This window comes from Triticum aestivum, chromosome 3B (assembly GCF_018294505.1).
Source record: "Triticum aestivum cultivar Chinese Spring chromosome 3B, IWGSC CS RefSeq v2.1, whole genome shotgun sequence".
Lineage (NCBI taxonomy): Eukaryota > Viridiplantae > Streptophyta > Magnoliopsida > Poales > Poaceae > Triticum > Triticum aestivum.
In genome coordinates, this window is record NC_057801.1 from 144,387,259 (window position 1) to 144,459,145 (window position 71,887).

A 71,887-nucleotide genomic window follows, 5' to 3' on the forward strand; every position below is an offset into this window, starting at 1 on the left:
ATGCTTGCTAATTATACTTTTAAGGGTGGAATACCAAAGAAACTTGGAGATCCAGGAGTGCCAACTATACCATGCTCCATTAAAAGAAACTATGTTAAAACTGCTTTATGTGATCTTGGAGCCGGTGTCAGTGTTATGCCTCTCTCTTTATATCGTAGACTTAAATTGAATAAGTTGACACCTACTGAAATATCTTTGCAAATGGGTGATAAATCAATTGCTATACATGTCGGTATTTGTGAGGATATGCCTGTTGTGGTTGAAAATGTCACTATCTTAACGGACTTTGTTATTCTTGATACTCCCGAGTACGATAGTATGTCGATTATCCTTGGTAGACCCTTTTTGAATACTGCGGGGACTGTTATTGATTGCAACAAAGGCAATGTCACTTTTCATGTTAATTGTAATGAGCATACGGTACACTTTCTGAGGAAACAACCTCAAGTTCATAGCATCAATTCTATTGGAAAAAGTCCAACTATCATTATTGGAGGTTTTGAATTTCCTCTTCCTACTATCAAGAAAAAGTATGATATTCTTATTGTTGGGGATGTTCATATCCCTGTTGAGGTAATTTAGTGTTATTCGAAATTTCTCCAATTCCGTGTTATTCGGAATGAGTTTATAACAAGACTTGATCAACCTTGTTAGTGGATTCATTTTGATGATCATGAGATGGATGAAACTAGAAAGCACAACCTTCTGTACCTTTTTTTTACTTTCTGTTATTTAGAATAAATAAAGCAAAAATAGTATTATCTGTCTATTTTCTGAATTATCCATGCAATAAAAAAAATCCCGAAAATAAAAGTGCTTCAAATGCCCTACAAATTTAGTATGATTTTTATGGAATATTTGAGGATTTTAGGCATTGAGAACACTGCAAGGGGCAAGCACCTGGCCACGAGGGTAAAGGGCGCACCCACACCCCCTGGGCGCGCCCCCCTGTCTCGTGGGCACATGGTGGCCCCCTCCACTTATTCCTGCACCAACACACTCCATCTCCCTCCCAAAAAAATCCCCATCCAGCTCAAGCACGAGTTCTAGCTCATTTTGCCGCAATTTTCGATCTCCTTGCTCAAAGCTTCATTCACAAAACTGCTTTGCGAGATTGTTGCTTGGTATGTGACTCCTCCATTGGTCCAATTAGTTTTTGTTCTAGTGCTTTATTCATTGCAATTTTTTGCTGCATAGGTGACCCTGTTCTTGAGTTTGCATGTCAAATTTATGAGGTCCCAAGTGATTCTAATGCATGATATAGGCTCTAGGCACTTGTAGGAGTAGTTGCTACCAATCTTGTTTAGTTTTATTCACTTTTATTTTGAAGTTACTAAAAGTTTCAGAAATTTTTCAGAGGAAGAAATATGTCCAGGAAAATGTACCAAGGTGGTTCCTCAACAAAGAAAGGACCTAGGCGTGCTACGCGTGAGCAAGACGATGAACCACCAAGGGAAGTTGAAGTGCGGTCTTGTGAATGGCCGTCAGAAGAGTTTATGGTCAATGCAGGCATTAAGGATGAATTTGATACATATGTGCGTAATGCCGATTTTGAGGATTTCATGCAAGATAAGTGTCCTCGGTACTACTATATAACTGATTCATTCGTGAGAAGGTTTAAATTTTCATCTTCGCATAATTTTCAAAGTGTCCTGTTTGATATTTATGATCAATCTTATACCATGGACTTAGAAGATTTTACAACCGCTTGCAAACTCCCGCAGTGGGGAAGTGTTCATGAACACCACAGATCTGAATATAAAGACTTTCTTGCTAGTATTACTGGAACAAGCTACCTTAGGGAGCATTCATTTTCCTGCTATACATTATTTTGCTCTCGTCATTGGTAGATGCATTAACGGTAAAGATGAAGCATGTCACATGTGGGTCCCTGATCTTTGTGTCCTCAAGAGTGCTGTGTTAGGTAATAAAGATTACAACTTGGGTGCAATAGTTGCACATAGGTTGCATAATAATGGTATATCTGGAGATTTATTTGGAGGGATTTATGCGACCCGTGTTGCTGATTATCTTGGTATAGCCCCACGAGAGGAAGATATGGAGTTGCTTCCAGCTTATTTAGATTATGATGCGATGGTCAAACATCCTTTTCTTTTGAGGAATGAACAATTCCTCCAGTATCGACTAATCTTTGACAGACGTAGTTCTGTCCATGTTACTCTCCCTGCTCCTTCCCTTTTTGATTACCAGGCAAAACAAAGATATGTTGTTACCAGGGAGGAGGCAGCTGAACACGAGGGGAGAGCGGAGGCGGCTCGCCGACATGCCGCAGATCAGGATGCATTTGCTGCTGCATCTCAGTATGACTCCAGTTATAACTTCAGATATCAGCCAGGCTATCCTTGGCATTAGACCGCCAAAAGCCTAAGCTTGGTTGAGTACGTATTTCTCACCGACTTTACATTCATGTTCACACACTATTCTAGTTGTCGATGCTCATACTCTTTCATTGTATTCTCCATGCTAGTTTAATTTCCTTTTTCTAGCTTTCTTCTTGTGTGTTTGATAAACCTTATGAAAAAACCAAAAAAAATAGTTAGTTTAATTTCCATGCTTGTAGTAGTAATTAAAATGAAAACCCAAAAAGATTTCTCGTCCTTCTTTTACTTGTTGGGAGCTCTCCCGTGTAAATAGTTTTATTTCTTTTATTTCCTTTGGGGGTCAAGAGTAGAAGACCATATTGAAAATGTTTAGTGGCTCTCATATGCATGATTGTTGATTTAATTTAGAGCCCATATTACTTTGTCTTCTCTCTTGAAATGAATGCTTTCAGATTCTAGCTTAGTCCAATGCACGTGCACTATTATTATTATACACACCGTTCGGTCGTGCAAGTGAAGGGCAATGATGACGATATGTGATGGACTGATTGAGATGAGAAAAGCTGGTATGAACTCGACCTCTCTTGTTTTTGTAAATATGATGAGTTCATCATTCCTGATTCAGTCTATTATGAAGTAGAAATATTTGCAATGACATTTAGAGATTATAGTTGCTTATGCCATGATTAATTAGCTATGAGTTATAATGGTTTACCTTGCGTGCCAACATGCTATTAAAATGATTGTGATGTGGTATGATGAGATGATATCCTCCTTTGAATGAATTGAGTGGCTCGACTTGGCACATGTTCACGCATGTAGTTGAAACAAAATCAACATAGCCTTCATGATATTTATGTTCATGGTGGATTACATCCTACTCATGCTTGCACCTGGTGTAAATTAGTTTTAATGCATGTTCATGACTGTTGTCGCTCTCTCAATTGGTTGCTTCCCAGTCATTTGCTAGCCTTCACCTGTACTAAGCAGGAATACTGCTTGTGCATCCAAATTCCTTAAACTCCAAAGTTATTCCATATGAATACACCGTACCTTCCTATATGCGATATCTACCTGCCGTTCCAAGTAAATTTGTATGTGCCAAACTCCAAACCTTCAAATAAAATTATGTTTTGTATGCTCGAGTAGCTCATGTTTCAACTAGGGTTGTTTGTATCTTCCATGCTAGGTTGGTTATTCTCAAGAGGAGTGGACTCCGCTCCTCATTCACGAGAAAATGGATGGTAGCCGGGATGCCAGTCCCATGATCAAAAAGATCAAAGCAAATCAAAATAATTAAAAAAAACTCCCCAGGGCTATTGCTAGTTGGAGGCACTCTTTGTTTCGAGCAAGCCATGGATTGATGCTTGTTGGTTGTGGGGGAGTATAAACTTTTACCATCTGTTTGGGAACCGCCTATAATGATGTAGTATGGAAGATATCGCCATCTCATAGTTGTTGCGTTGATAGTGAAAGCATGCCGCTCAAAATGTTATTCATCTCCATTTTAAAATCGAGCTCTGGCACCTCTACAAATCCCTGCTTCCCTCTGCGAAGGGCCTTTCTATTTACTTTTATGTTGAGTCATCACCTTCTTATTAAAAAAGCACCCGCCGGAGAGCACACTGTCATTTGTATGCATTACTATTAGTTTATATTGGGTATGACTTGACTGGATCTTTTTTACCATGAATTACAATGTTAGTCAGTCCTTAATCTTTAAAGGTGCTCTGCATTTATGTTTTGCGGTCTGAGAAAGGGCTAGCGAGATACCATCTTGTTATATTATATTATGATTGTTTTGAGAAGTGTTGTCATCCGAGTTTTATTATTATTGCTCGCTAGTTGATTATGCCATTAATATGAGTAAACATGAGACCTGAGTGTTATTGTGAATATGGTTAGTTCATAATCTTTGTTGAAACCTTGAATGCTGGCTTTACATATTTACAACAACAAGAACAAACAGAGTTTGTAAAAGTTTTTCTTTATCACTTTCAGTTTATCAACTGAATTGCTTGAGGACAAGCAAAGGTTTAAGCTTGGGGGAGTTGATACGTCTCCAACGTATCTACTTTTCCAAACACTTTTGCCCTTGTTTTTGACTTGACATGATTTGAATGAAACTAACCCGGACTAACGCTATTTTCAGCAGAACTGCCATGGTGTTGTTTATCATGCAGAAAACAAAAGTTCTCGGAATGACCTGAAAATCCATGGAGATAGCTTTTGGAAAATATAAAAAATACTAGCAAAAGATGCAGGCCAGGGGGCCCACACCCTGTCCACGAGGGTGGGGGCGCGCCCTCCCCCCTGGGCGGGCCCCCCTGTCTCGTGGACCCCCTGATGCTCCACCGACCTCAACTCCAACTCCATATATTCCGTTTCACGGAGAAAAAAATCAGAGAGGAAGTTTCATCGCGTTTTATGATACGGAGCCGCTGCCAAGCCCTAATCTCTCTCGGGAGGGCTGATCTGGAGTCCGTTCGGGGCTCCAGAGAGGGGGATTCGTTGCTGTCGTCATCATCAACCATCCTCCATCACCAATTTCATGATGCTCATCGCCGTGCGTGAGTAATTCCATCATAGGCTTGCTGGACGGTGATGGGTTGGATGAGATTTACCATGTAATCAAGTTAGTTTTGTTAGGGTTTGATCCCTAGTATCCACTATGTTCTGAGATTGATGTTGCTATGACTTTGCTATGCTTAATGCTTGTCACTAGGGCCCGAGTGCCACGATTTCAGATCTGAACCTATTATGTTTTCATGAATATATGTGAGTTCTTGATCCTATCTTGCAAGTCTATAGTCACCTATTATGTGTTATGATCCGACAACCCCGAAGTGACAATAATCGGGATACTTCTCGGTGATGACCGTAGTTTGAGGAGTTCATGTATTCACTAAGTGCTAATTCTTTGGTCCGGTTCTCTATTAAAAGGAGGCTTTAATATCCCTTAGTTTCCATTAGGACCCCGCTGCCACGGGAGGGTATGACAAAAGATTTCATGCAAGTTCTTTTCCATAAGCACGTATGACTATATTCGGAATACATGCCTACATTACATTGATGAACTGGAGCTAGTTCTGTGTCACCCTATGTTATAATTATTACATGAGGAATCACATCCGACCTAATTATCCATCACTGATCCAATGCCTACATGCTTTTCACATATTATGTTTTGCTTATTTACTTTTTCGTTGCTACTGTTACAATCATTACAAAACTGCTATCTTTACTTTTGCTACTGTTACCATTACTATCATATTACTTTGCTACTAAATACTTTGCTGCAGATACTAAGTTATCCAAGTGTGGTTGAATTGACAACTCAACTGCTAATACTTGAGAATATTCTTTGGCTCCCCTTGTGTCGAATCAATAAATTTGGGTTGAATACTCTACCCTTGAAAGTTGTTGCGATCCCCTACACTTGTGGGTTATCACCCCTCGAGTCGAGGCGGTAGGAGCCCAGTACCGCAGCGGTACTACGACTGAGGACCCACAGGCGGTACTAGCGTCGCAGAGCGGTACTGCCGCCTGTGGCTCTTGAGCGGTACTACCGCTGGGCACCGTGGTACTACCGCTGGGACCAAATCATGCACATAGAAATGGAAGGAAACCTCCATCAAAGCGGGAAGGCTCAGTGGGTGCAAAAAGGATGTGTACGTGTTGATTCCACCCTAGACTTACCAAAGCGGATCCCCTCTTGATAGTACGGTGACTCCTACGAAACCAGTCCACCAAAACAGAAACTAAGGAGCTACACCGTCTTTGATTTAAACTCCGAGGGGAAGGAATCGTCTCGTGCCAAATGATGAATCTCTGAAATGCTCAAAGCACACGATTAGTCCACAAACGTGTTGTCATCAATCACCAAAACTACATTGATGTCTACTACACAACCTTCTTCTTGTAGACGTTGTTGGGCCTCCAAGTGCAGAGGTTTGTAGGACAGTAGCAAATTTCCCTCAAGTGGATGAACTAAGGTTTATCAATCCGTGGGAGGCGTAGGATGAAGATGGTCTCTCTCAAGCAACCCTACAACCAAATAACAAAGAGTCTCTTGTGTCCCCAACACACCCAATACAATGGTAAATTGTATAGGTGCACTAGTTCGGCAAAGAGATGGTGATACAAGTGCAATATGGATGGTAGATATAGGTTTTTGTAATCTGAAATATAAAAACAGCAAGGTAGCTAATGATAAAAGTGAGCACAAACGGTATTGCAATGGTAGGAAACAAGGCCTAGGGTTCATACTTTCACTAGTGCAAGTTCTCTCAACAATAATAACATAATTGGATCATATAACTATCCCTCAACATGCAACAAAGAGTCACTCCAAAGACACTAATAGCGGAGAACAAACGAAGAGATTATGGTAGGGGACGAAACCACCTCAAAGTTATCCTTTCTGTTCTATCTATTCAAGAGTCTGTAGTAAAATAACATGAAGCTATTCTTTCTGTTCAATCTATCATAGAGTTCATACTAGAATAACACCTTAAGACACAAATCAACCAAAACCCTAATGTCACCTAGATACTCCGTTGTCACCTCAAGTATCCATGGGTATGATTATACGATATGCATCACACAATCTCAGATTCATCTATTCAACCAACACAAAGTACTTCAAAGAGTGCCCCAAAGTTTCTACCAGAGAGTCAAGACAAAAATGTGTGCCAACCCTTATGCATAGATTCATGGGCGGAACCCGCAAGTTGATCACCAAAACATACATCAAGTGGATCACGTGATATCCCATTGTCACCATAGATAAGAAAGGCAAGACATACATCAAGTGTTCTCAAATCCTTAAAGACTCAATCCGATAAGATAACTTCAAAGGGAAAACTCAATCCATTACAAGAGAGTAGAGGGGGAGAAACATCATAAGATCCAACTATAATAGCAAAGCTCGCGATACATCAAGATCATGCCATAGAGAGAACACGAGAGAGAGAGAGAGAGAGAGAGAGAGAGATCAAACACATAGCTACTGGTACATACCCTCATCCCCGAGGGTGAACTACTCCCTCCTTGTCATGGAGAGCGCCGGGATGATGAAGATGGCCACCGGTGATGGATTTCCCCTCCGGCAGGGTGCCAGAATGGGCTTCCGAGAGGTTTTTGGTGGCTACAGAGGCTTGTGGCGGTGGAACGCCCGATCTATTGTTGTCTTCGAAGGTTTTAGGGTATATGGACTTATATAGGTGAAAGAAGTCGGTCAGGGGACGCTCGAGGGGCCCACGAGACAGGAGGGCACCCCCCACCCTCGTGGCCACCTCGAAGCTTCCTTGACTTCAACTCCAAGTCTCCTAGATCACATCCGTTCCAAAAATAACACTCCTGAAGGTTTCATTCCGTTTGGACTCCATTTGATATTCCTTTTCTTCGAAACACTAAAATAGGCAAGAAAACAACAATATGGGATGGGCGTCCGGTTAATAGGTTAGTCCCAAAAATAATATAAAAGTGTATAATAAAGCCCATAAACACCCAAAATAGATAATATAATAGCATGAATGCTTCATAAATTATAGATACGTTGGAGACGTATCAGCATCCCCAAGCTTAATTCCTGCTCGTCCTCGAGTAGGTAAATGATAAAAGAAAGAATTTATGAAGTGTGAATGCTAGCAGGTGCACAAGTTTGATCAATGATAATTTAAATCACCTTTTCTAGCATGATTATATGTCAAATAGTAGTTCATCTCATAAAACTTCTCACGATCAAGTAACAAGCTATTCACATGTTAAAGCATAGACCATAAACTTTCTTGAAAACTAGCAAACTTCATTCTCATTCATCAAATAATTGTAATTCATCTTATTTTCAAGAAGGGTCTATGTCAGAGCTTTGATTTAGCAAACTCCACATACTCAACTATCATATAGTCTTCTACAATTGCTAACACTCATGCAATACTTATGGTTATGGAGTTTTAATCGGACACTAAGAAAGATAGGGGCTTATAATTTCGCCTCCCAACGTATTCACCTTTGGGTGATGTCAACAATAATAGTTCATGCTAAGTTACATCCAATTGGATATATATATATCAGGATCTTTCCAACATGAGGTGCTTGCCAAAGGATAAAATGAAAAAAGGGAAAGGTGAAGGTCACCTTGACTCTTGCATAAAGTAAAAGACATAAAGTAAAAGATAGACCCTTCGCAGAGGGAAGCATAGGTTGTCATGCACTTTTATGGTTGGATGCACAAAATCTTAATGCAAAAGAACGTCACTTTATATTGCCACTTGTGTATGGACCTTTATTATGCAGTCCGTCGCTTTTATTGCTTCCATAACAAGATCGTATAAAGCTTATTTTCTTCACACTAATAGATCATACATATTTAGAGAGCAATTTTTATTGCATGCACCGATGACAACTTACTTGAAGGATCTTACTCAATCCATAGGTAGGTATGATGGACTCTCATGGCAAAACTAGTTTAAGGGATATTTGGAAGAACAAGTAGTATCTCTACTTGGTGCAAGGAATTTTGGCTAGCATGAGGGGGAAAGGCAAGCTCAACATGTTTGAATGATCCATGACAATATACTTTAACTGAGATGTGAGAAAACATGACCCATTATGTTGTCTTCCTTGTCCAATATCAACACTTTAGCATGTCATACTTTAATGAGTGCTCACAATTATAAAAGATGTCCAAGATAGTATATTTATATGTGAAGTTTCTCTTCCTTCAATATTCTTTCATGAATTGTTCAAATGACCAATACAATGCTTGCTAACCTTCAATAAATTTACAACCTCTACTTATTAGATGTGAAGTCATGACTCCCCATGGGATAAGCAAATGAATCATATATAATTTCAGATTTATGACATTCAACTCATTCAACCATTTACTCATAGGATATAAGTGAAGCACACGAGTAAATGACAAACTACTCCAACAAGATATAAGTGAAGATCAATGAGTAGTAAAATAATTATGTAGCTATGTGAAGACTCCCTCTCATTTAAGAATTTCAGATCTTGGTATTTTATTCATACAGCAAGCAAAGCAAAACAAAATGACATTGCAAGGATAGCACTACTCATGTGAAGAAGCAAAAACTGTGGTTCAACCGATACTAACCGATAATTGTTGAAGAAGAAAGGTGGGATGCCTACCGGGGCATCCCCAAGATTGGATGCTTGAGACTTCTTGAAATATTATCTTGGGGTGCCTTGGGAATCCCCAAGCTTGAGCTTTTATGTCTCCTTAATTCCTTTTATATCACGGTTTCCCTAAATCTCAAAAACTTCATCCACACAAAACTCAACAAGAACTCGTGAGATAAGTTAGTATAAACCAATGCAAAATCTTATCATTTTCTACTGTAACAAATCACTAAAATTATTATTCAACATTGCATACTAAATGTCTCTGCATATTTAATACTCCTATCCTAAAATAGAATCATTAAACAAGCAAACATATGCAAACAATGCAAACATAACAGCAATCTGCCAAAACAGTATAGTATGTAAAGAATGCAAGATTCATCATACTTACCTAACTCCAAAAATTATAAGAAAAATGTTACGCTGTATAAGGTTTATCAGAGCTCAATATGCAAAACGTTTCAACATTAGATCATTCTCTGACTTTTCTAGGGAATTTTTGCAACAGCGGTAAACTTTCTGTTTTCAAACAGCAACATGTATACTAGCAAAATAAGCATGGTAAAGGCTATCCTTGACATTTTCATTAACAATATAGATGCAAAACATTATTATAAATAACATAAAGCAAATACTAACAAAAGAAAATGTCGCTCGAAGCAAAACACGTATCATGTGGTGAATAAAAATATAGCTCCAAGTAAAGTTACCGATGAACGAAGATAAAAGAGGGGATGCCTTCCGGGGCACCCCCAAGCTTAGGCTCTTGGTTGTCCTTGAATATTACCTTGGGGTGCCTTTGGCATCCCCAAGATTAGGCCATTTCCACTCTTTATTCCATAGTCCATCGAATCTTTACCCAAAACTTGAAAACTTCACAACACAAAACTCAACACAAAACTCGTAAGCTCCGTTAGTATAGGAAAATAAATCACCACTTAGGTACTGTTGTGAACTCATTATAAATTAATATTGGTATAATATCTACTGTATTCTAACTTCTATATGGTTCATACCCTCCGATACTACTCATAGATTCATCAAAATAAGCAAACAACACATAGAAAACAGAATCTGTTAAAAACAGAACAGTCTGTAATAATCTATATCAAACGTATACTTCTGGAACTCAAAAAATTCTGAACTAAATTGGTGGACCTGAGGAATTTGTCTGTTAATCATCTTCAAAAAGAATCAACCTAAAATAACTCTCCAGTTAAAAATGGCAGCTAATCTCGTGAGTGCAAAAGTTTCTGTTTTTTACAGCAAGATAGCATAGACTTCACCCAAGTCTTCCCAAAGGTTCTACTTGGAACAAACACTAATTAAAACATGAAACCACATATAACCAGAGGCTAGATTAATTATTTATTACTAAACAGGAACAAAAAGCAAGGAATAAAAATAAATTGGGCTGCCTCCCAACAAGCGCTATCGTTTAAAGCCCCTAGCCAGGCATGATAATTTCAATGATGCTCACATAAGAGATAAGAATTGAAACATAAAGAGAGCATCATGAATAATATCACTAGCACACTTAAGTCTAACCCACTTCCTATGCATAGGGATTTTGTGAGCAAACAATTTATGGGAACAATAATCAACTAGCATAGGAAGGCAAAACAAGCATAGCTTCAAGATTTTAAGCACATGAGAGGAAACTTGATATTATTGTAATTCCTACAAGCATACATCCCTCATAATAATTTTCAGTAGCATCATGAATGAATTCAACCATCTAACCAGCACCTAAAGCATTCTTTTCATGATCTACAAGCATAGAAATTTTACTACTCTCCACATAAGCAAATTTATTCTCATCAATAGTAGTGGGAGTAAACTCAACAAAATAAATATCATGTGAAGCATAATCCAATGGAAAACTAAAATCATGATGAGAAGTTTCATGGTTATCATTATTCTTTATAGCATACGTATTATCACAATAATCATCATAAATAGGAGCATTGCTTTCATCATAATAAATTTGCTCATTAAAACTTGCGGGACAAAAATATCATATTCATCAAACATAGATTCCCCAAGCTTGTGGCTTTGCATATCATTAGCATCATGGATATTCAAGGAATTCATACTAACAACATTGCAATCATGCTCATCATTCATATATTTAGTGCCAAATATTTTATAGACTTCTTCTTCTAGCACTTGAGCACAATTTTCCTTACCATCATTCTCACGAAAGATATTAAAAAGATGAAGCATATGAGACAAACTCAATTCCATTTTTTTGTAGTTTTCTTTTATAAACTAAACTAGTGATAAAACAAGAAACTAAAACATTTGATTCCGAGATCTAAATATATACCTTCAAGCACTCACCTCCCCGGCAATGGCGCCAGAAAAGAGCTTGATGTCTACTACACAACCTTCTTCTTGAAGACGTTGTTGGGCCTCCAAGTGGAGAGGTTTGTAGGACAGTAGCAAATTCCCTCAAGTGGATGACCTAAGGTTTATCAATCCGTGGGAGGCGTAGGATGAAGATGGTCTCTCTCAAGCAACCCTGCAACCAAATAACAAAGAGTGTCTTGTGTCCCCAACACACCCAATACAATGGTAAATTGTATAGGTGCACTAGTTTGACGAAGAGATGGTGATACAAGTGCAATATGGATGGTAGATATAGGTTTTTGTAATCTGAAAATATAAAAACAGCAAGGTAGCTAATGATAAAAGTGAGCACAAACGGTATTGCAATGGTAGGAAACAAGGCCTAAGGTTCATACTTTCACTAGTGCAAGTTCTCTCAACAATAATAACATAATTGGATCATATAACTATCCCTCAACATGCAACAAAGAGTCACTCCAAAGCCACTAATAGCGGAGAACAAACGAAAAGATTATGGTAGGGTACGAAACCACCTCAAAATTATCCGTTCTGTTCTATCTATTCAAGAGTCCGTAGTAAAATAACATGAAGCTATTCTTTCCGTTCAATCTATCATAGAGTTCATACTAGAATAACACCTTAAGACACAAATCAACCAAAACCCTAATGTCACCTAGATACTCCATTGTCACCTCAAGTATCCATGGGCATGGTTATACGATATGCATCACACAATCTCAGATTCATCTATTCAACCAACACAAAGTACTTCAAAGAGTGCCCCAAAGTTTCTACTGGAGAGTCAAGACGAAAACGTGTGCCAACCCCTATGCATAGGTTCATGGGCAGAACCCGCAAGTTGATCACCAAAACATACATCAAGTGGATCACGTGATATCCCATTATCACCACAGATAAGAACGACAAGACATACATCAAGTGTTCTCAAATCCTTAAAGACTCAATCCAAAAAGATAACTTCAAAGGGAAAACTCAATCCATTACAAGAGAGTAGAGGGGGAGAAACATCATAAGATCCAACTATAATAGCAAAGCTCGCGATACATCAAGATCGTGCCATAGAGAGAATAGGAGAGAGAAAGAGAGAGATCAAACACATAGCTACTGGTACATACCCTCAGCCCCGAGGGTGAACTACTCCCTCCTCGTCATGGAGAGCACCGGGATGATGAAGATGGCCACCGGTGATGGATTCCCCTCCGGCAGGGTGCCAGAACAGGCTCCCAAGAGGTTTTTGGTGGCTATAGAGGCTTGCGGTGGCGGAACCCCCGATCTATTGTTGTCTTCGAAGGTTTTAGGGGATATGGACTTATATAGGTGAAAGACGTCGGTCAAGGGACGCTCGAGGGGCTCATGAGACAGGGGGGCATGCCCAGTAGGGGGGCGCGCCCCCCACCCTCATGGACACCTCGAAGGTTCCTTGACTTCAACTCCAAGTCTCCTAGATCACATCCGTTCCAAAAATAACACCCCGAAGGTTTCATTCCGTTTGGACTCCTTTTGATATTCCTTTTCTTCGAAACACTGAAATAGGCAAGAAAACAGCAATATGGGCTGGGCCTCTGGTTAGGTTAGTCCCAAAAATAATACAAAAGTGTATAATAAATCCCATAAACATCCAAAATAGATAATATAATAGCATGAATGCTTCATAAATTATAGATACGTTGGAGATGTATCATACATCGAGAGAGATATGCCTTAACAGAGTGGCTCACACATAGTGGAGTATGGGGGAGCAATCATCTAATCTTCATCGACCCAACGCAATCAAGAAAGGTGGTCCATCTTGAGGAGGACAAGATTGTCACCATCTATCTCAAGTGGATCATGCGCAAGGCAAAGGTTTGCCCTTGATAGGTTTTCTATTTTTTTCGGTCTCATGGTGGTAGTTTGTGATACGTCTCCAACGTATCTACTTTTCCAAACACTTTAGCCCTTGTTTTGGACTCTAACTTGCATGATTTGAATGAAACTAACCCGGATTATTGTTGTTTTCAGCAGAACTGCCGTGATGTTGTTTTATGTGTAGAAAACAAAAGTTCTCGGAATGACCTGAAAATCCACGGAGGCAAGTTTCGGAAAATATAAAAAATACTCGCGAAAGAATCAAGACCAGGGGGCCCACACCCTGTCCACGAGGGTGGGGGGCGCGCCCACCACCCTGGGTGCGCCCCCCTGTCTCATGGGCCCCCTGAGGCTCTGCCGACCTCAACTCCAACTCCATATATTCCGTCTCGCGGAGAAAAAAATCAGAGAGGAAGTTTCATCGCGTTTTACGATACGGAGCCGCTGCCAAGCACTAATCTCTCCCGGGAGGGCTGATCTGGAGTCCTTTCAGGGCTTCGGAGAGGGGGATGCATCGTTGTCGTCATCATCAACCATCCTCCATCACCAATTTCATGATTCTCACCGCTGTGCATGAGTAATTCCATCATACGCTTGCTGGACGGTGATGGGTTGGATGAGATTTACCATGTAATCAAGTTAGTTTTGTTAGGGTTTGATCCCTAGTATCCACTATGTTATGAGATTGATGTTGCTATGACTTTGCTATGCTTAATGCTTGTCACTAGTGCCCGAGTGCCATGATTTCAGATCGAACCTATTATGTTTTCATGAATATATGTGTGTTCTTGATCCTATCTTGCAAGTCCATAGTCACCTATTATGTGTTATGATCCGACAACCCCGAACTGACAATAATCGGGATACTTCTCGGTGATGACCGTAGTTTGAGGAGTTCATGTATTCACTATGTGTTAATGCTTTGGTCCGGTTCTCTATTAAAAGGAGGCCTTAATATCCCTTAGTTTCCGCTAGGACCCTGCTACCACGGGAGGGTAGGACAAAAGATGTCATGCAAGTTCTTTTCCATAAGCACGTATGACTATATTCGGAATACATGCCTACATTACATTGATGAACTGGAGCTAGTTCTGTGTCACCCTATGTTATATCTATTACATGAGGAATCGCATCCGACATAATTATCCATCACTGATCCAATGCGTATGAGCTTTTCACATATTGTGCTTTGCTTATTTACTTTTCCGTTGCTACTGTTACAATTACTACAAAACAATTATCTTTACTTTTGCCACTATTACCTTTATTATCATACTACTTTGCTACCAAATACTTTGCTGTAGATACTAAGTTATCCAGGTGTGGTTGAATTGACAACTCTACTGCTAATACTCAATAATATTCTTTGGCTCCCCTTGCGTCGAATCAATAAATTTGGGTTGAATACTTTACCCTCGAAAGCTGTTGCGATCCCCTACACTTGTGGGTTATCAAGACTAATTTATGGCGCCGTTCCCCGGGAGCATAGCTCTATTCTTTGAGTCACTTGGGATTTATATCTTTTGATCACTATGAAGAACTTGAAGGACGCAAAAACCAAGATTTTGCCCTCAACTACCAGGGGAGGTAAGGAACTGCCATCTAGCTCTGCACTAGATTCTCCTTCTGTTATGAGTAAGTTTGCGACACCTAAACCTGCTACTGCTACGAATTTTGATATGTCGCATGTTATTGATGATGCCACTTCTGCTATGCATGATACTTATGATGAAACTAATTCTGTGCGTGATACTACTGTGCCATTAGGTGAATTTCTTGATGAACAACTTGCTAGGGTTAGAGAGAATGAAATTATTGAAGATGCTATTATTGATGATAGTGATGATGAAAGTTCTCCCCCTGATTATGAATTACCTATTGTTCCTGGGTGTTATGTTATGGAAGAGGAAGCTGCTAGAGCTATCTTTGCTTGTAAAGATAGATATGATCTTAAGAAATTATTAGCTAAATGGAAACAACAGTCTCTTAATGCTAGAATGAAACCTGACCCTGCTTTCGCTACTTCACCTATCTGTGTTACTGATAAGGATTATGAATTCTCTGTTGATCCTGAAATTATTACTTTGGTTGAATCTGATCCTTTTTATGGCCTTGAATCTGAAACAGCTGTGGCACATCTTACCAAGTTAAATGATAGAGCCACCCTGTTTACTAATGATGAGAAGTCTCGCTATTATTATATCCTTAAGATATTTCTGTTCTCATTAAAGGTTGATGCTAAGACTTGGTTTAATTCTCTTGATCCTGGTTGTGTGCGTAGTCCCCAGGATATGATTCACTACTTCTCTGCTAAATATTTCCCTGCTCATAAGAAACAAGCTGCCTTGCGGGAAATATATAATTTTGTGCAAATCAAAGAAGAGAGTCTCCCACAAGCTTGGGGGAGGCTTCTCCAATTACTTAATGCTTTGCATGATCATCCTCTTAATAAAAATGAAATACTTGATATCTTTTATAATGGACTAACTGATGCTTCCAAGGACTACTTGGATAGTTGTGTTGGTTGTGTTTTCAGGGAAAGAACAGTCGATGAAGTTGAATTACTATTGAATAATATGTTGACTAATTAAAATAATTGGACTCTTCCTGAGCCAATTCCTGAGGCAATTCCTGAACCAATTGAGCCAACTCCTGAGCCTATTCCTAAACCCACTCCGAAGAAGAGAGGTGTTCTATTTCTCAGTCCTGAAGATATGCAAGAGGCAAAGAAATCAATGAAAGAAAAAGGTATAAAAGATGGAGATGTTAAGAATTTACCACCTATTGAAGAAATACATGGTATTAATATACCACCTGTCGAAGAACCACATTGTCCTGATAACCCGACACAGGTAGTAAAGGTAAATTCTCTCTATAGATATGATAAAGTTGAAATTCCCTCTACTAAATTTCATAGCCCTTGCTTAGATGAATTTGATGACTTTATGGCTAGACAAGAAAGTTTTAATGCTTATGTTGGTAGCGAATTAAAGAATAATGCTTTTGAGATAGAATGCGTGAGTGATTATATGGCTAGAGTTAAAGGTGAACTTAAACTCATTAGGAAGTATGCTTCTATGGTTGCTACTCAAGCTGAGCAAGTACTTAAAGCTCAAAATGATTTGCTCGATGAATTAATTAATAAACCTGACTTTGCTGTTAGAGTGGCTACTAGAACTGGTAGAATGACTCAGGAACCTTTGTATACTGAAGGCCACCCTAAGAGAATCGAGCAAGATTCTCAGATAAATAATTTAGAGGCACCTTGTTCTTCTAAAAAAGAAAAAGAAAAACGATAGGACTTTGCATGCTTCTAGTGAACCTGTTGTAGACACACCTGAAAATCCCAATGATATTTCTGATGCCGAAACACAATCATTTGATGAACATGAACCTAGTGATAATGTTAATGATAATGTTCATGTTGATGCTCAACCTAGCAAAAATAATGAAGTTGAAGTTGAACCTGCTGTTGATCTTGATAACCCACAATCAAAGAATCAACGTTATGATTGTTGCTAGGAAGCACGGTAGAGAAAGAGAACCACGGGTTCAGAAACCCATGCCCTTTCCTCCTAAACCATCCAAGACAAAGGATGATGAGGATTTTGAGCGCTTTGCTGAAATGATTAGACCTATCTTCTTATGTATGCGCTTAACTTATATGCTTAAAGTAAACCCTTATGCTAAATATATGAAGGATATCATTACAAACAAAAGAAAGATACTGAAAGCTGAAATCTCCACCATGCTTGCTAATTATACTTTTAAGTGTGGAATACCAAAGAAACTTGGAGATCCGGGGGTACCAACTATACCATGCTATAACATTCCAAATTTTCAATTCGGAATGTTATACATTAGATCATCATTGCATATCATATTTTATTGCATTTTGGTTTGATCCTAGAAATTGTACACAACTCAAGGACCCACAGAGAGAGTTGGGGATTTCGTTATTTTCATATTTGGGTTTACTCAAATTTTGAAAATAGGATCATTTGATTTTTATTATTTTATCTTCAAATATTTCTATCATAAAAATAAGAGAGATAGGGAATAAAATGACTTTCCCAAAATAAAGAAATATTGAGGATTTAATAAAAAAAATCAAATAAGATTTTATTTCGGAGTTGTTTGCTATTTTATTTGACATTAGGAAAAATCTGCATTTTCCAAAATTGCATTTAGGGCACAAATTAATGTTCATCTTGTCCGGCTCGATTTTAGAGGACGGCCAAAATTTATTTCGGGATTTTTGGAGTCCATTTAGTATTTCTTTTAATTGTTTTTCTATGAAAAATTATTTATAAAAAAAGCTAACAGACCTACGCGCTGTGGGCGACCCGGATTCCGCCGCCCCGAGCCTTTATAAGCCGCACTCCACCCCTGCAGCCCACCACCCCGCCGCCGCCACCTAACCCTAACTCTAACCGCCGTCGCCGCCGCGACCCCGCCGAATGCCGCCGCCGCCGCGACCCCGCCGCCGATCCGTGCCAACCGTCGCCGCCGCCGTCACCCCGCCGTCGCCGCCGACCGCCGCCGCCCCGCCGAACCCCGCCGACCGCCGCCGCCCCGCCGGACCCCGTCGCCGGAGTAGCCCGCTGCTGCCGCCGTCACGCATCCCGTGGTAGTCACGGTTTTTAAAAAAAATGAGTTCTTCGTTTTTTTTCAAAAAACCGAGATGCGTTTTTTATTTAGATTGGTTTTTTCCCCGATTTAGTTATTTAGCGGACGTTCGTCCGTACGTTCGTTTTAACGAACGGTTTTCGTCATTTAGCCGCAGACAGCGAACGTTCGTTCGTTAGCCTATTCGTCGGTTTTTCTTTTTCTCGGATTTTCCGTGATTATTCCAGATCGCGATTTCTGATCCGATTTTTGTTTTAGTATAACTTTTCGTTCGTTTATCGGAATGAGGCGATTCAAGCGCCTAGAGTTTCGTCTTGACACCCTCTTTCTGTTTAACCAACTCAAACAAGTTTTTACTACTATAAAATTTGACTTAGGTCCAGATTAGTAAATGAAGCTTGTTTCTTTCGCCGTTTGACTTTCGTTGCTTCGTTTGATTTGATTCTTTTTGCAAACCGTAGTTCTTAAGTTGAACTTTCTAGTTAGATCTCTTATTTGAGTTTTACATGTGCATTAGATGAGTTCTTATTGTATGTTTGTTTGTTTGCGATAGAGTACCCGGAGTGCGTCGCTTTCTACTACGAGTCTCTAGGTTTCACGGATCATCAGCAAGGCAAGTAACACTTTGATCATACCCTTTTAATACCCAGTTTTATTGCATTAGATCAATCCTCAAACAACTGCATGATTAGGATCTGAATATGTGGGTTTTGGGAAGTAGATGAGGTAGTACCTATTACCTATTTTATTATCAAACCTTTGGGAGTTACTTCTACGTTTGCTTATATTACTATGCTATGCTAGTAGACGTGGATTGGGTGAGTGTATTCATGACATATGTGAGATTGTTATTTAATGGTTTACTTAAGGTGGCAACTTAAACTCACATCTGGGTGGATTGAGGCACCTGGGGAACCCAGTGTTGCCTGTATTTTTGGAAATCCCGGGGTACCGTGTGATTCTCCTATGGACCGCCACCCAGGCTCAAAGGGATCATGAGATTATTCATGCTAGAAACTTCTGTGTGCAGCCACAAACTACTATGGGCTCTAGCATAGTTGATTAAGTTGTGTGAACTCTTGAAGAGGTAGACTAGCAGATGTAGGGGAAAGTAGGTGTAACTATCTACCCGGAGTAGGGAGTTTATGCTTCTGAAAGACCGTGTCTCGGTCATCCATTTCTCAAACACCATGTAGTGCGAAAAATCTAGCGGAGGAGATCGAGTCTTGTGGGGAAAAGTGCACAAACCTCTGCAGAGTGTATAAACTAATCATGGTTAGCCGTGTCCCCGGTTATGGACGTTTTGAGTATCTAGTACCTGGATTATCATGTGAATCTCATCATGTTACTTTAATTTAATCTTGTTGGGTTAATGATGTTACTTAATTGGGATTCAGTTGGAGGAACCTTCTCAATGTTTAATAACCACCATGATAGTTAAATAAAATTTATTCCTTTGCAGTAGGGAAAAACTGGCTTTATACAAAACTGTAACCATAGAGCTTTCCACCAGCCATATATGCATGTAGTGATAGCATTATTCTGCTCATTACTCTCTATGTGTTACATTGCCACCATATTCCATGTGTTGACCCGTTTGTGGGCTGCAAGGTTCATGTTGCAGACTTTTCATACGACGAGTAAGGTGCCTTAGGTCGTGGTCTTATACTCAGTGATGCCGTTGGAGTTGATGGCCTTAAGCCATATTTATTGTAATAAGTTCTCTTTTGAGACATTTGATGTAATAAGTGTGTGATTGCTACTCTGTTATAAATCCTTCAAGTATTGTGCGTGTCAGCATTACCGATCCAGGGATGACACTGATTCACAAAGATCAGACTGTCTGAGGTCTAGTCGCTACAAGATGGTATCAGAGCACACGCTGACTGTAGGACACGACCACTAAGCTAAAGCCCTAGATCACTACTCTCTCTTCTCATTTCTGACACCTCATCTTTTCTAATCTTTTAGGAATGGCGGATGCAAGGAACAAGTTCACGCAACCAGATGAAGATACACATTTTGGACGCCACTTGAAGGAAGTCACAAAGTACCTGAACATAGGAGTACCAAGCTTCACCGGGACCTACATTGCCACTTTACCAGAAGAGGAGTGTTGGATAATTCAAGTTCAAGTTCCAGGAAGGACGTTCATGCCCGTCACTGAGCCCATAGAGTTTTCCTTTGATGCACCAACCTGGAGTCTAGGAAAGAGCATGGCAGCCCACATCACAATGGGACGCATTGGAGAAGTTTACCACAAGGATCTCAAGGATACTATCTACCAGATTTGTGGGCGCTGAGATGATCAATGGGAGATGATCAGCACCAGAAAGGATAGATCAATTGCAGCTTTCATCCAGGAGTTAAACCAGCACATTCGTCGCCAGGAGAACCAGATATGTGCAGGCATGATAGATCTGAAGAAGGCATTGACCAAGATTACGGAGCTGGAGGAAGAACTTAAGTCTACACGCGATGGTTATGAGGAGGAAATGACAACACTCGTGGAGAAGAATGAAGATCTGAAGAAGAAGCTAAAGGTGTTTATGGGATTTCCCTCGACTGGAGGAGAAGACGATGATTGCACTTGCCCGGAGAACTACATCATCATCGACGACACCGACTCAGACCCAGACGATAGCGATGATGACTTTGTTGATGAAGCTGGAGTAGATATCATGGAGTCTTCGACCGATCAATTTTTCTAGTCGACCACCATAACAGTAGTAGTATTCCCCCATGTATATAGCATAGTCCGAGCACTTCTGTATAGATAGCTACACCGTTGTATGCCCTTGTTTGTTTTGATTAAAGTGAAATTGTTTGCTTTTGTCTCATGTGCATATGGGTAGTGTTTTCTCTATAGACCTTATTCTATCCTATATTCTCATCTTTTCTAAACCCGCAGATGCCTCCGAGACGTGACAATGGATTTGCTTTCCCACCGGAGCTCACTCAGTTGATCCAGCAGCAGAATGCATTGATGCAGATGCTAGTCCAGAATCAGAATTAGGGGAACAACAACAACAACCCACCACCACCACCACCTATTGATCACTTAGCCATTTCTTGAGGCTAAATCCGCTGGTGTTCTGCAGCAGCACTGAGCCGATAGTGCAGATGATTGGCTCCGCAAGATGGGAAGGGAGTTAACCACTGCAGGATGCACAGATGCGGAGAAGGTGCATTTTGCCGCACATCATCTTGATGGACCCGCAGCATCATGGTGGGAGAATTTCACAGCCACTTATCCTATCGACACTGTCACATGGGATCAGTTTCAGCAAGCTTTCTGTACTGCTCATGTTTCAGCAGGAGCTATAGCCATGAAGAAGCGTGAGTTACGTAACTTGCACCAAGGAGGACGTACTGTTGGCCAGTATGTGGATGATTTTAGTAAACTAGCACGTTATGCCCCAGATGACGTTGCTATAGATGCAGCTAAGCAGGAGAAGTTTCTGGAAGGACTGAACGATGAGCTGAGCATGCAGTTGATGGTAGCAACCTTTAACAACTACCAGGAGTTGGTAGATCGTGCTCTCATGATTGAAGGGAAGCAGCATCAGATTGACAACCATAAGAGGAAGTATGGACAAGGGAAGTACAATTCTGGAGCTTAGTAGAAGCCTTGTTTTACCCCGAACACGGGAGGACCTTTTCAGCATACCCATGGAGAAGGTAGTTCGCACAACCATAGTGGCCCCAAGAATGGTAATGGGAATGGAGGAAGCAACGGACATAATCGTACCAACCCATCAACCCCAGCCAAGAGGGATCTAAGCCACATTACCTGTTACAAATGCCAGAAGACTGGACATTATGCCACTGAATGTCCTAAAGCGAAGAATGGAAATGGCAATGGGAGCTCTGGGAAGAAGCCTAACCCTTTCAACAAGGGACAGGTGAAGCACGTTAGCGTGGAGGAGGTTGAAGCCCAGCCAGATGCAGTAATAGGTAAGTTTTTGGTTAAGTCATTTACTGCAATCGCTCTTTTTGATACTGGTGCATCGCATTCATACATATCAAGGGGATTTGTGGATAAGTATAAACTGCCCACCAAAGTTCTTAGAACACCTATGTTAGTAAGCTCGCCAGGAGCGGAATATATGGCCAGTCAAGGATGTTTTCAAGTGCCATTGGCCATAGGCAGGCATGTTTTCCCTTCAGATTTGATAGTTTTGGAGTCACAAGGTTTGGATGTGATTCTGGGTATGGATTGGCTATCGATGTATAGAGGAAACATCAATTGCGCCAGTAAGTCGATTTTGCTTACTACCCCAGAAGAAAGCAGGATCAAGTATGTATCCCGGCATGAGCCAAAGAGGACCCAAGTAAATTCCTTATCAGGAGTTGTACAGGAGGAAGTACCAGTGGTGAAGGATTTTCCTAACGTATTTCCAGAAGAGTTGCCAGGCATGCCACCAGATAGAGACATTGAGTTTTTGATTGAGCTTTTGCCAGGCACAGGGCCTATATCTAAGAGACCGTACAGGATGCCCGCACAAAATTTGGAGGAAATTAAGAAGCAGATTAAGGAGTTACTGGATAAAGGTTATATTCGCCCAAGTTCTTCGCCTTGGGGATCACCAGTGCTTCTAGTGGAGAAGAAGGATGGATCATTACGGATGGTTGTTGTGACGCCCCATTACGTCCAACAGAGTCAGGCGTAACGGAAGCCGTCACTTCAGAGTTGCACCAGGATCAGTTAAGGAGAACAGTATCATGTACAAGACGGTGCAACTGCCATGAGTAGGCAAGCTTTTATTACATTGACACCTCAAGTGTCGACTAAGCCTAAGCGACCATGACGATAGATCGTCATCCACTTCTAGTTACGAGCCTTCTAGACCAACCATGGAGGGCATCTACTCTTCATAGCCTTGATTGTCGACTTCCTCATAAACATACTCCACTTCAGAATAACCGAAGTCATTAAGATGGCCAGACTCATCATGAGTACCATTCTCTATCGCCTCAAAGTTCTCATAACTCTCTTGTTCTGAAAAACAACATAAGTGCAGCTGAGTATGTATGAAATACATACTCCGCAAGTCGCCAGGAAAATTGGATGCATGAGTCTTTAAAGAGGAAAAACTTTACCAGCCACGGCTATAACCAGCGAGCCATTAGCTCAAAATACTAGGTAAAAATATTTTCCCCTTAACCCTTTTTGTTGAAAACCAAATTTTATTTATAAAATCTACTGGCGACAGAGCGACGTGGGATCTTACATCCTGTGTTAGAGGAAAACCCACACGACGCACTTCCAAACCCGGAAGCTGGGAATGATATCACATTTACTCTGATCAGAGGTGTACTGCTTTGCCCATAGCATCACTTGGTCCAAGTCGTCCATGCGCTACCCGTGCACACGACTAGACCAAGGAACCAGAACCTTTAACTAGCCCGTACACTACCTCTGCTTTTCCACCTTGCCTTACTAAAGGCCCGCGGGTCGAGACCCCTGACCGGCGGTCCCGCCCTAGGGTGACTGTACCTACCCGGCTACAGCCACCTTCTCACCCATGCAGAGGCAGCTACTTGGCATGGGTAGTTGGTTCAGCCCGTCCCATTCCAGGTCTATGGTCAGTACGGTTTGTGCCGCTTTTGAAGTAAGCGCCAGTTGGTTGTGTCCTAATGTGATACCCTATGTAGAGGAGCCCGCCATCCAAGCTGACCCTCCCTAGGTTGCTTTCACCAACATGAGCTCCTCTACCCACCAAATATTTATTTATATTTTAACCCTACCCGGGTCACAACTACTTAATACAGATGCTTCACCTGATCTGGTCCAATTGCCAAATCAGTGGATCCACCTGATCCAAATTTCATTTTATTTATGAAAAATATTTATTTTAAATTCTTATGCAAAATTTTGGAAATGACCCATAGCCCGGAAAACATTTATCAAGACATGGTCAAGGAGATGACGACTTGCCGGGTAGTGCTTCGACCAACTCGGAACCACCAGACGTGACTCCTACGGGTTCGAGATCGGCTCCTGCTAATTATTTCACAAACATGTTTATATTTCCTAATTGAAAATCTAAAGATCCAGCAACACGGCCATGTTGGGCAAGCCATAATTAATTTAACTAGGTTGTGATATGTCCTAGTGTTTCATTGAGAGATAAAATGCATCAAGCCATCCAAATCAGAGTAGCTAACGGTGTGGACTAGCCACATCCTACTGCTACTAGTGGTAAGTACTAATCCTGATTTCTTTTCCATCAAGTGCTCCAATTTCATAACAAGTGCTTGCTATATGTGAACGTGGGTGTGCATATATTGTTCATTTTATCTCAGACCCTACTATTCCCCACCCATCCATATTACCTTCTTTCTCTTTGTTTATCTCAAGGTCACAAAATTAATCAAGATTTAATCTATGGTGTGGTCATGGTATTGCTACTGATTAGATCTAAATGTGTCGGTGTACTAGAGTAGGGGTACCCTAGTATCCCGAACTTGTGCACGGGCAGTTGCAGCACCCCGCGGCAAGGCTTGCCGGGCGACCGCCAAGGTCCTCCGTGGTTCCCTTGGAGCCATTCAAGAACAAAGTATTCAAGTCAAGGAGAGAAGGCCCCGGCAAGAGGAGCTTGCCGGGGAGGCCAACCAAAGCATCTCAAGGAACTTGCCGTGACGCGCTGCGCGTCCCAGCAAGGCCTGGCGAGCGACAAGCTTCCGGGCGCGACAAGACAACGACCGCGGCAAGGCGCTTGGCGCGGCAAGTAACCACCCTGTACCCACGCTCCAGCACATCCACCAACATGTCGCCCTGGGGCCTTCCCAGGCGCGCGTGGCAAGAGGCTGTGCAGCCAGCGGTGCGCGGTGGCGTGCGATGCTGACAAGATCACCATCGTGGCGAACGGTGGCGTCCCTAACGGTCCTTTTCTGCACTGTTCGGGCAACACAGACGGGCATTTAATGCCTTTGTCCCTTGCCGTCATGGTTAGGTAGGATACACTGTACAAGTAGTTGTACCAACCGCAACTCCTTTTACGTTTTTACCCTTGTCTGTGTTGCCACCTGTCGGTGACCCCTTTAGCATATAAAAGGAGGCCCACGTGCAACGTAGGCGAGGTTCAGCTCAGTTCGAAGGTTTGGAAGCCAGAAAACGCTCACGCTCGGTCTCGTTAGCAGCAAGAGTGTACCATAACACTCGAGCGCTCCCGAGCAAGAACACAATACACTAAAACAAGCAGCAGTAGGAGTGTTATCTCTCCGGAGAGCTCCGAAGCTGGGTAAACTGCTCGTGTGCTTCGCCTCGATCCGCTCTTCGTGCGATCTCCGCCCCCCACCGAACCGAAAGGGGCTCAGTCCGCCGGTCCCATAGGTGTTCGTGGATCAGCTTCCCCGACATCTTTGGCGCGCCAGGTAGGGGGCGTCGAGGTTGTGTGAACCAGATCCGGCATTCACATGAGCTAGATCTTCATCTTCTTCATCGACATGCCACCGAAGAAGAAGACTTCGGCGTCAGCTGTTCCGTCCACGTCGATCCCACCATCACCGGAGCAATCAAGTGGTGGGGCAGACGGCGGCGGAAGAACGAACATCGACGAGGAAGTTCATGGTGCTGCCAGATCCAAGGACAAGGCCGCGCAGACCTCGGCGTCCGTACATGTACTGCGCCCATCTCAGGAGGCGCAGGACCGACAGCGTCATGGTATTCGCAGTACCATACGTTCGTTGGAACAAGATCGAGCTGGTGGATCTCGGGGTGCTCAAGACCAGCATGCACGCCAACACGCTGGCACGAGCGAGACACGGTCGCCTGGACGGGATACTGCTCCTTCTAACATAGTTAGAAGTCCGAGCATATCCCGCTCCTCGCACCGTTCGCCACTGCCGCCCACCACTCCAACAGAAGCTTTGGCGCGAGCTCAACTGCTCCTGGATTACCCTCCAACGAAAGACAAGATCGATCAATGGAGGGCCACCATTCAGAGTCTCATCGGCTTCGCCAACGGCGACACTCCGTGGCAGCCGAGTACATCGCTGCCACGGCAGGACTGCCAGGCACGAGCCGATGGCGACGAAACCGGTGGGGGTGCAACCACCATGCACTCTCCACCCCGAAGGCCAAGATCGCCGACTCGCCGGATCCACCTCGGCAGCGACTCCACCGCATCGTCAGATCCTCGAGCTCGTCGCGATCAGCGCCAAGTTCTTCACAAATGACAACAAGAAGATGCTCGTACTCGCATCGAGCGCCGAAGAGAAGCGCGACGTCAATCAGACCAGCGCGCTGGGCCCTCTGTCGACATGCATGCGCCAGGGGAACCAGGCGACTTGCCGTACGCGGTAGGTTGCCCTGCGTTCACTCGTGAGCTGCGGCAAGTCCAGTGGCCCAGCACGAAGAATTTCAAGCCAGACGTACCAGAGAACTACGACGGCAAGACGCATCCGTCGGAGTTCCTCAGCATCTACACCATCGCGGTGCAAGCTGCCGGGGGACGGGACGACAAGATCCTTGCCAACTACTTCCCGCTGGTGCTCAAGCCCAATGTCAGATCCTGGCTCATGCACTTGCCGGACAACTCCATATCCTCCTGGGCAGATCTGTGCCATCAGTTTGTCGGCGCCTTTACAGGCGGCCACAAGCCTCATGGCCAAGAGAGCGACCTTCATCTGCTCGCCCAGAAGGAAGGAGAGCCCCTGCGCAAGTACATTCAGAGATTCAGCCGCGTACAGCACAACATCCCAGATGTCCACCCTGCCGCGATAATCAGCGCGTTCCATCAGAACGTGCGAAACCGTAGGATGCGGGAGGAGATGGCGATGTGCAAGATCAGAGACATCAGTGAGCTGTATGCCCTGGCCAACAAGTGTGCGCGTGCTGAGGAAGGGAGGAAACTCCCCGGAGAGAATACAAGAGCAGGAGGATCTGATAGTGAGGATGCTGCCCTGGCAAAGAAAAACCGGCGGCGGAACAACAGGAAGAAGAAAGGCAAAGATGTACTAGTCGTTGAGCAGTCCGGCAAGAAAGCCAAAGCTGGAAGCTCCGGCAAGGAGATTGCCGCAGGCACCAACCACCAGGCTGTGGCGGTCGCCGACAAGCAGGACAGCACCAACAGGCAATACTGCAAGATCCACCACACCAAGGGCCATGACCTCCAGAGCTGGAAGAAGGTCGAGCAGCTTGTTGAGCAGCAAAAGGCTGAATACGAGCGCCGCGATAAGGAGAAAGCCCGGGAGGGTGCTGGAGGAGCCAGCAAGAAACGCCCTGGCCGAGGGGGACGCCGCGGCAAGGCTAAGCAGCGGCAAGGAGACAGACCTCCCCGCGGCCGCGACAAGGATGATGACGACGACGACGATGAAGATATGGATGATGACGAGACCGATGAGCAGGAGTTCCAGAAAGCCATAGAGGTCCTGTGCATTGACGGCGGTGCTTCTCTGCATACTTCACACCGCCAGCTCAAGCAGTGGGTGCGGGAAGTCAATGCGGCAGAACCACCCATCGAGTCATGCAAGCCTCTGAAATGGTCCAGCACGCCTATCATCTTTGATATTGAGGATCACCCTGATCGCATAACTGCGGTCGGGTGCTTGCCGATGTTGGTTTCACCAACTATCCGCAACCTCAAGGTCACTAAGATGCTAGTTGACGGCGGGGCCGGCTTGAACTTGATCTCCTCCGCGGTACTCCAGAAACTCCAGATCCCTGACAGCGAGCTCGAAGAGACCGGCACATTCCAAGGAATCAATCCGGGAAGGAGCAAGCCAAAGGGAAAGATCACGTTGCCGGTGACATTTGGCAGCGAGTTAAACTTCAGGACTGAGAGGGTCACTTTTGACGTTGCTGACTTTCCATTGCCTTACAATGGGATACTCGGCCATCCAGCACTCGCCAAATTCATGGCGGCCTCTCACTATGCATACAATATACTGAAGATGCCAGGCCCGATAAGTGTCATCTCTGTCCCTGGCGACAAGAAGGATGCTCTTATCTGCGCCGACAAGATCTACCGGGAAGCAGCAGCCGCAACAGATCGCAGGTCACTTGCCGTTGAAGCTCCCGGGGGGAAGAAGAAGACCAAGTCCGGCAAGAGTTCTGATGCCCACTCCGGCAAGCGCACCTCTTCGGAGTGCTGCGCTACCGTCGAGGACGCACCATCGAGCTCCACCGGCAAGTGTAAGAAGACAATGGTAGCTCCACCAGAGACCAAGAAGGTGTCCGCCAAGGAGGACGGCACTGGTGGTACCTTCACCATCAGTGCCACTCTCGACCCTAAATAGGAAAGCGCGCTCGTTGCTTTCCTGCGGGCGAACGTCGACGTGTTTGCATGGCAACCGTCTGACATCCCCGGTGTTCCCAGGAAAGTAATCGAGCACCATCTTGCCGTCTGTCCTCATGCGCGGCCCGTCAAGCAGAAAGTCAGGAAACAGGCAGTGGAGCGCCAAGAATTCATCGCAGAAGAAATCAAGAAATTGGAAGCAGCAGGCCTTGTCAGAGGAGTGCTCCATCCTACGTGGTTGGCCAATCCTGTAGTCGTGCGCAAGGCTAACGGGAAATGGAGGCTTTGTATCGACTTTACCGATGTTAATAAAGCTTGTCCCAAAGACCCATTTCCCTTGCCGCGCATCGACCAGATTGTTGACTCCACGGCCGGATGTGACTTGCTTTCATTTCTTGATGCATACTCAGGATACCATCAGATCTTCATGGCAGAAGAGGATGAGGAGAAGACCGCATTCATCACCCCGTGTGGCACATACTGTTTCGTACGGATGCCTTTCGGTTTAAAGAATGCTGGTTCAACATTTGCAAGGGTAGTCCATGACGCTTTTGAGCCGCAAATGCACAGAAATGTGGAAGCCTACATGGATGACATAGTGGTCAAGAGCAAGGACAAGGCAACTCTGATTCAAGATTTAGACGAAACCTTTGCAAATCTGCGCAAGATCAACCTCAAGCTTAACCCCGAGAAGTGTGTGTTTGGAGTCCCCTCCGGCAAGCTTCTCGGGTTCTTCGTGTCTCAGCGGGGAATTGAAGCCAATCCCGACAAGATCAGGGCCATTGAGCAGATTGAAGCACCGAAGCGCGTCAAGGATGTACGAAGACTTGCCGGTTGCGTGGCTGCTCTCAGCAGGTTTATCTCTAGGTCTGCTGAGCGCGCCCTGCCATTTTTCAAAATATTGAAAAGGGCAGGTCCAATGAAATGGACTCCGGAAGCGGAAGCTGCGCTGCAGGACTTAAAGAGATACCTGTCCTCCACTCCAACACTTGTCGCACCTAAGCCACAAGAGAAGTTGCTGCTATATATAGCGGCAACCAATCAAGTGGTTAGTGCTGCGTTAGTGGCGGAGAGGGAGGCGGATGATGAGCCAACAACCACGGCAAGTGCATCCAGCGACAAGCAAAGAACTTCACCGACAAGCTCTGGTCCCAACAAAGATGGATCTGCGCAGGCGCATGAGGAGATGCAGAAGAGAATGGTGCAGCGCCCAGTTTACTTTGTCAGTTCCCTTCTACAGGGGGCTAGGTCAAGGTACTCTGGTGTGCAGAAATTGCTTTTCGGCCTTCTCATGGCCTCGAGAAAGCTGCGCCATTACTTCCAAGCACATGAGATTGCAGTCGTCACTCATTTTCCGCTGAAGAGGATTCTTCAAAATCCAGAAGCAACAGGCAGGATTGTCGAGTGGGCACTGGAACTGTCAAGCTTTGGCCTCAAGTTCGAGAGCACTTCCACTATCCAAAGCAGAGCATTGGCAGAATTCATAGCAGTGTGGACGCCAACACCAGATGAAGAAATTCCAGAAACGAGCATCCCCGTCAAGGAAGCAAGCAAAGAGTGGCTGATGTACTTTGATGGTGCCTTCTCACTTCAAGGCGCCGGTGCCGGCGTGCTACTTGTTGCACCCATCGGAGAGCACCTCAAATACGTAGTCCAGATGCACTTTCCCAAGGAGCAAGCAACGAACAATACTGCAGAGTATGAAGATTTGCTTGCCGGTCTCAGGATCGCAGCAGACCTTGGGATCAAGAAGCTCATTGTCAGGGGTGACTCACAGCTTGTCGTCTGCCAAGTGAACAAGAATTATCAGAGTCCGTTGATGGAAGCTTACGTTGATGAAGTGAGAAAGCTAGAAGAGCACTTTGATGGCCTGCAGATGGAACATGTTCCAAGAGCTCAGAACGACATTGCTGATGGCCTATCGAAGTGCGCCACACTTAAGTTACCTGTGGAACCAGGGATTTTTGTGCTCAAGCTGACTCAACCGTCTGTAACACCATCTAATGGACAGAGCAAGAAGAGGAAGTTGATTTCTGGTGACTACTTTCCGGCAGAGCTCCCCGAAGCCGCCGCCAAGAAGGTCACCAAGATCAACACCAAGGATGCTGAGGAGCAGTCTGCTCCGACAAGCCCTAGGCTTTGTTCCGTTGAAGCAGACGCTCCCGGCAAGTTTTGCTCCGGAAAGCTTGCCGGGGAACGTCAAGCTCCGGCTGAGCCGCAGGTTCTCGCCGTAGAAGCGAATGTTCCCGCAGTAGCAGATATGCCTTTAGTCCTTGTTGTCGAGCCACAAGCTCCAGCATGGGCACAGCAGATTGTCCGTTTCCTTCAAATAGGAGAACTTCCCGAAGAGCAAGAAGAAGCGGAAAGAGTAGCCCGGCAGTCAAGTATGTACCAGTTTGACGACAACAAACTGTACAGAAGAAGACTCAACGGCGTGAAATTGAAGTGTATTCGTCGGGAAGATGGACAAGAGCTGTTGGCAGAGATACATGGAGGCATATGTGGTCACCACATTGGCGCAAGAGCACTTGCCGGCAAAGCGTTCCGGCAGGGTTTCTTTTGGCCGACAGCCCTCCAGGATGCAACTGCACAAGTAACCAAGTGTGAAGCGTGCCAGTTCCATTCCAAGCAGATACACCAGCCAGCTCAAGCTCTCCAGACGATCCCTTTATCCTGGCCATTTTCAGTCTGGGGGCTCGACATCCTCGGCCCTTTTCCCCGAGCTGTCGGGGGCTTTGAGTACTTGTACGTTGCAATCGACAAGTTCACAAAGTGGCCGGAAGTGGAAGCAGTGAGGAAGGTGACAGCACAGTCAGCAGTCAAGTTCTTCAGGTCGATTGTTTGCCGTTTCGGGATCCCTAACAGGATCATCACCGACAACGGCACGCAATTCACGAGCCGCACCTTCATGCAGTACGTCCAAGATCTTGGCGCCAAGGTCTGCTTCGCTTCTGTTGCTCATCCGAGAAGTAACGGCCAAGCGGAGAGGGCAAATGCTGAAGTGATGCGCGGGCTCAAGACCAGGACTTTCGACAGGCTGCGTAAGTGCGGAAAGAACTGGATTGAGGAGCTGCCGGTGGTTCTTTGGTCGATCAGGACGACGCCAAATCGAGCCACTGGCCAGACACCTTTCGCTCTAGTCTATGGAGCAGAGGCAGTTCTCCCCACGGAACTCGTATACGGGTCACCTTGAGTGCTCGCTTATGATGAGCTTGAGCAAGAGCAGCTGCGACAAGATGACGCGCTGCTCCATGAGGAGGACCATCTTCAGGCTACTGTACGAGCTGCTCGATACCAGCAAGCTTTGCGCCGCTACCATAGCCGCAAAGTTAATGCCAGAAGTTTCGAGGAAGGCAATTCTTCGGCACGTTCAGTCCGCCAATAATTCCAACAAGTTGACGCTAAAGTGGGAAGGCCCTTATCGGGTGAAACGAGTCACTAGGCCTGGCGCTATCCGCCTTGAGACCGAATATGGCATTCCGGTGAGCAACTCCTGGAACATTGAGCATCTTCGTAAGTTTTACCCTTAAGGCGCGGTTGCCGGAACCTGTTCCGGCAACCACCTTTTGTACGAGTCTTGCCGATGTTGCATGTAATCCTTTGTACAAAGCCGGGCGCAGACCCCGTGCATAAGTAAAATTCATGTGCTCAGCACATCTTGTCAATTTCATGCTTTCTATCTATTTTTTGCATGAGTTACCTGACACTTTGTGCAGCACCTACCCCCGGTAAGCAATAACGAGCCATAAGGCTCCATACCTTTATTTTCTCTTCTTTCTTTTTCTTAAAAAGGAAAGGAAGGTTCCCTCGCCCACAAGTTCGCCGGGGGGAAAGGAGGAGATAATGGTGTGGGCCAGGCATCGTTCAAGGAAGTTTCACCTTGCCGGAAAGCAAGCGACAGAAAAGCTAAGTTGCCAAAGTTTGAGCAATCAGTTTTAAATTTTTAAGTTATCTTCCTCGAACGACCGTACTTTGTATGGAAAACCTGTGCGTGGAGGAACCAACTCGTAGCTAGTTGCACCCTTACTTTGTTTTCGAGTCCGCTCAACAATTTAAGTGAGCTGCGACTAGTTGCGACAAGGTTTTTTGTCGACTGCGGCACCGCCAGCAGGCTGCTGACGTCCCGCACTCAGCGCTCGCGGCTAAGGTGCCTGCGCCGACAAATTCCCTAAAAGCGTAGGGCAAAAACATACAAAGGAAAGAATCAAGTAAAGGAAATAACATAGCAATCTCTACCCAAAATAGAGTTATATTGCAAGATAGCTTGTCGCAGCTCTAATAGATTGTTCTCATAACATGACCAGCAACGATAAAGAGAAAGAGAAAACGGGCGGCCTAATCTACGCGATCGCCCTCAACCCTCTTGATCCCGCTCACCTTGTCCACAATGGGTGCGACAAGGGCCTTGAGCGCTTCCAGATCAGCATCCGGCGGCAAGGACTTGAGGACGTTGGTGAAGTTGAGGCCTGGGTTGCAGAAGGCCACCTTCATCAGCACCTTCTGGAGAGCTCCTGCGTAGATCTTGCGCGACTCGTCGGCCAGCTGCTTTGGGATCTTCTCCCGGAGTCGCTGGAGGGCCGTCGCCACGGCTTTGAAGAACAAGCTGAGCTTGGCGCTGGGTTGGAGGTGCTCGTCGGAGGAGTACCCGAGATCCTCCATCCCCAGCTGCGCCAGCTCCCCATCAATGGTGGCGGCAAGATCCACAAGACCCTCGGTCCAGTGCTCCATAGTCTCCCTAAAAGTATCCTGGGCGGCAGCAGCATTCGCCAGCAGCGCCTCGTCGGCCTTGATTTTCTCCGACAAGGCCACCTCCCGCTCCCTGGCGCCGTCCAGCGTCTGAGTCAAAGTAGCCAACTTCAACTCGAGATCTGCATTGGAATCCTTGGCGGCGCTGAGCTCCTTGCTCCTCTCAGCGAGAAGACCCTGCAGCTCACCGTGAGCGGCAGCGTCCTTCTCGTGCTCACGCTTGAGCACGGCAAGCTCCTCGCTGCTCGCCTTGAGATCGGCCTCCAGCTGCGCCACCTTCGTCTCCAGCTCCTTCTTGGCGGCCTCGGCAGCTACGGCAACATCCTTTGCTTCCTTGAGGGCCCCGCCAATTGCTTGCTCCCGCGTGGCAAGCTCCTCCTCGTGGCTGTCAAGGTTGACCTTGCGCTGCGCCAGCTCTCCTTCCTGCGCAAATAGACTTTCAGCAACAAGCCGTTGTTGCTCTTCAACCTCAGCCTTCGCGAGGAGGAAGGCTTTCTGCTCCTCGGCGACTTGCTCCCGCTCCTCTGCCAGAGACCGGAGAGCTTCCTGCCTAAGACTCCGGAGCTCCTCCGCGCGCTTCTCAATGTCCACTCCCGCCTTCGCGACAAGCGCTTCTCGGGATGCCAGCTTGGCCTGTCGGGCGCGGTAGAGCGACAGTAGCTTCCGCAGCAGCCGCTCCTCTTCAGGCTCGTCGCTGCTGCTGCTTGGTGCGTCGACCAGCGTCAGCCCAGCGGAGGCGAGCACCTCTTCGTCAAAAGTTTATCCTTCGACCGGAGCCCTGGAGCTCGACGCCCAGGGGAGCTTGCTGAAGACGCCATCGCCGGCCTTCAAATAGGCGCCGGGCTGGGGCTCTTCGGAGCCTGGCGCTGCAGCAGCGGCAGAGGGATCGGCGGTCGCTATAGCGCCTGGCGCTCCTGCGGCCTCGGGGCCGTCAGTGCGATCGCCGGATTCCTCGCCAGCTTCTGCGGCGGCAGCCTTGGCGGCCTCTTCGCCGGCGGGATCATCAGCACCGGCCTCTTCTTCGGTGGCGGCGGCATCGTCGTTGTTGCCGCGCGCGTTCTCCTCGCCGGCGGCCTCGGTTTCCATCGGCTCCGTGGTAGGTGGATCTGAGGACCGAAGAGGGGAGAAAGGTCAAGCAAATATTCAAAAAGGAAATCAGAAGAATAAGAACCCAAGGGAAGTTTTCAGGCAAAAGGGTTACCTGTGCTAGGATCTACAGTCGTGGTCTCAACCACCGGAGGATCACTGGCGCTGTCCCTTGCCGGAGAACTGCCCCTTGCCGGAGAATTCTCCCTTGCCGGAGAACGCTCCCTTGCCGGAGAATCCTCCCTCGGTGGTGTAGTCGAAGCAGATGGCACTTCGGGAGCGGCCTCTGGGCCCTCCTGGTGTGGCTGCTCTGCTCCTACACAAACCAACAGTCAGATATCAGCAAAGAAAGAGCACCAATGCGCGCCTGAAAGCAGGAAGTGAGCTATAAACTTACGCTGGGGGGCTGCACTGGGGGCTGCTTTGGTGAATAGGCTATGGCTCTCCCATCTTGCATTAGCACACATCCCAAACCAACTCTAGAGGCATCGCAATATACTGTGAATGCTTTGCCTGGTTCAGGTAGAGCCAATACAGGAGCGGTTGTGAGCCATTTCTTTAACTCCTGAAAACTTTGCTCACACTTGTCATTCCAGTCGAATGGAACTCCTTTCCTTGGTAATTTGGTCATAGGGGCTGCTTTCTGGGAGAAGCCTTCTATGAACCTTCGATAATATCCAGCTAAACCAAGGAAGCTACGAATCTCTGTTACGTTGGTTGGGGATTTCCATGCCAACACTGCATCCACTTTAGCAGGATCTACGGCTATCCCTTTCCCTGATATAATGTGTCCTAAGAAGGACACTTCCTCCAGCCAAAATTCACACTTTTTGAATTTGGCATAGAGTTGTTTTTCTCTCAAGGTTTGTAGTACTATCCGGAGGTGTTCAGCATGTTCCTCAATACTTCGAGAGTATATGAGGATGTCATCGATGAACACTACCACAAACTTATCTAAATAGGGCATGAGGACTAGGTTCATCAGATTCATGAAAACTGCTGGTGCATTTGTGAGCCCGAAGGGAACAACCATGAATTCATGGTGACCATATCGGGTTATGAAAGCAGTCTTAGGTATATCTTCTTCCTTTACTTTTAGTTGGTGGTACCCTGACCGAAGATCTATTTTTGAGAACACAGTGGCTCCTTTCAATTGGTCAAATAGATCATCTATCCGGGGTAGTGGGTACTTATTCTTAATGGTCGCCTCATTCAAGGCTCGATAATCCACACATAGCCTCATACTTCCGTCCTTTTTCTTAACGAATAAGACTGGTGCTGCCCAAGGTGACACACTTGGTCGAATAAACCCTTTTTCTTCTAGTTCATCCAATTGTTTTCTTAATTCCTTTAGTTCTTCCGTGGACATATGGTATGCTCGTTTTGATATGGGTGCCGTACCTGGGATGATATCAATAGTGAACTCTATCTCCCTGTCTGGTGGCATCCCGGGCAATTCTTCTGGAAACACGTCCAAAAATTCTTGTACCACAGGTACATCTTTAGCCTCCTTTTTGTTCAAAGTGGCTACTGAGGCTTGGTTTGATTTTGCTCGGGTTCTTCTACTATTAAAGGTTATCCGTTTATTTTCTGGGCTTCTCAAGGATATGGATTTTTCTGCACAATCCATTCTTGCTCCATGACTTGCTAACCAGTCCATTCCAAGAATAACGTCTAACCCTCTTAGGCCAATAACAAATAGGCTAGCATTAAAGGTTATTCCCTCAATGCAAATGGGACGGTTGTGGCAGACATGCTCAACAATTATTGGGCCTCCGGGTGAATCTACTTTTATGGGTTTGGCTAGGGGGGTCCGGTCCAGATCATGTGTCTCAACAAAGCGTTGTGATATGAAAGAATGTGTTGCTCCTGGGTCAAACAATACTAGTCCTACTCCAGGAGGGATTAGTAGGTTACCCGTCACTATGTCTGAAGCCGACTCCACTTGTGTCACATCCATATGTGCCAGGCGGAATGGTCCACGTGTGAGACCGCCACGACCACGCCCGCGGTTGGCAGTAGACGCATTCCCGTGTACTTGGGCTGAATTAGCCTGACGCTTATTTTGAGGTGGGACGGCTCCATTTGTGTCAGATTGTGGTTGACTCTTGCTTGGGCACTGGTTTTTGTAGTGTCCCTTTTGTCCACAACCAAAACAAACAACACTCGCCTTTGGGCAATCTCAAGCCAAGTGTGGTCCACTACACACGTGACATTTGATAGGGGCTCTCGGAGGCTTAAAAGGTGGTCTAGGAGCTTGACGGAAAGGAGGACGGACGGGCCCGACCATTGGCACGCAGACTAGGCCAGTAGGACGATTTCCACTTCTCACGGCAAACCTTGGGTCCATCCTAGCTTTCTTCCTGCGCTCTTCCTCTACGGCGATTTGCCGGTTCTCGATTGTAATGACTCGGTCTACTAGCTCCCGGAACTCAGTTATTTTTATAGGAGCTATAATAAGTTGTATGGATGGGTTCAATCCTTCTATGAACCGGTACACCTTTTTTGGTCTCAGTGTTTGTGTCCTCCGGTGCATAGCGGGATAGTGAATTAAATTCATCTAGGTACTCTGCGATGGTTTTAGACCCTTGCTTAAGGTTCAGGAATTCCTTCCTTTTTATTTCCATTGAACTTTGCGGGACATAGTTATCTCGGAATCTCCTCTTAAATTCGTCCCAAGTGACTATGTGGTTTTCTGGTATGATAATTTGGACATTTCTCCACCATGTGGCAGCAGGACCAATTAACTGATGGGATGCATACCGAACCTTTTCTTGATCCGTGCATCCCGCAGTGTTAAGTTTCAGCTCTATGTCCATCAACCAATCATCTGCGGCTAATGGATTTGTGGCAGTTGAAAAGGTTGGTGGTCTAGTCTTTTGGAAGTCTCCAATCGTGACACCTTGTTCTGAGTTTTTAGTCAGTTGGCCTCTCATCATACCAAACATCTGTTCCATGAACTTATTCTGGTGTTCTAGAGAGTCTCGACGAGATTGCTCCATCCACTGGTACATTAGAGCAAGTTAATCGGATCCCGGGGCATGAGGAGGTAATGGTGGCGGTGGAGGTAACGTCACTCTAGACGGCAAATCTGCCATGTTCCTTAGCGACTCGGGCGCTAAATTTGATGGGTTCCCATTGTCTTTGAACGACTGACTACCAGATGCCATCGCTACCAAACTGATGGGCAAGACATAGGTTATTAGGATAGCTACTTTATGTAAAATAGTTTTATTTGTTTAATTAGCGATGAGATTATGACTCAAACAGTACGCATCACGCTTACCTTCCTTTATTATTCTTTGAGCATCACTTTAATCAGTGCACATAACAGTGGCGTACTATTATTTTTCTTTGTACTGGTTGTTGGCCAAAGAATACATACAGTCAAACAAAGTGATTTTTTTTATCATAACAGAGACAAGAGATTAATCATAAATCAAAATAGAGCCACTTGCACATGTACACACACACACAACCTCTTCACGTACAGGACTAAAAGCATGTAGTCATCAAGTGTCTCACGTACATCATTTGAACTCATGAAGTGCTAGGAAAAATGTAGCAGCATCAGCACATATATACTGGCCCAACACGTGATGTACCAAGGCATGTAATTGGGTGAAGAAGATCACCCAAAAAAAATCTAACATACATCATGTGTCATTATGAAGTACTAGCAGTAACGTAGCAGCATCATCACATCCAATATCCCAATCAACAGAGTAAGGAATGCATAAAAGAATAGAAAAAAAATGAACATGGAGGCGTGGCACATGCATCACACGAGATCACCTAGTAATAGAATATCAGTACATCCATAAGTCCACCAGTCCACATGGATACATCACATAACATAGTAGCAACACCACATATGACTCTATGTCGTGCATCATCAGGCTACCACGACTATCTACACGTGTACCTGGAACAAAAGTATACCTGCCGACCTATCTGTCCGTCGGAACTAGTCTGAATAACTACGCCTGTGCAAACTCTGGAAGGGTAGCTACGGCTACAAGACCTTTCCAAATATGTACAAGATCCAAAAGGACAGCCTCCATGCATCTGCCTAAACATCTAATAAGTGGCGGAACTAACTCTGGGAGGAGTAGCTATCTAGCACGATGCTACAGCCTTGCCAGAATACAAACTACTACTACTGGTAGCAAGTCAATCCTCCCTAACAAGAGGACTAGGTGAAACGGTGAGGAGCAAGTCGGGGTCGAGGGCAGAAGTCGGTGCAGGCAGAGACACACTCGGTGCAGCAGCGTCAGACTCGGGCACGCTGATGGTGCTAAGAGGATACTCAGAAGGAGTGTGCTCAGAGGGAGTGACGTCAAAAGCGACACGAAGGTACTCCGGGGGCTGAGAAGACACCTGTCGGGAGTCAAGTGCTAGAAGCTCTGAGTAAGTGACGCTGATCACGGAAAACTCGGGGGTGCCATCAGGAGAAGGTGGAGCAGGGGCGGAGAGTGGAGAACCTGGTGGAGTGTGGGGAGTGTGCTCTGGAGGTGGTGGAACTACAACGGAACTCAGAGTATGAGCAACCTGAGAGGAAGGCTCGTCGGCGACAAGAGACTCCTGGTCAATCGGGTACCCTATCCGACCTGGAGAGGCAGAAGGTGAGCTATCGATCTGAAAAGGGTTGAGGGCCATACCCGGACGGGTGTAGTCCCTCAACGTGGAGGACATCTCGCTGTTCGCCCGCTCGAGCTCGGAGCAGCGCCTCTGAAGAGTGTCAACCCGATCTAACAGGTCCTGAACAAGCTGAGGTGTAGGTGGACGCTCGTACGGTGTGGAGGGACGTGACACTGCTCGAGAGGAGGAACCCCTGAAGATTCTAGGAGCTGGGCGGTCTGCACGAGTGGGTGGGACCGTCGGGTACAGAGGTGGACGAGCGGCAGTCGTAGCTGGTGGTGGTAAAAATGTGGGAGGTAAGACAGCAGGATGTGGTGGAAGTGGAGGGAAAGCAGAAGTGGACGCAAAAGGCGCAGGAGCGACAGTGGGCGGAGGTGCAGACGAACTCCCTGCCTCCTCTAACTGATGAGGCCACTCGCCTCTGCCCACGTACTCAAGGAGAGGGTGATAGGCGTGGAAAAGGTGTAAAGCGGCATCCCGTGACGCACCCTGGAGTGCTGAAACAAAGTCGTAACGTGTAACACTGAACCTAGAAGGGACATCTAAGCTCTCAGGAATGTGCACCGTGACTAAGTACCTCATGGAACACAGGTCGTGAAACACTGTGTAGTATGGCGCAATCAACACACCCAGAAGACCAAGAAGCTCAACCAAGAACAGAGCAAAACCACCATACTCAGCACCCGTACCAAACAACCTACCACTCATCATCCTACATTAAGCAATTAAGAATTTAGTTAGTTATAACACAATGCAAAATTAATTTACCTAGGACAGTAAAAATAAAAACATTTTTCTTGCACAGTTATATGGTCTAAATTATTTAATCTTCACTTGTCATGAGTCACTATTTTTTTTACACAGAAAGTATATATACATAGGAGAGGTAGAACTTGAGAAGAGATGATGATTTTTTTTTGTTGAGAAAACTCTTATTTTATTTTAGGTAAAGAGGGAACCTATCTTTCCTAGGGCTCGGACGGTCTCTAACTAAGTACATGACTGTTTCCTTAACGGGGTTCTGATACCATCTCTTCTGTGACGCCCTGTTACGTCCAACAGAGTCAGGCGTAACGGAAGCCGTCACTTCAGAGTTGCGCCAGGATCAGTTAAGGAGAACAGTATCATGTACAAGACGGTGCAACTGCCTTGAGTAGGCAAGCTTTTATTACATTGACACCTCAAGTGTCGACTAAGCCTAAGCGACCATGACGATAGATCGTCATCCACTTCTAGTTACGAGCCTTCTAGACCAACCATGTAGGGCATCTACTCTTCATAGCCTTGATTGTCGACTTCCTCATAAACATACTCCACTTCAGAATAACCGAAGTCATTAAGATGGCCAGACTCATCATGAGTACCATTCTCTATCACCTCAAAGTTCTCATAACTCTCTTGTTTTGAAAAACAACATAAGTGCAGTTGAGTACGTATGAAATATGTACTCCGCAAGTCGCCAGGAAAAGTGGATGCATGAGTCTTTAAAAAGGAAAAACTTTACCAGCCACGGCTATAACCAGCGAGCCATTAGCTCAAAATACTAGGTAAAAATATTTTCCCCTTAACCCTTTTTGTTGAAAACCTAATTTTATTTATAAAATCTACTGGCAACAGAGCGACGTGGGATCTTACATCCTATGTTAGAGGAAAACCCACACGACGCACTTCCAAACCCGGAAGCTGGGAGTGATATCACATTTACTCTGATCAGAGGTGTACTGCTTTGCCCATAGCATCACTTGGTCCAAGTCGTCCATGCGCTATCCGTGCACATGACTAGACCAAGGAACCAGAACCTTTAACCAGCCCGTACACTACCTCTGCTTTTCCACCTTGCCTTACTAAAGGCCCGCGGGTCGAGACCCCTGACCGGCAGTCCCGCCCTAGGGTGACTGTACCTACCCGGCTACAGCCACCTTCGCACCCATGCAGAGGCAGCTACTTGGCATGGGTAGTTGGTTCAGCCCGTCCCATTCCAGGTCTATGGTCAGTACGGTTTGCGCCGCTTTTGAAGTAAGCGCCAGTTGGTTGTGTCCTAATGTGATACCCTATGTAGAGGAGCCCGCCATCCAAGCCGACCCTCCCTGGGTTGCTTTCACCAACATGAGCTCCTCTATCCACCAAATATTTATTTATATTGTAACCCTACCCGGGTCACAACTACTTAATACAGATGCTTCACCTGATCTGGTCCAATTGCCAAATCAGTGGATCCACCTGATCCAAATTTCATTTTATTTATGAAAAATATTTATTTTAAATTCTTATGCAAAATTTTGGAAATGACCCATAGCCCGGAAAACATTTATCAAGACATGGTCAAGGAGATGACGACTTGTCGGGTAGTGCTTCGACCAACTCGGAACCACCAGACGTGACTCCTACGGGTCTGAGATCGGCTCCTGCTAATTATTTCACAAACATGTTTATATTTCCTAATTGAAAATCTAAAGATCCAGCAACACGACCATGTTGGGCAAGCCATAATTAATTTAACTAGGTTGTGATACGTCCTAGTGTTTCATTGAGAGATAAAATGCATCAAGCCATCCAAATCAGAGTAGCATGCACGTATGCCATCCAGTACAGAGAGTAAAAAAATGATAAGTAAAAGAAAACTGTAGCCTAGTACTGCACCACTAGTACTTTACTCGTTCCTCTCCTCGTCTTCTCTGCTATCCCAAGAACAGAACCAGCCACCCACCTCTCTCTCTCCCCAAGAACAGGGCACGGCCGCCGTCGCCTCGATCTGCCCCGTCCGGGCATCTCCGGCGACACGGCGGACACCTACAGATTCTCCTCGTCTCCTTCTGCCATTTCCCCCTATTTATTTGATCCGCCGCCGTCAAAAACGTCGCTACCACTCAATCCTAGCGCCTCCTGATTCAGGTCCGGTGGGCTTGCCACTGGCTGCAGCGGCAACAACGTCTCCATGCCTACATCCTTCCCCAGCGCAGCCACACGCACGAGGCGTGCAGCCACGGGCGTTGGGCGTGTGCGGCTTCACCAGCGCTGCTCGGTCGCCATGGCTCTGCTGATAACGGTGTGGACTAGCCACATCCTACTGCTACTAGTGGTAAGTACTAATTCTGATTTCTTTTCCATCAAGTGCTCCAATTTCATAACAAGTGCTTGCTATATGTGAACGTGGGTGTGCATATATTGTTCATTTTATCTCAGACCCTACTATTCCCCACCCAGCCATATTGCCTTCTTTCTCTTTGTTTATCTCAAGGTCACAAAATTAATCAAGATTTAATCTATGGTGTGGTCATGGTATTGCTACTGATTAGATCTAAATGTTGTTCCTAACTAGTGCTACTCATCCTTGAACACCATATAGGAGGAAACAGTGGCAGTGAAACTCCAAAAATAATTACTTGTGAGTAGATTATAAACACCAATCAGTCAATGCTACAGGTTGGCAGAGATTAAAAATTAGGACAAAGTAGTACACACAGGGAGATTGATGTTTTCGATACACACATACATGTCATAGCAAGTTACTAGTACTTAGGATTTGATTCTTGGCATGTTAGATCTAGTACAAGCCACAAATGTCATTCACAGAAACTTTTACAAGCTTTTGCAATTGATCTAATTAGTTTTGATTAACTTGGGTGTTTACGCAAACATTTTGTTCTTTTTACAGCAAGGTAGATAGATCAAGGTGAATAGATGTTCATGGACTGATTCAAACCGAGGTGAAGATAGACAAGAAGTCAAGCAAGAAGGGCTAACACAACAAGGTACTTGATTAGTACCTGGTGGCAACGCATGCAACCCAAAGAGCTTCACAACAGTGAAGTACAGCAGTGGCAGAAGGTGAAAAGGCAAGTGGTGGTGGTACTCCAGTGTAAGTGTGTGTGTGAGGTAGAATGGTCCACAGTGAAAGAGATGGCTCCTATTTATAGTGGAGTGAGCTGCTTTGTCGGTTTGGAGAGGCATTACATCTGGCATGCATGCGTGGTTAGGCTGGCATGCATGCCTCCACTTGTGTCTCTTGTGGGCTGTACTAGGGACAAGTGTAATTTGCTTGGCTGGCCATTAGTTGGCATTTACTTTGTGTGTAAGAAAATGAGACAAGGATTCAGTTGTAAAATATATGAAACTTTGGGGAAGAATTGTTTTGCAAAGCTAAATGGTATTTGTTGTAATAAAAAATGTAGTTGTTTCTATTATTTTAATTGATGTTTAGGCAACGCCGTTCAAAATGCCGTTATCTAATTATTTATTTATTTTTACGGTTTTTACAGTTGTTGATTAGCGAGGATTGAATGAAGTGACAATCAAGAACAAGTACCCACTGCCGATGATCAATGATCTGTTTGACCAATTGCAAGGAGCTAAGGTATTTTCCAAGATCGATCTGCGATCAGGATACCACCAGTTGAAGATTCGAGAGCAGGATATACTTAAGACGGCTTTTACCACCAGGTACGGGCTGTATGAGTATACCGTTATGTCATTTGGTCTGACTAACGCACCTGCATATTTCATGAACATGATGAACAAGGTGTTTATGGAATTTATTAATAAGTTCGTCGTGGTGTTCATTGATGATATTCTGGTCTACTCAAAGAATGAAGAGGAGCATAAGGAGCATTTGCGTTTGGTACTTGGGAAGCTCAGAGAACATCAGTTATATGCCAAGTTCAGCAAGTGTGAATTCTGGTTGAAGGAAGTTGGATTCCTCGGACATGTTATATCCGGAGAAGGAATAGCAGTAGACCCCACCAAAGTTGTCACTGTGACAAATTTGGGAAGCACCAACAACAGTTGGAGAGATCCGGAGTTTTCTTGGACTTGCAGGATACTACCGGAGGTTCATTGAGAATTTCTCAAAGATTGCAAAGCCCATGACAGAGTTGTTGAAGAAGGACACCAAGTTCAAATGGACTGAGGAATGTGAGGCCAGTTCCAGGAGTTGAATAAACGTTTGGTTACATCACCCGTGTTGATTCTGCCAGATCAACGCAAGGATTATGAGGTGTATTGTGATGATTCACGTCGAGGACTTGGAGCAGTGCTTATGCAGGAGGGAAGAGTTGTTTCATATGCCTCACGACAGCTTAAGCCCCATGAGTTGAATTATGCTACACATGATTTCGAATTAGCAGCCGTAGTGCATGCATTGAAGACATGGAGACATTTTCTCATCGAAAATCATTGTGAGGTGTACACGGATCATAAGAGTTTGAAGTACATCTTCACACAGAAGGAGTTGAATCTCAGGCAAAGGAGATGGTTGGAGCTCATCAAGGATTATGATATGAGATTGCATTATCACCCCGGAAAGGCTAACATAGTAGCCGATGCGTTGAGCCGCAAGAGCCATGTCAACACACTCTTGACCGGAGAGTTACCGAAGGAGTTAGCCGAGGACCTTCGTGAACTATGTTTGGAGATAGTTCCGAGAGGCTATGTTGCAGCATTGGAGATTCAGTCGACTTTGATGGATAAGATCAAAGAAGCTCAGAAGACTAACAAGGAGATTGTCGACATAAAGGAGAGGATGAGCAAAGGAAAATCTAAAGGATTTCGTGAGGATGAGCACGATACCTTATGGTTTGAAGACCGTGTTTATGTGCCCAATGACCCGAAGATCAGGAAGTTGATTCTGCAAGAGGCCCATGATTCGCCGTACTCGATTCACCCAGGAAATACCAAGATGTATCTGGATTAGAAGGACACTTTTTGATGGACCAGAATGAAGAAGGATATTGCGGAGTATGTAGGAGTGTGTGATGCTTGTCAGAGAGTAAAGGCAGAGCATCAAAAGCCAGCAGGATTGCTACAGCCATCGCCGATACTCGAATGGAAGTGGGATAAACTAGGCATGGATTTTATCACGGGATTGCCCAGGACTCGTTCAGTATATGACTCGATTTGGGTTGTAGTCGATCGATTGACGAAGGTAGCTCATTTCATCCCAGTGAAGACCACTTACACTAGTGCTAAGTTAGCGAAGATATACATGACCAGGATCGTATGTCTGCACGGAGTTCCGAGGAGCATTGTATCAGATAGACGAACCCAGTTTACCTCAAAGTTCTGGAATCGGTTGCATGAAACTTTGGGTACCAGGCTAGAGTTCAGTATAGCCTTTCATCCGCAGACAGATGGACAGGCCGAGAGAGTCAATCAGATTCTGGAGGACATGCTGAGAGCTTGTGCGCTAGATTATGGATCTAGTTGGGACGACAATTTGCCGTATGCGGAGTTCTCTTACAACAACAGTTATCAATCGAGTTTGAAGATGGCCCCTTTCGAAGCCTTGTACGGAAGGAGGTGCAGGACACCATTATTGTGGGATGAAGTTGGAGACCGCCTGTTGTTTGGACCAGATTTGATTAAGGAGTCTGAACGGAAGGTGAAGTTGATTCGCGATAGGCTCAAGGTAGCCTAGTCCAGGCAGAAGAGCTATGCAGATTCTAAACGCAAGGAGACAGTTTACGAAGTCGGAGACAGAGTTTATCTTCGTGTATCTCCACTTCGAGGAGTTAAGCACTTTGGAGTTAAGGAAAAATTAGCGCCACGTTTTGTAGGACCATACAAAGTTTTGGAGCGTATGGGAGAAGTTGCTTACAAGTTGGAATTGCCCGAGGGATTGTCAGGAGTTCACGATGTGTTCCACGTTTTCCAGTTGAAGAAGTGTCACGCAGAGATGGCTGATATACTGTTGAGAGATACAGTGCCATGATAACCCACAAGTGTAGGGGGTCGCAACAGTTTTTGATAAGTAAGAGTGTCGGACCCAACAAGGAGCTAAAGGTAGAATAAATATTACCTCAAGTTCTATCGACCATCGATACAACTCTACGCACGCTTGACGTTCGCTTTACCTAGAACAAGTAGGAAACTAGAAGTACTTTGTAGGTGTGATAGGATAGGTTTGCAAGATAATAAAGAGCACATAAATATAAACTAGGGGCTGTTTAGATAAAGATGAAATAAAGTAATATAGCGAGTGTGGAAAAGTGGTGGTAGGAGTTGTGAAATTGTCCCTAAGCAATTGACTATGTTACTAGACCGGTAATCACTATCGCAATTCTATTTGAGGGAGAGGCATGAGCTAACATACTTTCTCTTCTTGGATCATATGCACTTATGATTGGAACTCTAGCAAGCATCCGCAGCTGCTAAAGATTCATTAAGGTAAAACCCAACCATAGCATTAAAGTATCAAGTCCCCTTTATCCCATACGCAACAATCTACTTACTCGGGTTTGTGTTTCAGTCACTCATGCAACCCACTATAACCGAATCATGAACGCATTGCAACACCCTACAGCGGGAATCCCTCACGCTTGCGCGACATGGAGGGCACCATAGGACAGCACCAATAATAAAACATGCAACTCAAACCAATCATATCAATTCATCAATCACCGATAGGACAACGAAAATCTACCCAGACATCATAGGATGGCAACACATCATTGGAAAATAATATGAAGCATAAAGCACCATGTTCAAGTAGAGGGTACAGTGGGTTGCGCGAGAGTGGACCGCTGGATATAGAGGGGGTAAGGTGATGGAGATGTTGGTGAAGATGACGGCGGTGTTGGTGAAGATCGCGGTGATGATGATGGCCCCCGGCAGCGCTCTGGGGCCACCGGAAGCAAGGGGGAGAGAGGCCCCCTTCTTCTTCTTCTTCTTCCTTGACCTCCTCCCTAGATGGGAGAAGGGTTTCCCCTCTGTTCCTTGGCTCCCATGGCTTGGGAGGGGCGAGAGCCCCTCCGAGATTGGATCTATCTCTCTGTTTCTGCGTTCTCAGATTCTACCCCTTCACCGTTTCTTTAATATCCGGAGATCCGTAACTCTGATTGGGGTGAATCTTTCGCCCAGATTTTTCTCATAAAATTAGCTTTCTTGCGGCAAAAGAAGGGCATCAACCGCCTTACGGGTGGCCCACGAGAGGCCAGGGCGCGCCCCCCCATCTCGTGGCCACCTCGGACACCGTTTCGCGTTGATTCTTCCTCCGGAAAATCCCAAATATTCCAAAATAATTCTCCGTCCGTTTTTATCCTGTTTGGACTCCGTCTGATATTGGTTTTCTGCAAAACATAGAACATGCAACAAACAGGAACTGGCACTGGGCACTGGATCAATATGTTAGTCCCAAAAATTGTATAAAAAGTTGCCAAAAGTATATGAAAGTTGAAGAATATTGGCATGGAACAATCAAAATGTATAGATACGACAGAGACGTATCAGCATCCCCAAGCTTAATTCCTGCTCGTCCTCGAGTAGGTAAATGATAAAAAGATAATTTTTGATGTGGAATGCTACCTAGCATAATCTTGATCATATGTCTAATCATGGCATGAATATTAAGACACGAGTGATTCAAAGCAATAGTCTATCATTTGACATAAAAACAATAATACTTCGAGCGTACCAATAAAGCAATCATGTCTTTTCAAAACAACAAGGCCAAAGCAATCTTATCCCTACAAAATCATACAGTTTGGCCATGTTTCATTTTCGTCACACAAAATGCTCCCATCATGCACAACCCCGATGACGAGCCGAGCAATTGGTTCATACTTTTTAACGCGCTTCAGCTTTTCAACCCTCACGCAATACATGAGCGCAAGCCATGGATATAGCACTATAGGTGGAATAGAATATAATGATGGAGGTTATGTGGAGAAGACAAAAAAGGGAGAAAGTCTCACATCGACGCGGCTAATTAACGGGCTATGGAGATGCCCATCAATTAATGTCAATGTGAGGAGTAGGGATTGCCATGCAACGGATGCACTAAAGCTATAAGTGTATGAAAGCTCAAACTAAAAACTAAATGGGTGTGCATCCAACTTGCTTGCTCATGAAGACCTAGGGCATTTGAGGAAGCCCATCGTTGGAATATACAATCCAAGTTCTATAATCAAAATTCCCACTAGTATATGAAAGTGACAACATAGGAGACAATCTATATGAAGAACATGGTGCTACTTTGAAGCACAAGTGTGGAAAAAGGATAATAACATTGCCCCTTTTCTTTTCCTTTTTTTTCTTTTTTTCTTTTTTTCTTTTTGGGTGGGTTTCTTTGGCCCCCTTTTTTATTTAGGCTTCTTTGGCCTTTCCCTTTTTTTTCTTTTTTCTTTTTTTATGGGGCAATGCTCTATAATGATGATCATCACACTTTTATTTACTTACAACTTGATATTACAACTTGATACTAGAACAAAGATATGACTCTATATGAATGCCTCCGGCGGTGTACCGGGATGTGCAATGGTCTAGTGTAGCAATGACATAAAAAAATGGACAAGCCATGAAAACATCATGCTAGCTATCTTACGATCATGCAAGGCAATATGACAATGAACGCTCAAGTCATGTATATGATGATGATGGAAGTTGCATGGCAATATATCTCGGAATGGCTATGGAAATGCCATGATAGGTAGGTATGGTGGCTGTTTTGAGGAAGATATAATGAGGCTTATGTGTGATAGAGCGTATCATATCACGGGGTTTGGATGCACCGGCAAAGTTTGCACCAACTCTCGAGGTGAGAAAGGGTAATGCACGGTACCGAAGAGGCTAGCAATGATGGAAAGGTAAAAGTGCGTATAATCCATGGACTCACATTAGTCATAAAGAACTCATATACTTATTGCAAAAGTTTATTAGCCCTCGAAGCAAAGTACTACTACACATGCCCCTAGGGAGATAGATTGGTAGGAAAAGACCATCGCTCGTCCCCGACTGCCACTCATAAGGAAGACAATCAAAGAAACACCCCATGCTTCAAATTTGTCACACAACGGTTACCATACGTACATGCTACGGGACTTGCAAACCTCAACACAAGTGTCTCTACAATCCACAACCACCCACTATCATGACTCTAATATCACCACCTTTATATCGCAAAACTATTGCAAGGAATAAAACATATCATATTCAGCGATCTACAAGTTTATGTAGGATTTTATGACTAACCATGTGAATGACCAATTCATGTCATCTCTCTAAATAGATATAAGTGAAGCAAGAGAGTTTAATATTTTCTACAAAAGATATGCCCACGCTCTAACAAATATAAGTGAAGCAAAAGAGCATTCTACAAATGGCGGTTTTCTATGTGAAGAGAAACAGGCAATCCAAACTTCAAATGATATAACTGAAGCACATGAAGCATTCTATAAAGCCATACTAAAAATATTTAAGTGAAGCGCAATGAGCATTCTATAAATCAACCAAGGACTATCTCATACCATCATGGTGCATAAAAGAAAAGTGAAAACTAAATGCAAAAGACGCTCCAAGACTTGCACATAATGCATAAACGAAACGAATACGAAAACATACCGATACTTGTTGAAGAAAGAGGGGATGCCTTCCGGGGCATCCCCAATCTTAGACGCTTGAGTCTCCTTGAATATTTACTTGGGGTGCCTCGGGAATCCCCAAGCTTGAGCTCTTGCCACTCTTCCGTTTCCTCATATCGAGACCTCCTCGATTAGACACTTCATCCACACAAAACTCCAATAGAAAACTCGGTAAGATCCGTTAGTATAATAAAGGAAATCACCACTCTAAGTACTGTAGCAAACCAATTCATATTTTATTTTTGCATTGTGTCTACTGTAATATAGCTTTTCCATGGCTTAATCCACTAATATAAATTGATAGTTTCTTCAAAACAAGCAAACTATGCATCAGAAACAGAATCTGTCAAAAACAGAACAGTATGTAGCAATCTGAACATTCACCATACTTCTGGTACCCCAACAATTCTACCAAAAGTAGGAAAAATAAACAAGTTGTACAGAAAGACAGTGCAAAAGGAATCAGAACCAATTGACTTTCCAGGTAAAAATGTAAAATCGAGCACTACAACCAAAGTTTCTGTCCTGCACCGTACAAACCAACAAGCATTGTAAACATACTAAAGGCAAACCTTGGCACATTATTTTTATAATACAATGGAATTGTACAAGGGGATAATTATTTTTGATGAAAAGTTTCTGTAAACAAGATTCACAAAGTTTCCGTGAGCATGAACAAAGTTCAAGGCTAGCTCCCACTTCAACAATGCTTGTCTTTCTCACTTTCACTTTCCTTTTTGAAAAGTTTTTAGGTTCCCCTCTTTATTTTTATTTTTTTTAAACTATATGAAAGCACTCAACAGAAATAAATGACTCTCTAAAACTTCCGGGTTGTCTCCCTGGCAGTGCTTTCTTTAAATCCATTAAGCTAGGCATTTAGTGCTCTAGTAATGAATCCACCCGGATCCCAAGGTATATCAGAGCCAATTTTATTTAACAATGATTTGTAATTTAGTAGTGAGCACAAAGTAACATATATCATGCAACAACGAAGTCTAACTCTCTTCATATGCATCGGCATGTCATAAAAGAACAATTCATGCACACAAAGTAAAGGCCAATGCATAGTATAAACAGTTTCTTGCAATTCTATCGTATTGGAAACATAGAGAGGTGGAGATAAAGTTCCTCTCTCATAATAATTGCAAGTAGGAGCAGCAAGCACATGCATATTATATTCATCAAAATCATCATGTGCAAAGGTAAAAGGCAACCCATCAATATAATCCTTAATAAGCACAAACTTCTCCGATATAGTGTAGTTTGGAGAATTCAAAAAGATAATAGGACTATCATGCGTGGGTGCAATAGCAACAATTTCATGTTTAACATAAGGAACTATAGCAAGTTCATCTCCATAAGCATAATTCATATTGGCATCTTGGCCACAAGCATAGCAAGCATCATCAAAAGGGGATATTTCAAACAAATTCGAGGGATCATAGCAATCATCATAGCAATCATCCTTCGGTAAGCACGAAGGGGAATTAAACAATGTATGAGTTGAAGAGTTGCTCTCATTAGAAGGTGGGCACGGGTAGCTAATCCGCTCTTCCTCCTTTTGTTCTTCGCTCTCCTCATCATCTTTTTCATCCAATGAGCTCACAGTTTCATCAATTTCTTCTTCCATAGCTTCCTGCAAAATATTATTCTCTTCTTGGACAACGGGGTAGGCCTCAATATATAGTTTAACATGGGCATTAGAAGCATAATTATCATAGCATTATTCAAGTATGGCAAAGTTTTCAGATTTGTAGAGAGTAGCATCATACTTTTCAATCAAAGAAGCAATTTCAAAAGCACCCTTAAAAGCAACAAATTCTTCAATTTGTTGAACATCATAGTAATTATAAACACCCTTAGCATATGAAGATATGATTCCATTATCGCTAAGCAAGCATTGGTAGGGAAGGTGTTTCTTAGGGTTTTCAGAACAACAAGTAACATCATATAATTCACATAAAGTCCAAGCATAGCATTGCAAACGTTGAATTGATCCCATAATAGTTTCCTTTTTTCAGATATACAGTGTCGCACATAACAAGCATGCTCATCTAAAGATTTTCCCTCAACTAAGCTAGTTGGGGTTTCAGCACCAGCACAAAGGGATCGAAGATGATCCAAGTAAAAAGCTTCAATAGTGTGATATATTTTGAGTGGTTCTTCAACCATTGGTGCAGTAGGTACAACTAATTTTTTTGGTATTTTGCATTTCCTACCCATAACTAAAGATAGAAAACAACTAAGAACAGCAAATAAAAATTACTTAGTGATAAAGCAAACAAGCACACATGAGAATATTCACCCCACGCTATGACTCCCCGGCAACGGCGCCAGAAAAAGGTCTTGATAACCCACAAGTGTAGGGGATCGCAACAGTTTTCAATAAGTAAGACTGTCGAGCCCAACGAGGAGCTAAAGGTAGAATAAATATTCCCTCAAGTTCTATCGACCACCGATACAACTCTACGCACGCTTGACGTTCGCTTTACCTAGAACAAGTAGGAAACTAGAAGTACTTTGTAGGTGTGATAGGATAGGTTTGCAAGATAATAAAGAGCATGTAAATATAAACTAGGGGATGTTTAGGTAAAGATGCAATAAAGTAATATAGCGAGTGTGGAAAAGTGGTGGTAGGAGTTGTGAAATTGTCCCTAAGCAATTGACTATGTTACTAGACCGGTAATCACTATCGCAATTCTATTTGAGGGAGAGGCATAAGCTAACATACTTTCTCTTCTTGGATCATATGCACTTATGATTGGAACTCTAGCAAGCATCCGCAACTACTAAAGATTCATTAAGGTAAAACCCAACCATAGCATTAAAGTATCAAGTCCCCTTTATCCCATACGCAACAATCTACTTACTCAGGTTTGTGTTTCAGTCACTCACGCAACCCACTATAAGAGAATCATGAACGCATTGCAACACCCTATAGCGGGAATCCCTCACGCTTGCGCGACACGGAGGGCACCATAGGACAGCACCAACAATAAAACATGCAACTCAAACCAATCATAGCAATTCATCAATCACCGATAGGACAACGAAAATCTACTCAGACATCATAGGATGGCAACACATCATTGGGAAATAATATGAAGCATAAAGCACCATGTTCAAGTAGAGGGTACAGCGGGTTGCGGGAGAGTGGACCACTGGATATAGAGGGAGGAGGTGATGGAGATGTTGGTGAAGATGACGACAGTGTTGGTGAAGATCGCGGTGATGATGATGATGGCCCCCGGCAGCGCTCTGGGGCCACCGGAAGCAAGGGGGAAAAAGGCCCCTTTCTTCTTCTTCTTCTTCCTTGACCTCCTCCCTAGATGGGAGAAGGGTTTCCCCTCTGGTCCTTGGCTCCCATGGCTTGGGAGGGGCGAGAGCCCCTCTGAGATTGGATCTATCTCTCTGTTTCTGCGTTCTCAGATTCTACCCCTTCACCATTTATTTAATATCTAACTCCGATTGGGGTGAATCTTTTGCCCATATTTTTCTCATAAAATTAGCATTCTTGCGGCAAAAGAAGGACATCAACCGCCTTACGGGTGGCCCACGAGAGGCCAGGGCGCGCCCCACTATCTCGTGGCCACCTCGGACACCGTTTCGCGTTGATTCTTCCTTCGGAAAATCCCAAATATTCCAAAATAATTCTCCGTCCATTTTTATCCCGTTTGGACTCCGTTTGATATTGGTTTTCTGTGAAACATAAAACCTGCAACAAACAGGAACTGGCACTAGGCACTGGATCAATATGTTAGTCCCAAAAATAGTATAAAAAAAGTTGCCAAAAGTATATGAAAGTTGAAGAATATTGGCATGGACCAATCAAAAATTATAGATACGACGAAGACGTATCATGCCACTGGAAGCGATCCAGTTGGATAGTGATTAGACCTATGAGGAGAAACCAGTCAAGATTCTCGAGTATGCCAGCCGAGTCACACGCAGTAAGGTTATCAAGTTTTGCAAAGTTCAGTGGAGCCACCACACCGAAGATGAAGCCACCTGGGAGTGAGAGGAAGATCTGCTGAAGGACCACCCTCACCTATTTTCTACCCAACCCGAATCTCGAGGGCAAGATTCATCTTAAGGGGGGTAGGTTTGTAACATCCCAAATTTTCAATTTGGAATGTTATACATTAGATCATCATTGCATATCATATTTTATTGCACTTTGGTTTGATCCTAGAAATTCTACACAACTCAAGGACCCACGAAGAGAGTTGGGGATTTCGTTATTTTCATATTTGGGTTTTTTAAAATTTTGAAATTTGGATCATCTGATTTTTATTATTTTATCTTCAAATATTTCTATCATAAAAATAAGAGAGAGGGAATAAAATGACTTTCCCAAAATAAAGAAATATTGAGGAGTTAATAAAAAATAAAAAGATTTTATTTCGGAGTTTTTCGCTATTTTATTTGAATTTAGGAAAAATGTGCATTTTTCAAAACTGCATTTAGGGCCCAAATAAATGTTCATCTTGTCCGGCTCGATTTTAGAGGATGGCGAAAATTTATTTCGGGATTTTTGGAGTCCGTTTAATATTTCTTTTAATTGTTTTTCTGCATGAAATTATTTAAAAAAAAAAAGCTAACCGACCTACGGGCCGTGGGCGACCCGGCTCCGCCGCCCCGGGCCTTTATAAGCCGGACCCCCACCCTTGCAGCCCACCAGCCCGCTGCCGCCACCTAACCCTAACCCTAACCGCCGCCGCCGCCGTGACCCCGCCACCGATCCGTGCCGACCGCCGCCGCCACCGTCACCCCGCCGTCGCCGCCGACCGCCGCCGCCCCGCCGGACCCCGTCGCCGGAGTAGCCCGCCGCCACCACCGTCACGCATCCCGAGGTAGTCATGGTTTAAAAAAATAAAAAAAATGAGTTGTTCGGGTTTTTTTTTCAAAAAACCGAGATGCATTTTTTTATTTAGATCAGTTTTTTTTCCGGTTTAGTTATTTAGCGGACGTTCGTCCGTACGTTCATTTTAATAAACAGTTTTCGTCGTTTAGCCGCAGACAGCGAACATTCATTTGTTAGCCTGTTCGTCCGTTTTTCTTTTTCTCGAATTTTCCGCGATTATTCCAGATCACGATTTCTGATCCGATTTTCGTTTTAGTATAACTTTTCGTTCGTTTATCAGAATCAGGCGATTCAAGCACCTGGAGTTTTGTCTCGAAACCCGCTTTCCGTTTAACCAACTCAAACAAGTTTTTACTACTATAAAATTTGACTTAGGTCCAGATTAGTAAACAAAGCTTGTTTCTTTCGCTGTTTGACTTTCGTTGCTTCGTTTGATTTGATTCTTTTTGCAAACCGGAGTTCTTAAGTTGAACTTTCTGGTTAGATCTCTTACTTGAGTTTTACCTGTGCATTAGATGAGTGCTTATTGTATGCTTGTTTGTTTGCGATAGAGTACCCGGAGTGCGTCGCTTGCTACTACGAGTCTCTAGGTTTCGCGGATCATCAGCAAGGCAAGTAACACTTTGATCATACCGTTTTACTACCCAGTTTTATTGCATTAGATCAATCCACAAAAAAAATTCATGATTAGGATCTGATTAATATGTGGGTTTTGGGAAGTAGTAGTACCTATTACCTGTTTTATTATCAAACCTTTGGGAGTTACTTCTACGTTTGCTTATATTGCTATGCTATGCTAGTAGATGTGGATTGGGTGAGTGTATTCATGATAGATGTGAGATTGTTATTTAATGGTTTACTTAAGGTGGCAACTTAAACTCACAGCTAGGTGGATTGAGGCACCTGGGGAACCCAATGTTGCCTGTATTTTTGGAAATCCCGGGGTACCGTGTGATTCTCCTATGGACCGCCACCCAGGCTCAAAGGGATCATGAGATTATTCATGCTAGAAACTTCCGTGTGCAGCCACGAGCTACTATGGGCTCTAGCATAGTTGATTAAGTTGTGTGAACTCTTGAAGAGGTAGACTAGCAGATGTAGGGGAAAGTAGGTGTAACTGTCTACCCGGAGTAGGGAGTTTATGCTTCTGAAAGACTGTGTCCTGGTCATCCGTTTCTCAAACACCATGTAGTGCAAGAAATCCAGCGGAGGAGATCGAGTCTTGTGGGGAAAAGTGTGCAAACCTCTGCATAGTGTATAAACTAATAATGGTTAGCCGTGTCCCCGATTATGGACGTTTTGAGTATCTAGTACCTGGATTATCATGTGAATCTCATCATGTTACTTTAATTTAATCTTGTTGGGTTAATGATGTTACTTAATTGGGATTGAGTTGGAGGAACCTTCCCAATGTTTAACAACCACCATGATAGTTAAATAAAATTTATTCCTTTGAAGTAGGGAAAATCTGGCTTTATGCAAAACTGTAACCATAGAGCTTTCCACCAGCCATATATGCATGTAGTGATAGCATTATTCTGTTCATTACTCTCTATGTGTTACATTGCCAGCATATTCCATGTGCTGACCCATTTTCGGGTTGCAACGTTCATGTTGCAGACTTTTCATACGACGAGTAAGGTGCCTTAGGTCGTGGTCTTATACTCAGTGATGCCGTTGGAGTTGATGGACTCGCTTATCTTCCAAGCCTTCCGTTGTTATCGTTATTAGATGGCCTTAAGCCATATTTATTGTAATAAGTTCTCTTTTGAGACATTTGATGTAATAAGTGTGTGATTGCTACTCTGTTATAAATCCTTCAAGTACTGTGTGTGTCAGCATTACCGATCCAGGGATGACACTGATGCACAGAGATCAGATTGTTTGAGGTGTGGTCGCTACACATGCTAAATTAAAAGAAACTATGTTAAACTACTTTATGTGATCTGGGAGTCGGTGTTAGTGTTATGCCTCTCTCTTTATATCGTAGACTTGAATTGAATAAGTTGACACCTACTGAAATATCTTTGCAAATGGCTGATAAATCAACTGCTATACCTGTCGGTATTTGTGAGGATGTGCCTGTTGTGGTTGCAAATGTCACTATCTTAACGGACTTTGTTATTCTTGATATTCCCGAGGATGATAGTATGTCGATTATCCTTGGTAGACCCTTTTTAAATACTACAGGGGCTATTATTGATTGCAACAAAGGCAATATCACTTTTCATGTTAATGGTAATGAGCATACGGTACACTTTCCGAGGAAACAATCTCAAGTTCATAGCATCAATTCTATTGGAAAAGTTCCAACTATCATTATTGGAGGTTTTGAATTTCCTCTTCCTACTATCAAGAAAAGGTATGATATTCTTATTGTTGGGGATGTTCATATCCCCGTTGAGGTAACTTAGTGTTATTCGAAATTTCTTCGGTTCCGTGTTATTCGGAATGAGTTTGTTAACAAGACTTGATCAACCTTGTTAGTGGATTCATTTTGATGATCATGAGATGGATGAAACTAGAAGGCACAACCTTCTGTACCCTCTTTTTACTTTCTGTTATTTAGAATAAATAAAGAAAAAATAGTATTATCTATCTGTTTTTTAAATTATTCATGCAATAAAAAATATCCCGAAAATAAAAGTGCTCCAATTACCCTGCAAATTTAGTATGATTTTTTATGAAATATTTGAGGATTTTAGGCACTGAAAACACTGCAGGAGGGGCAAGCACCAGGCCACAAGAGTGGAGGGCGCACCCACACCCCCTGGGCGTGCCCCCTGTCTTGTGGGCCCCTGGTGGGCCCCCTCCACTTATGCCAGCGCCCAGACACTGCATCTTCTTCCCAAAGAAAATCCCCATCCAGCTCAAGCAGGAGTTCTAGCTTATTTTGCTGCGATTTTCGATCTCCTTGCTCAAAGCTCCATTCAGAAAACTGCTTTGGGAGATTGTTGCTTGGTATGTGACTCCTCCATTGGTCTAATTAGTTTTTGTTCTAGTGCTTTTTCATTACAATTTTTTGCTGCATAGGTGACCCTGTTCTTGAGCTTGCATGTTAAATTTATGAGGTCCCAAGTAATTCTAATGCAGGATATAGGCTCTAGGCACTTGTAGGAGAGTTGCTATCAATCTTGTTTAGTTTTATTCACTTTTATTTTGAAGTTACTAAAATTTAAGAAATTTTTCAAAAAAAAGAATTATGGCTAGGAGAATGTACCAAGGTGGTTCCTCGGTAGAAAGGACCCATGATTGCTATATGTGAGCAAGATGATGAACTACCAAGGTACGCAGAAGTACGAGCTTGTGAGTAGCCATCCGATGATTTTATGGTCAAAGCAGGCTTTAAGGAGGAATTTGACGCGTATGTGCGTAATGCCGATCTGGAGGACTTCTTACAAGATAAGTGTCCTCACTACTATCAATTGACTAATTCATTTGTGCGAAGGTTTAAATATAAATGTACACGTAATTCTCCGAGTGTCCTATTTGATATCTATGATACTTCTTATACCATGGACTTAGAGGATTTTACAACTGCTTGCAAACTTCCGCAGTGGGTAATATTAATGATACCCACAAATCTGAATTTAGAGATTTTCTTGCTAGTATTACTGTGGGAGAATCTAGGGACATAGCAAAAGCTACCATAGGACGGAGCATTCATTTTCCGGCTATACATTATTTTGCTCTTTTCATTGGTAGATGCATTAATGGTAAAGATGAAGCATGTCATATGTGTGTCCCTGATCTTTGTGTCCTCAAGAGTGTTGTGTTAGGTTGTAAAGATTATAACTTGGGGGCAATAGTTGCACGTAGGTTGCATAATAATGGTAGAGTAGCCACGGTCCGTGGCATTAGACCAACTTAGGCCAAAAGCCTAATCTTGGGGGAGTACGTATTTCTCACCGACTTTACATTCATGTTCACACACTATTCTAGTCGTTGGTGCTCTTACTCTTTCATTGTATTATCCATGCTAGTTTAATTTTCTTTTTCTAGTTTTTTTCTTGTGTGTTTGATAAACCTTAAGAAAAACAAAAAAAATAGTTAGTTTAATTTCCATGCTTGTAGTAGAAATTAAAATGAAAACCCCAAAAGATTTCCCGTTCTTCTTCTTACTTGTTGGGAGCTTTCCCGTGTAAATAGTTTTATTTTATTTTCTTTCCTTTGGGGGTCGAGAGTAGAAGACTATATTGAAAATGTTTAATGGCTCTCATATGCATGATTGTTTATTTAACTTAGAGCCCATATTACTTTGTCTTCTCTCTTGAGTTGAATGCTTGCAGATTCCAGCCTAGTCCAATGCACGTGCACTATTATTATTATACACACCGTTCAGACGTGCAAGTGAAAGGCAATAATGATGATATATGATGGATTGATTGAGATGAGACAAGCTGGTATGAACTTGACCTCTCTTGTTTTTGTAAATATGATGAGTTCATCGTTCCTGATTCAGCTTATTATGAAGTAAACATATTTGCAATGACATTTAGAGATTACAGTTGCTTGTGCCATGCTTGATTAGCTATGAGTTATAATGGTTTTACCTTGCGTGCCAACATGTTGGGTTTCGTAGTAATTTCAAAAAATTTCCTACGCGCACACAGGATCATGTGATGCATAGCAACGAGAGGAGAGTGTTGTCTACGTACCCAACGCAGACCGACTGCGGAAGCGATGACACGACGTAGAGGAAGTAGTCGTACGTCTTCACGATCCAACCGATCAAGTACCGAAACTACGGCACCTCCGAGTTCGAGCACACGTTCAGCTCGATGACGATCCCCGGACTCCGGTCCAGCAAAGTGTCGGGGAAGAGTTTCGTCAGCACAACGGCGTGGTGACGATCTTGATGAACTACAGCAGCAGGGCTTCGCCTAAACTCCGCTACAGTATTATCGAGGAATATGGTGGCAGGGGGCACCGCACACGGCTAAGGAATCGATCACGTGGATCAACTTGTGTCAACTTGTGTGTTTAGAGGTGCCCCTGCCTCAGTATATAAAGGAGCCAAGGGGGGAGGGGGCGCCGGCCAAGGAGGAGAGGCGCAGGAGGAGTCCTACTCCTACCGGGAGTAGGACTCCCCCCCCAATCCTATTCCAACTAGGATTCCCAAGGGGGAAAGAGGGAGAGGGGTGGCCGGCCACCTCTCCTAGTCCTAATAGGACTAGGGGAAGGGGGGAGGCGCGCAGCCCCCTTGGGCTGCCCCTTTCTCCGTTCCACTAAGGCCCATGATGGCCCATGTGGTTCCCGGGGGGTTCCGGTAACCTCCCGGTAACCCGGTAAAATCCCGATTTCACCCGGAACACTTCCGATGTCCAAACATAGACTTCCAATATATCAATCTTTATGTCTCGACCATTTCGAGACTCCTCGTCATGTCCGTGATCACATCCGGGACTCCGAACAACCTTCGGTACATCAAAATGCATAAACTCATAATATAACTGTCATCGTAACCTTAAGCGTGCGGACCCTACGGGTTCGAGAACAATGTAGACATGACCGAGACACGTCTCTGGTCAATAACCAATAGCGGGACCTGGATGCCCATATTGGCTCCTACATATTCTACGAAGATCTTTATCGGTCAGACCGCATAACAACATACGTTGTTCCCTTTGTCATCGGTATGTTACTTGCCCGAGATTCGATCGTCGGTATCCAATACCTAGTTCAATCTCGTTACCGGCAAGTCTCTTTACTCGTTCCGTAATACATCATCTCACAACTAACATATTAGTTGTAATGCTTGCAAGGCTTATGTGATGTGTATTACCGAGAGGGCCCAGAGATACCTCTCCGACAATCGGAGTGACAAATCCTAATCTCGAAATACGCCAACCCAACATCGACCATTGGAGACACCTGTAGTACTCCTTTATAATCACCCAGTTACGTTGTGACGTTTGGTAGTACCCAAAGTGTTCCTCCGGTAAACGGGAGTTGCATAATCTCATAGTCATAGGAACATGTATAAGTCATGAAGAAAGCAATAGCAACATACTAAACGATCGGGTGCTAAGCTAATGGAATGGGTCATGTCAATCAGATCATTCAACTAATGATGTGACCTCGTTAATCAAATAACAACTCATTGTTCATGGTCAGGAAACATAACCATCTTTGATTAACGAGCTAGTCAAGTAGAGGCATACTAGTGACACTTTGTTTGTCTATGTATTCACACATGTATTATGTTTCCGGTTAATACAATTCTAGCATGAATAATAAACATTTATCATGATTATAAGGAAATAAATAATAACTTTATTATTGCCTCTAGGGCATATTTCCTTCAGTCTCCCACTTGCACTAGAGTCAATAATCTAGTTCACATCGCCATGTGATTTAACAGCAATAGTTCACATCACCATGTGATTAACACCCATAGTTCACATCGATATGTGATCAACACCCAAAGGGTTTTACTAGATTCAGTCATCTAGTTCACATCGCTATGTGATTAACACCCAAGGAGTACTAAGGTGCGATCATGTTTTGCTTGTGAGAGAATCTTAGTCAACGGGTCTGTCACATTCAGATCCGTAAGTATTTTGCAAATATTTATGTCAACAATGCTCTGCACGGAGCTACTCTAGCTAATTGCTCCCACTTTCAATATGTATCCAGGTTGAGACTTAGTGTCATCTGGATCAGTGTAAAAGTTTGCACTGATGTAACTTTTACAACAAACTCTTTTATCACCTCCATAATCGAGAAACATCTCCTTAGTCCTTACTAAGGATATTCTTGACCAATGTCCAGTGATCTACTCCTAGATCACTATTGTACTCTCTTGCCAAATTCAGAGCAAGGTATACAATAGGTCTGGTACATAGCATAGCATACTTTATAGAACCTATGACTGAGGCACAGGGAATGACTTTTCATTCTCTTTCTATTTTCTGCTGTGGTCGGGATTTGAGTCTTACTCAATTTCATACCTTTGCAACACAGGCAAGAACTCTTTCTTTGACTGTTCCATTTTGAACTATTTCAAAATCTTGCCAAGGTATGTACTCATTGAAAATCTTATCAAGCGTCTTGATCTATCTCAATAGATCTTGATGCTCAATATGTAAGTAGCTTTTACTGAGGTCTTTTCCTTTTAAAGAACTCCTTTAAAACACTCCTTTATGCTTTGCAGAAAAATTCTACATCATTTCTGATCAACAATATGTCACTCACATATACTAATCAGAAAGGTTGTAGTGCTCCCACTCACTTTATTGTAAATACAGGCTTCATCGTAAGTCCATATAAAACTATATGCTTTGATCAACTTATCAAAGCGTATATTCCAACTCCGAGATGCTTGTACCAGTCCATAGATGGATCACTGGAACTTGCACATTTTGTTAGCACCTTTAGGATTGACAAAACCTTCCGGTTGCATCATATACAACTCTTCTTCCAGAAATCCATTCAGGAATGCAGTTTTGACATCCATCTGCCAAATTTCATAATCATAAAATGCGGCAATTGCTAACATGATTTGGACGGACTTAAGCATCAATACGAGTGAGAAAATCTCATTGTATTCAACATCTTGAACTTTGTCAAAAACCTTTTTCGACAAGTCTAGCTTTGTAGATAGTAACACTACTATCAGTGTCCGTCTTCCTCTTGAAGATCCATTCATTTAAGATAGCTTGCTGATCATCGAGCAAGTCAATCAAAGTCCATACTTTGTTCTCATACATGGATCATATCTCAGATTTTATGGCCTCGAGCCATTTCGCGGAATCTGGGCTCATCATCGCTTCCTCATAGTTCGTAGGTTCATCATGGTCTAGTAACATGACTTCCAGAACATGATTACTACACCACTTTGGTGCGGATCTTACTCTGGAAGACCTACGAGGTTCTGTAGTAACTTGATCTGAAGTTTCATGATCAATATCATTAGCTTCCTCACTAATTGGTGTATTTGTCACAGGAACTGATTTCTGTGATGAACTACTTTCCAATAAGGGAGTAGGTACAGTTACCTTATCAAGTTCTACTTTCCTCCCACTCACTTCTTTCGAGAGAAACTCCTTCTCTAGAAAGGATCTATTATCAGCAACAAATTTGCCTTCGGATCTGTGATAGAAGGTGTACCCAACAATTTCCTTTGGGTATTCTATGAAGACGCACTTCTCTGATTTGGGTTCGAGCTTATCAAGTTAAAAAACCTTTTTTTTCTTATAAGCATCACAACTCCAAACTTTAAGAAATGACAGCTTAGGTTTACTGCTAAACCATAGTTCATACGGTGTCATCTCAACGGATTTAGATGGTGCCCTTTTAATGTGAATGCAGCTGTCTCTAATGCATAACCCCAAAACAATATTGGTAAATCAGTAAGAGACATCATAGATTGCACCATATCCAATAAAGTGCGGTTACGACGTTCGGACACACCATAACGTTGTGGTGTTCCAGGTGGCGTGAGCTGTGAAACTATTCCACATTGTTTTAATTGAAGACCAAACTCGTAACTCAAATATTCATCTCTACGATCAGATCGCAGAAACTTTATTTTCTTGTTACGATGATTTTCAACTTCACTCTGAAATTCTTTGAACCTTTCAACTATTTCAGACTTATATTTCATCAAGTAGATATACCCATATCTGCTCAAATCATCTTGTGAAGGTCAGAAAATAATGATACTTGCCACGAGCCTTCATACTCATTGGTCTGCATACATCAGTATGTATTATTTCCAACAAGTCAGTAACTCGTTCCATTGTTCCGAAGAACGGAGTTTTAGTCATCTTGCCCAAAAGGCACGGTTCGCAAGCATCAAATGATTCATAACCAAGTGATTCCGAAAATCCATCTTTATGGAGTTTCTTCATGCGCTTTACACCGATATGACCCAAACGGCAGTGCCACAAATAAGTTGCACTATCATTATTAACTTTGCATCTTTTGGCATCAATATTATGAATATGTGTATCACTACGATCGAGATCCAATGAACCATTTTCATTGGGTGTGTAACCATATAAGGTTTTATTCATGTAAACAGAACAACAGTTTATTCTCTTACTTAAATGAATAACCGTATTGCAATAAACACGATCAAATCATATTCATGCTCAACGCAAACACCAAATAACATTTATTTAGGTTCAACACTAATCCCGAAAGAATAGGGAGTGTGCGATGATGATCATATCAATCTTGAAACTACTTTCAACACACATCATCACTTCACCCTTAACTAGTTTCTGTTTATTCTGCAACTCCCGTTTCGAGTTACTACTCTTAGCAACTGAACCAGTACCAAATACCGAGGGGTTGCTATAAACACTAGTAAAGCACACATCAAACACCTGTATATCAAATATACCCTTTTTCACTTTGCCATCCTTCTTATCCACCAAATATTTAGGGTAGTTCCGCTTCCAGTGACCATTTCCTTTGCAGTGTAAGCACTCAGTTTCAGGCTTTGGTTCAGCTTTGGGCTTCTTCGTGGGAGTGACAACTTGCTTGTCAATCTACTTGAAGTTCCCCTTTCTTTCCCTTTGCCCTTTTCTTGAAACTAGTGATCTTGTCAACCATCAACACTTGATGCTCTTTCTTGATTTCTACCTTCGTTGATTTCAACATCACGAAGAGCTCGGGAATCATTTTCATCATCCCTTGCATACTATAGTTCATCACGAAGTTCTACTAACTTGGTGATGGTGACTAGAGAATTCTGTCAATCACTATCTTATCTGGAAGATTAACTCCCACTTGATTCAAGCGATTGAAGTACCCAGACAATCTGAGCACATGCTCACTAGTTGAGCGATTCTCCTCCATCTTTTAGCTATAGAACTTGTTGGAGACTTCATATCTCTCAACTCGGGTATTTGCTTGAAATATTAACTTCAATTCCTGGAACATCTCATATGGTCCATGACGTTCAAAACGTCTTTGAAGTCCCGATTCTAAGCCGTTAAGCATGGTGCACTAAACTATCAAGTAGTCATCATATTGAGCTAGCCAGACGTTCATAACTTCTGCATCTGCTCCTGCAATAGGTCTGTCACCTAGCGGTGCATTAAGGACATAATTCTTCTGTGCAGCAATGAGGATAAACCTCAGATCACGGATCGAATCCGCATCATTGCTACTAACATTTTTCAACACAATATTCTCTAGGAACATATCAAAATAAACATATGAAAGCAACAACGCAAGCTATTGATCTACAACATAATTTGCAAAATACTACCAGGACTAAGTTCATGATAAATTTAAGTTCAATTAATCATATTACTTAAGAACTCCCACTTAGACAGACATCTCTCTAGTCATCTAAGTGATCACGTGATCCATATCAACTAAACCATGTCCGATCATCACGTGAGATGGAGTAGTTTCAATGGTGAACATCACTATGTTGATCATATCTACTATATGATTCACGCTCGACCTTTCGGTCTCCGTGTCCCGAGGCCATATCTGTATATGCTAGGCTCGTCAAGTTTAACCTGAGTATTCTGCGTGTGCAAAAACTGGCTTGCACCCGTTGTAGATGGACGTAGAGCTTATCACACCCGATCATCACGTGGTGTCTGGGCACGACGAACTTTGGCAACGGTGCATACTCAGGGAGAACACTTCTTGATAATTTAGTGAGAGATCATCTTATAATGCTACCGTCAATCAAAGCAAGATAAGATGCATAAAAGATAAACATCACATGCAATCAATATAAGTGATATGATATGGCCATCATCATCTCGTGCTTGTGATCTCCATCTCCGAAGCACCGTCATGATCACCATCGTCACCGGCGCGACACCTTGATCTCCATCGTAGCATCGTTGTCGTCTCGCCAATCTTATGCTTCCACGACTATCACTACCGTTTAGTAATAAAGTAAAGCATTACATCGCGATTGCATTGCATACAATAAAGCGACAACCATATGGCTCCTGCCAGTTGCCGATAACTCGGTTACAAAACATGATCATCTCATACAATAAAATTCAGCATCATGCCTTGACCATATCACATCACAACATGCCCTGCAAAAACAAGTTAGACGTCCTCTACTTTGTTGTTGCATGTTTTACGTGGCTGCTACGGGCTTAAGTAAGAACCAATCTCACCTACGCATCAAAACCACAACGATAGTTTGTCAAATAGACTCCGTTTTAACCTTCGCAAGGACCGGGCGTAGCCATACTTGGTTCAACTAAAGTTGGAGAGACAGTCGCCCGCAAGCCATCTCTGTGCAAAGCACGTCGAGGGAACCGGTCTCGCGTAAGCGTACGCGTAAGGTTGGTCTGGGTCGTCTCGTCCAACAATACCGCCGAACCAAAATATGACATGCTGGTAGGCAGTATGACTTGTATCGTCCACAACTCACTTGTGTTCTACTCGTGCATATAACATCAACATCAATAACCTAGGCTCGGATGCCACTGTTGGGTTTCGTAGTAATTTCAAAAAATTTCCTACGCGCACACAGGATCATGTGATGCATAGCAACGAGAGGAGAGTGTTGTCTACGTACCCAACGCAGACCGACTGCGGAAGCGATGACACGACGTAGAGGAAGTAGTCGTACGTCTTCACGATCCAACCGATCAAGCACCGAAACTACGGCACCTCCGAGTTCGAGCACACGTTCAGCTCGATGACGATCCCCGGACTCCGATCCAGCAAAGTGTCGGGGAAGAGTTTCGTCAGCACGACGGCGTGGTGACGATCTTGATGAACTACAGCAGCAGGGCTTCGCCTAAACTCCGCTACAGTATTATCGAGGAATATGGTGGCAGGGGGCACCGCACACGGCTAAGGAATCGATCACGTGGATCAACTTGTGTCAACTTGTGTGTTTAGAGGTGCCCCTGCCTCAGTATATAAAGGAGCCAAGGGGGGAGGGGCGCCGGCCAAGGAGGAGGGCGCAGGAGGAGTCCTACTCCTACCGGGAGTAGGACTCCCCCCCCAATCCTATTCCAACTAGGATTCCCAAGGGGGAAAGAGGGAGAGGGGTGGCCGGCCACCTCTCCTAGTCCTAATAGGACTAGGGGAAGGGGGGAGGCGCGCAGCCCCCTTGGGCTGCCCCTTTCTCCTTTCCACTAAGGCCCATGATGGCCCATATGGTTCCCGGGGGGTTCCGGTAACCTCCCGGTAACCCGGTAAAATCCCGATTTCACCCGGAACACTTCCGATGTCCAAACATAGACTTCCAATATATCAATCTTTATGTCTCGACCATTTCGAGACTCCTCGTCATGTCCGTGATCACATCCGGGACTCCGAACAACCTTCGGTACATCAAAATGCATAAACTCATAATATAACTGTCATCGTAACCTTAAGCGTGCGGACCCTACGGGTTCGAGAACAATGTAGACATGACCGAGACACGTCTCTGGTCAATAACCAATAGCGGGACCTGGATGCCCATATTGGCTCCTACATATTCTACGAAGATCTTTATCGGTCAGACCGCATAACAACATACGTTGTTCCCTTTGTCATCGGTATGTTACTTACCCGAGATTCGATCGTCGGTATCCAATACCTAGTTCAATCTCGTTACCGGCAAGTCTCTTTACTCGTTCCGTAATACATCATCTCACAACTAACATATTAGTTGTAATGCTTGCAAGGCTTATGTGATGTGTATTACCGAGAGGGCCCAGAGATACCTCTCCGACAATCGGAGTGACAAATCCTAATCTCGAAATACGCCAACCCAACATCGACCATTGGAGGCACCTGTAGTACTCCTTTATAATCACCCAGTTACGTTGTGACGTTTGGTAGTACCCAAAGTGTTCCTCCGGTAAACGGGAGTTGCATAATCTCATAGTCATAGGAACATGTATAAGTCATGAAGAAAGCAATAGCAACATACTAAACGATCGGGTGCTAAGCTAATGGAATGGGTCATGTCAATCAGATCATTCAACTAATGATGTGACCTCGTTAATCAAATAACAACTCATTGTTCATGGTCAGGAAACATAACCATCTTTGATTAACGAGCTAGTCAAGTAGAGGCATACTAGTGACACTTTATTTGTCTATGTATTCACACATGTATTATGTTTCCGGTTAATACAATTCTAGCATGAATAATAAACATTTATCATGATTATAAGGAAATAAATAATAACTTTATTATTGCCTCTAGGGCATATTTCCTTCACAACATGCTATTAGAATGATTATGATGTGGTATGATGGGATGGTATCCTCCTTTAAATAAATTGAGTGACTCGACTTGGCACATGTTCATGCATATAGTTGAAACAAATCAACATAGCCTTCACGATATATATGATCATGGTGGATTATATCCTACTCATGTTTGTACTCGGTGTGAATTAATTTTAATGCATGTTTATGACTATTGTCGCTCTCTCAGTTGGTCGCTTCCCAGTCTTTTGCTTGCCTTCACCTGTACTAAGCGGGAATACTGCTTGTGCATCCAGACTCCTTAAAGCCCAAAGTTATTCCATATGAGTCCACCATACCTTCCTATATGCGGTATTTACCTGCCGTTCCAAGTAAATTTGTATATGCCAAACTCCAAACCTTCAAATGAAATTCTGTTTTGTATGCTCTAGCGGCTCATGTTTCAACTAGGGTTGCTTATATCTTCCATGCTAGGTGGGTTATTCTCAAGAGGAGTGGACTCTGCTCCTCATTCAAGAGAAAGGGCCGGTAACCGGGATGCCTAGTCCCATGATCCAAAAAGATCAAAGCAAATCAATATAATTAAACAAAACTCCCCCAAGGCTGTTGCTAGTTGGAGGCACTCGTTGTTTCGAGCAAGCCATGGATTGATGCTTGTTGGTGGTGGGGGAGTGTAAACTTTTACCATTCTGTTTGGGAACTGCCTATAATGCATGTAGTATGGAAGATAAAGCCATCTCATAGTTGTTGCGTTGACAATGAAAGTATGCCGCTCAAAATGTTATTCAATCTCTATTTTAAAATCAAGCTCTAGCACCTCTACAAATCCCTGCTTCCCTCTGCGAAGGGCCTATCTATTTACTTTTATGTTGAGTCATCCCCTTCTTATTAAAAAGCACCCGCTGGAGAGCACACTGTCATTTGCATTCATTACTATTGGTTTATATTGGGTATGACTTGATGGATCTCTTTTACCATGAATTATAATATTTAGTCAGTCCTTGATCTTTAAAGGTGCTCTGCATTTATTTTTTGCGGTCTCAGAAAGGGCTAGCGAGATACCATTTTGTTATATCATGTTATGATTGTTTTGAGAAAGTGTTGTCATTCGAGTTTTATTATTATGGCTCGCTAGCTGATTATGCCATTGATATGAGTAATTGTGAGACCTAAGTGTTATTGTGAGTATGGTTAGTTCATAATACTTGCTGAAAATTGAATGCTGGCTTTGCAAGTTTACAACAACAAGAGCAAATAGAGTTTGTAAAAGTTTTTCTTTATCACTTTCTGTTTATCAACTGAATTGCTTGAGGACAAGCAAAGGTTTAAGCTTGGGGGAGTTGATATGTCTCCAACGTATCTACTTTTCCAAACACTTTTGCCCTTGTTTTGGACTCTAACTTGCATGATTTGAATGAAACTAACCCGGCCTGATGCAGTTTTCAACAGAACTGCCATGATGTTGTATTATGTGTAGAAAAAAAAAGTTCTCAGAATGACCTGAAAATCCACGGAGGCAAGTTTCGGAAAATATAAAAAATACTGGCGAAAGAATCAAGACCAGGGGGCCCACACCCTGTCCACGAGGGTGGGGGGCGCGCCCCCTGTCTCATGGCCCCCCTGAGCCTCCGCCGACCTCAACTCCAACTCCATATATTCCGTCTCGTGGAGAAAAAAATCAGTGAGGAATTTTCATCGCGTTTTACGATACGGAGCCGCCGCCAAGCCCTAATCTCTCTCGGAGGGTTGATTTGGAGTCCGTTCAGGGCTCCGGAGAGGGGGATTCGTCGCCGTCGTCATTATCAACCATCCTCCATCACCAATTTCATGATGCTCACCACCGTGCGTGAGTAATTCCATCGTAGGCTTGCTGGACGGTGATGGGTTGGATGAGATTTACCATGTAATCAAGTTAGTTTTGTTAGGGTTTGATCCCTAGTATCCACTATGTTCTGAGATTGATGTTGCTATGACTTTGCTATGCTTAATGCTTGTCACTAGGGCCCGACTGCCACGATTTCAGATCTGAACCTATTATGTTTCCATGAATGTATGTGAGTTCTTGATCCTATCTTGCAAGTCTATAGTCACCTATTATGTGTTATGATCCGACTACCCCTAAGTGACAATAATCGGGATACTTCTCGGTGATGACCGTAGTTTGAGGAGTTCATGTATTCACTATGTGTTAATGCTTTGGTCCGGTTCTCTATTAAAAGGAGGCCTTAATATCCCTTAGGTTCCGCTAGGATCCCGCTGCCACGGGAGGGTTGGACAAAATATGTCATGCAAGTTCTTTTCCATAAGCACGTATGACTATATTCAGAATACATGGCTACATTACATTGATGAACTGGAGCTAGTTCTGTGTCACCCTATGTTATAGCTATTACATGAGGAATCGCATCCGACATAATTATCCATCACTGATCCAATGCCTACGAGCTTTTCACATATTGTTCTTCGCTTATTTACTTTTCCGTTGCTACTGTTACAATTACTACAAAACTATTATCTTTACTTTTGCCACTGTTACCTTTATTATCATACTACTTTGCTACTAAATTCTTTGCTGCTGATACTAAGTTATCCAGGTGTGGTTGAATTGACAACTCAACTGCTAATACTCAATAATATTCTTTGGCTCCCCTTGTGCTGAATCAATAAATTTGGGTTGAATACTTTACCCTCGAAAGTTGTTGCGATCCCCTACACTTGTGGGTTATCAGTTTGGAGACCGTGTTATAGGATCGATAGTTGTACTATCAAGGGGGGCTCTCAAGTGAGTAGCTTGATCTTACCATTCGTCAAGAGCTCAAACCATTGCATCCTTGCATCATCTTTCTTGATTCTTATTTCTATTTTTTTAGGTTTTAGAGCTTGTGGTTATCTTCGTGACAAGCTCTAGTTCATCAAACACGGTATTTCATATGCTTCTTCTTTTGCGTTTTCGGTGTTGGAGGTTTTACTGATCTTATTCGAGGAAGGGTTCTCACCATTTTCTCATGGGCCTTTTATAATTTCCTTAGTTTTGTTATTTCTATCAATATTGTGTTAGCCCTTGTCGCTGGCTTTCCAACAAACTTGATTTCGTTGAATTCGGAGTCCGTTTGCAGAAGTTGTGGCAGTTTTGGTGTTCTGAAAAGGCTGCAGCAGTACTATCACACACAGGAGTGGATGTAATTTTTTTACTACCGCTCCAGAGCGGTACTACCGCGGCTACTACAGGGGTAGTACCGCTCCGGACCAAAAACTCGTCACAAGTACAGTGGTGGTAGGCACAGATGTATTTTTTAGTACCGCTCGCAAGCAGTAGTACCGCTACCCTTTGAGGTAGTACCGCTACCCCTAGCGGTAGTACCGTGAGGTCGAACGGCAGTACTGCTCTGTGCGGGTTGTGAGCATAATGGTTGGATTTTTCCCCACCTATAAAAGGGTGTCTTCTTCCCCAATGGACCTTATCTCTTAAGCTCGTGTTCTTCCCCCATTGTTGACCTTCTTCGAGCTTGCTAACTCTCAATCCCTCCAATGATTCTTGCTAGTTCTTGAGGGAAAAGAGAGACGAGATCTAAATCCACGTTTCCACCAATCACTTTCTCCTCTAAGTGAGGGGAACCCCTTGGATCTAGATCTTGGAGTTCTTCGTGTTCTTCTTTCGTTCTTCCTCTCATTTTCCTCCCTAGCATTAGTTGCTTTCGTGGGATTTCGGAGAGAAGGACTTGGGCACTCCGTGTACCCTTGACATTGCATTTGGTGCATCGGTTTGAGTTCTCCACGGTGATACGTGTAAGTGAAGTTTGAGAAGCTTATTACTCTTGGGTTTTGGGCACCCTAGAGCTTGTTCCTCTTGGGTGCCTTGGCGCCCTATACGGTTGGTGTTGTTTGGAGCTCAATCATTGTGGTGTAAAGCTCCGGGCAAGCGTTGGGGTCTCCAATTATGTTGTGGAGATCGCCCCGAGCAATTCGACGGGTACCGGTGACCGCCCCCAAGGGTTGCCAAAGTGTACGGGTTCGGTGACCGCCCCCAAGGGTTGCCATTTGTACGGGTTCGGTGACCGCCCTCAAGGGTCCCTTAGTGGAATCACGACATCTTGCATTGTGCAAGGGCGTGAGAAGATTACGGTGGCCCTAGCGGCTTCTTAGGGAGCATTGTGCCTCCACACCACTCCAAACGGAGATTAGCATCCGCAAGGGTGTGAACTTCGGAATACATCGTCGTCTCCACGTGCCTCGGTTATCTCTTACCCGAGCCCTTTACTTATGCACTTTACTTGGTGATAGCCATATTGTTCTTTGTCATATATCTTGCCATCACATAGTTGCTTATCTTGCTTAGCATAAGTTGTTGGTGAAAATAGGTGAGCCTAGTTGTTGTAGGTTTTGTGCTTGACAAATTAACCGATAGGTTTATTCTGCATTTGTTCAAGCCTAAACTGTAATTATTTTAAAGCGCCT

General features: G+C 43.7%; 1 long non-coding RNA gene across 1 annotated transcript; it reads left to right on the forward strand.

The window, feature by feature from the left end:
- The first annotated feature begins 41,611 nt into the window (after nucleotides 1–41,611).
- On the forward strand, nucleotides 41,612–43,254 carry LOC123065054 (uncharacterized). Its single transcript, XR_006430889.1, has 2 exons — nucleotides 41,612–42,143; nucleotides 42,720–43,254. It is a non-coding gene; the product is annotated as an uncharacterized lncRNA (long non-coding RNA).
- The last annotated feature ends 28,633 nt before the right edge of the window (nucleotides 43,255–71,887 follow it).